Source organism: Crocuta crocuta, unplaced genomic scaffold, assembly GCF_008692635.1.
Source record: "Crocuta crocuta isolate KB4526 unplaced genomic scaffold, BGI_CrCroc_1.0 scaffold162, whole genome shotgun sequence".
In the NCBI taxonomy this organism is placed as follows: Eukaryota; Metazoa; Chordata; class Mammalia; order Carnivora; family Hyaenidae; genus Crocuta; species Crocuta crocuta.
Window position 1 is genome coordinate 8,742,619 of NW_027529433.1, and position 62,212 is coordinate 8,804,830.

A 62,212-nucleotide genomic window follows, 5' to 3' on the forward strand; every position below is an offset into this window, starting at 1 on the left:
GCTTAGTGAGAGAAAGAGCTGTCCCATCCCCCTTCCAGAAGAGTAAGGAAGAACTCCAGAAGCTTCTAGAAAACCACTCCTCTAGTCTCATTTACAACTGGCTTACATGCTCCTTCCTGAACCAGCTATGGAGATTAAGACTAATTGAGCATCCACCAGTCATACCCATTCAACTGAGAGCCACCATCTTCTGTAGCACTTGGGCTGAGTGGGGAGAAATACCAGCATCTGTTAAGAAGGGGGGAAAAGAGGAACAATACTTACAGAGAGCCTGGACGAGGCACCATAAGTAGATAAGCAAAAGAAGAGAAAATGGGATAATAAAAAAAAATGCTTGATTGATTTGAAAGAAGGCAGGAAGCAAGAAATAGGAACAAACACTAGATAGGACAAATAGAAAGCAAGTAGCAAGATGGTAAACTTAAATTCAACATTAAATGTACAAGGACTAAACCTTTCAATTAAAAAACAGGTTGAGAGGGGCATCTGGGTGGCTCAGTTGGTTAAATGTCCGACTCTTAATTTCAGATCGGGTCTTGATCTCAAGGTCATGGGTTCAAGCCCCACATTGGGGTCCACACTGGACCTATGAAGCCTATTAAAAAAAACAAAAAAAAAACAAAAAAAAAACAACAAAGAAAAGACAAAGGTTGAGAGGCTGGGCTAAGGAAACCAAACAAGAATCACCATTTGGCTATTTTAAAGAAACAAACTTTAAATATAAGGATGTGGACAGATTCAAAGTAAAAAGCTAGGAAAAGATATAAACATCAACAAAAGATGTTGATGTGGCCACTTTAATATTGGCATGTCAAACTGCAGGTCCTAAAATAGCCAAAACTTGAAGAATAAAGTTAGAAGAGTAAAATGGTCAGGTATCAAGACTTACCATATAAAGCTATAGCAGTTAATACAGGAAGTGACAAAATAAACCAATGAAATAGAATATAGTGTAGACCCAGATCCACACCTGTACAACTAATATATACAAAATTACCACTGTGATTCAGTGGAGAAACAATGTTTTTTCAACAAGGCTTTTTTGTCTCTAAAAACTTTGTATGCTGCCTGGTAGTCATGGGTAACTGTTTTCACATGGGGAAAAAATAAACTAGAAAAAAATAAACTTATTCTTTTTTCTTAAAAATAATTGTCTTTAGAACTCCCCCTTTTTCTCTTCTTTTGGGCATAAAGGTAAGTAAATAGAAGGCTAATTGATTCATCTTAAAATAAAATGTTCCAGTTTATTCCAAAAATTGATTTGTCATTTTAATTCTAGCTTTTGGCTTTATGTTAATTTTTTTCAGAGCATATATACTTTATTTTGTGTAGTTAGATTCAGCAGTAACTTTGGGCTCCCTCGACAATGTGTCAAATCGCCTTCCTTTAGAGAAGCAAAGAAGTTAGAGGGCTTTCTTTCCTAGCTTCCCTGGCTTCCTCCCCCAGGCTCCCCTGACGGCTAGAGTGCAAGCCTGTAATGGAGCTTTAACCAATCAGATGCTCTCAGATGTGTCATACAATAACTGGCCACCAGGTGGCAGTCAGGATGTAGTACACATGTGACATCGAACCCTCCAGAAAGGTCCCAGAAACTGTCAACCTCAAAAGCACCTTAGGCTTGATGAAATAAATGATGACTTGGTTGAAGCAAAATATAACTACAACAAGAGTTTATTTTAAATGGGGGGCAAATAATACCAGGAACTAGGTTATATTTTAATTCTAGCTTTAGAATTCTCCAGCCATGAAGCCTTGAGACAGAAGGCAGCACCCTCAACCCCAAATGAAGAAGGCTCTCCCTCTCTTTCCCTTTCTCTCTTTCTCCCCCTGACCTGACTGCATGACCCCAGGTGTGCCATGTTCCCTCCAGGACTTGTGAGTAATAAACCTTGTTTTTTTCTGCTGTTCCCTGGTGGTTGTAGTTGAGGTGTAATTTGCAGACATAATACAAGCTCCAGGGCAGGTGCAGCTGCAGCACTGGGGGCGTGGGGGGATGAGGGGGGTGTCTGTGAGGGCTGCCGTGCATAGACAGGGCGCAGGCATTCCTAGCTGATAGGATCACCATCAATCGGCTGCCACTAACAGAAAACAACTGTGTTATAATAGCTCATACCATTATTTTATGTGTGTGACTTTTTGTAGTTTGTGGCATAGATAGAAACTTAACAACACACAATTTCCTTCTTCTCCATTCCAGCCTTCTGCCCATCTGTCCTCACTGCATATTTTATAAGCACACAAATCAGTATGATTCAAATATCCCTACAAAGACAGCCAATCTTCAAAGACGTCAGTAAGACATGACCTATTGCAAGAAAAAGAAAAAAAGGGGATTGTTTCAAAACAACCCAAAAGTCAACATGGTTTGAAAGAATCCAATTAGCAATACAGTTATAAAGATGCTACACTTGTGAGAAGCTTGATTAACAAAACAATGAAGCCTATTAGAAAAATTTGAGTAAAACATTGCGGTGTTGAAAGCTTATCTTTGATGAGCTGGAAACGCAAAGAAAAATAATCCCGAAGCATTTCCCAGTTTAGAAGCATTTTGTTTATCCTTCACTGCCAGAGTTGGAGCCAACAATTCTGATGGTTTGGATTAGCTCTTAATATTTCTAGTCATTGGGGTATTCAAATCACTGGTGCATTTTTGGCAACAAGCTGTCTCATCTGAGACAAAGGAACGAAGCTTCTCCACACATAAGTCACAGGGCTTCTCTCTCACTTTGACCAGTGGTCTTTAGTCAGAAACAGGCAAAGGGAAGTAGTGAACCCAGGACATCTACACACCAAGGAGATCTGTGCACTACCCTTCAGTCCTCCTTAGTTTTCAGAGTTTCTAATGTGCTCAGCTGTCTGCTGAGTTTTCCAGGCGTAGAGCCAGTTAACCGTTCCTATTAAGCCTCTCGGTCACATTAAACAAAATAAATCTACACTACTGAAGCCGAGGCGGTACAAGAGTGACAGAGAAAGGCAGAGTTAGTGCGGATAAGAGTCTCATGCAGTTTTTAAGGCTGGTCAGAGACAAAAAGAATGTTTTCACATAGAGAACTATTTTAGACTTGAAACAAAGTTCATGCATTCGCTTATTCCTTCACTGTGTAAACCCATTCACTTTACAAACTGCTGTATATAAGATCTATGCCATAGTGAAAATAATGAGAGTTTCAGAATCAGATGAACCTGGATTCAACTCCTGACTGATGATGCTTTTCCTGGGCCCAAGTTTTCACAGCTGTCAACATTAAAATACTAATACTCTGAGAGGAGAGATTTCTAAGGATTTGAGATAATGTATGTACAGAGAGAAATTCACATTCCTACCAGCTTTCTACTGCCTCATCTCAACCATGGGAGATCTCAGCTCCTGACCAAACTTTAGTCAAGGTCCTCTGAGCCCTCTTCTTGTTTTGACCTTGACTTTGGGTTTGGCCTACTGCCCTTGACCGTGGCCTGCTCAATCTAGTTCTGGCACAAATCTCCTAAACCAGTTTACTAAGACTCCCTTGCACCTTGAAAGCTGGTCATGTTGGCCTCCATTAGCAGGGATCCCCTTACCCTTTATGGCTAATCCAGTTCCTCTTAGTAACTTTCCATCCACAGCCCCCCCTCACTCTGCTCACTGGCTATACATCCCCGGTTGTCTTTCCTATAGTTGGAGTTGACTTCACTCTCTCACCCCAGTGAAACGGTCTCAAATGAAGTCTTTCTTACCATTTTAACAAGAGTCAGAATAATTTTTCTTTTATGCCCTTTATCTCTGCATGTCTATTTCTTTTTTTTAATGGTTATATATTTTTGAGACAGAGAGAGACAGAGCATAAGTCAGAGAGTGACAGAGAGAGGGAGACACAGAATCCAAAACAGGCTCCAGGCACTGAGCTGTCAGCACAGAGCCCAACACAGGACTCAAACGTGGGAATGGTGAAATCATGACCTGAGCTGAAGTTGAACGCCTAACCAACTGAGCCACCCAGGCTCCCCCTCTGCACCTCTATTTCTGACCGAATGGGGTCATTACCCATAAAGACAGAAAATGCGGGGGGTGGGGGGTGTCTGGCTGGGTCAGTCTGAAGAGCATGTGACTCTTGATCTCAGGGTCCTGAGTTCGAGCCCCACACTGGGTGCAGGATTACTTAAGTATATAAAACCTTAAGAAAAAAAAGGCAGAAAATGGAACTTGGTGTCCCATAGAGTTAGGACGTGTCACCAGGGCAACCCAGTTGATCCCCCTGAAGCCCAGCCGTCACTAATCTACATGCCACACTGGAAAAACACCCGTCTTCTGAAATGGAAGCACAGGGCTGACTCCACTGAAAGCCATGAAAAAAGTGCAGCTGGCTCCCTCCAGGCCAGAGCCCCCCAGCCTCCCTGCCCCCACGCACCACCCGGGAAAAGCTCACGATAGTCTTTGTCCCTTGCCCTCTCTCTCTCGATTAACTCCTCTGATGAAGCTCACCCATTTTGATTTCTTAGTCCCTCAGACTTTGCTGGCTGACTCACTCACGGCTCCGGCTCCGACAGCAATCCTCTTAAGGACGAGAGCTGACCCTGAGCCTGCTCAGAGCCGCGCTTGCAGTGCCCTGGGGGCTTCTGCTGACAGAATTTTGGAGCTGGCACAGGCCCGGGGTTCATCTGGTTCTGCGTTTCCCTGCTGAGAACAATGAGCCGCGGCCCTTGATAAACGCAGAGTGCCAGGCATCTCCCCTGGGGATTCCAGATCTGGGCTGGGGCCCAGGAATTTGGGTTTTTAAGAAACACTCCAAGGGACTCTTAAATTTAGAGAAGACTGGGAACCATCGGAAGTCTACCATAATCCTGACCATTTTATAGAACAGGAAATGGAGGCCCGTAGAGGGGCGGGGACTCGCACAGGGGCGCTGACGTCAGTCTTAGCGGTTCCGAGTCTAGGTTCGGTTCTGGTCTGTGCCGCCACTGTGCCGATGGCGCCGTTAGTCACTGGCACCTGCGCCAGGAAGCCGGAGGCGAGGACACAGGGAGTCGGGCAGCAGGTTGGCCAGCGGGTGAGGAGTCCCCTGAACCAGCAATCGCCTTCTCATAGTGCCTTTTGTGATGCCAGCAGGCGAGTCTCCCCCATGGTAGGAACGGGACGTGAGCAGGCCAGGGACAGTAGGGCTGCCGCTTGCCTGGGCAGGAATGCCAGCTGTAGCCTCCAGTGACCTTGAATTCGAGGCATGTTGTCCGCGAGGCCCCAGCTTCTTCTTGTGCAAAATAAGGTAACTGGACTAGAGTAGGATCTCAAAGCTTTTCCCAAGAAACAGAGGCCCCGGATGGGCCCAGGAGCCCAGCGGTCCTGGAGTGGGAAAGGGGAAGCAGCAGGGACATAGGACAGCTCCCTCTGGGGTAGGTGCCTCCAACCCACGTCCGGAAGGAACCCCTGCACATTTGGAAAATTACTGCAGGCCCCAACTCTCACCAGGTTACCACCATTTTAATTTTTATTAAACTGTACAATCATGAAGCAATGTATAAACTCCATGGTTAAAGGTACTATACAATTGGGAAAAAGAGAAATCAATTACCCGAAAGGCAGTAAAATTCAGATTTGCAACATTAATTTAATGTGATAGGTAAGTGGATGGTAGCGTCTTGAGTAATGAAATTGCCAATTTGGGGTTAACGGTAGAAAAATGTTAGCTTAGTTGTTGATCCTATAGGGAATCTGTTTGTGTATTGTGAGTTTGAAAATACAACTCCTGAGAACACCTGTTTGCATGCAAAACAGGAGTGTTGATACATCCCTTTGTTTGTAGTTCAGGAAAAACAAACCTGTCATTTAACCAAGGCTCTGTAAGTGAGCAAAGCAGATGTCACTTGAAAACTCTAAAGTTCTCTCTTCATTTGAAGATACCAGTCTGTATTCAGAGGGCAACTAAGCCAATTATTGCTGTGTTCTGGAACAGAACCAGGGCATACTTACTACTAAAATGATTTTTAATTCAATAATTAAAAGTTGATATTGTCAATGGATGAGACTACAGCGCGCAGCCACTGGAAATGTGACATGGACATTATGGGGCAAGTTACTTTTCAGTCTGACATGCCTGTTTCCATGTATCCTCAGAGGACTCAATTCTCCTACTACATTTCTATATTTGGTCTGCTGCAAAAAACCTTAGTGACAGGGCACACCATGAGGTCCACTGAATGTCACTTGGTATAAACTCAAAGATAGATACAGATTGCAGAATAAAAATAAGGAGTCTGGTGATGCATTCCATTCCTCGGTTGTAGTCTATCCAGATGATTCAGAATATGCTTATAGTGACTGTTAAAGATTCCCATCACAATGAAAACAAAAATTTAGATTCTCATAGAGGACATATTTGCAGGTTCTTGGCAAACTGTCCAAGAACTCTGAGGAAGGTGAGATAAGCAGAAGTGAACCTGTATTTGCTTTTAGGAGACTTGGGTTTAAGTCCCGCTCTGTCACTAACTAGCTTTCAGCAGTGGGACAGGTGTTCACATCTCTCGGCATCTGTTTCCTCAACTATAAAATGGTCCTACAAATCCCATTTGCCTCACAGACTCACTCTGAAAGTTGATGAGACCGCATGTTGGAAGGTGCTTGAACAATGCTCATGCTGCTTACAAATGGAAAACACAATCACAGTAGCAGGGGCAAGTGGCTGCAGATTAACCCCCAGACGCTTTAAAAGTCCTAGCCAGTCATTCCTGAGTAGCATGGGACAGATATGAGTATCTCCTGGTCCTCTGGCCCTTCCCGTCAGTGCCACTTCTGAACAACTTACGTGGTGATCATCAGGTTAGTGGGGCTGAAAAGATCCTAGAGGTAATTCATTAGGGCCAGTTCTCTGCTCTCTGCTGCCCTCTGCAGTATGGAAGTTGGTCTTGCAGCAGATAAAGTCTCGGCCTCAAGTGAGGAAACGTGATGGTCCTGGGCACCCGCAGCTCAACATTCCAGCGCCCCCTCTCCCCACCCACCCAGCCTCCTCAGAATCCCACTGCCCGAGGCTTGTCCTGAGTGGCTGCAGACCCCGAGGCCTCCAGGCCTTACATAAGCCCCTCTGTTCATCCCTCAGTCTGTACAATTCCTTCTCCCTCCCTCTTGGTTGTTATGGCTTAGTTAAGATGATACGTTTTAGGGCCCAGAGACTGCATAAAGCTTCCTCCTGTCTGCTGACCTGCAGGGGGAATGATTGCCAGTTACACAGCAGCCACTGAGGTAATGAAGGCACTCTCCGTTGTTCTAATTCCATTGTAATGGCACAGATCTACAGCGATGTCTAATTCTATTTTAATGATTAGTTTTTGCGTTAGTTTTTGAATTCCTTTCAGGACTGTCACGCTAAATAAGCACTGACTTTTTAAAAGTTAGCTTCATTTCTTGTTTGCCACTCACAGCTTCATTACCATGTAGAGTAGAGAAGTGATTTCCAAATGAACCACACAGGGTATGCAGAAGAATCCAGTGGGGTCAGGGGAAAAAAATATTAGAACTTTTATTTTTATGTAGTATATTTAATTTCATCCTTCTTAAATTTTAATTTTGGGCAATGCTTTACAATACATATAATGTATTAATGGACTAGCATGGGTATAGATTTATAAATAGATATTTGCATATCATGGGGGAATGATAATTTCATTTCATTTATTTCTTTTGTTACATTTGTTACATTTATTTATTTTGTTATTTTGCATATACAGTCATAAAAGTTTGGAGGCCTATATTCTAGAAGAGTATTTATCATCCTATTCATCCTGTGTTTCACAATCACTAAGGGAGCTTTTCAAAAATTTTTACTCTGCCCCAACCCCATCCTAGACTCAGTGAACCTGCCTTCAAGAGGGAGGCATGGCATATGTGAAGTTTTAAAAAGTACCTCTTCATGATTCTGAAAACTCTCCTGCCAAAAATCACATTTTCTCCAGAGTGTAAGCTCACCAAGGCAGACTCCGTTGATGTGTCTTATTCACTGTTGTATCTATAGAGCCTAGCACACTGCCTCACATAGATGTTCCATAAACATTTGCTGAAGGAATGAGCGATAAGCAAATGAACTACAATCCAGAGGAGGCCACAGATAACTTCTCCAGGCTTTGTTTTCATCCTTAATGTTTTTACATAATAGTTTTGTGCCTTTGAGGACCCATCATATATAAAACCGAGTAGTTTTAAGTCACTTTAGTAACTATGTATTTAATATGTAAAGTGAAGTATTTTAGCATTGTTTACCATTTAATATTTTCTGTTATAAATTACGGTATGTAAAAAAGTCTTCCTACATACACTTTTATTGTATATGTACTATTATACGTGCAGGGGAGAGTCCTCGAAGTGAGATTTCCAAATCACAGAGTAAGGACATTGTAAAGGTTAAAGGTACTTAGGAAGGGCAAGTTAACATTGATTTCAGGAGGTGGAGACTCTGGCTTAAAGAGGAAGGGCTGACAGGGGTTTTGTGATCCAGCAGAATCTTCTGGAGCTTTGTGGACCAGGAAGTCTGAGTTCTATTGTCTATTTCTACCACTTACTGTCTGTGACACTGAGACTCTCTAAGCTTAAGTTTCTTCACCAATAATGTGACTGTTCACAGCTACGTGACACGGCTGTTGATTCTCTCTCTCTCTCTTTTTTTTTAATGTTTTATTTTATTTCTAGGAGAGAGAGAGTGCGAGAGAGGAGAGGGTCTGAGAGAGAGGGAGTCACAGACTCTGAAACAGGCTCCACGCTCTGAGCTGGCAGTCAGCACAGAGCCCGACGCAGGGCTCAAACCCACGAACCACGAGATCATGACCTAAGCGAAAGTCTGACGCTTCACTGACTAAGCCACCCAGGTGCCCCTGATTCTCTTAACAATATTAGGTGTTGAGAGAAAAGGATTTATATTCGTACTTGAGGTACTTCCAAAGGAACAGAACTCTTAGAGCCTAGGAGGTGCTCCCATGAAAAGATGCCATCCCATCTTTCTCCTATTAAAATTTACTAGGGGCGCCTGGATGGCTCAGTCAGTTAAGTGTCCAACTTCTGCTCAGGTCATGATCTCGCAGTTTGTGAGTTCAAGCCCTGTGTCGCTTCTGATCTGTGTCTCCATCTCTCTGCCTCTCCCCAACTCATGCTCTGTCTGGCTGGCTGGCTGTTTTTCAAAAATAAACATTAAAAATTTTTAAATGAAAATAAAAATAAAGTAAAATGCACTATTTGCCCACAAGGAAGTTTGAATGCTAATTTCCCTCAGCGGGGACCCAGAAATACACAAGTGCAGCCTCTGGCCCCTGAAGACGGTTCAGAGATATTTACAAACCCTGGCCAACAGGCTGCCTCAGAAACACTAAGAGTGTCTCCTCATCTGGGGAAGGTAGGGCTGCTGAACTCTGACAGAAATGATCAAGAGCAATCTGAGCACTCTTTTTCTCTTCATGGCGTGCCAGTAAAACCAGTCGGGCAAGTTCCCACTCTGCCTCCTGCCCTTCTGTTACAGGAGTTCTGAAGTTTGCCACACCGCCAAGCGCTGGCCTTTGGAATTTCTGGTTGGAACCCAGGACCCAAGTCTGCCTCTCATCTTTGGCATAAGGCCATGGTTCTCAAACTTTGGTGTGGATGGGAATGACCTGACATGCTCAATCATATGCAGACTCCCTGCCCCATTCACTAGACATTCCAATTCTGTAGGTCTGGGGTTGGGGAAGGAATCTGCATTTCCTTGGGTGATTCTGAGGTAGATTGAAAACCAGGGTTTGGGAAACACTAACATAGTAGAAATAGCCCTGGGTAGGGAATGAGAAGGCCCCGGGTTTGAGGTGAGATCATTCTATTTATACCGGCATAAATCTCAGAAGCCATTTCACCTCACTGACCCTGTTTCTTCATTTTATTTGTTCTTTCTTTCTTTCTTTCTTTCTTTCTTTCTTTCTTTCTTTCTTTCTTTCTTTTGTTATAGTAGTTTATAGTTTAGCTTTTTGTTACATTAGTTTAGTTATTTTTTATGTTTATTTTTGAGAGAGAGAGAGAGAGAAAGAGAGTGTGAGAAGGGAAGGGCAGAGAGAGAGGGAGACACAGAATCTGAAGCAGGCTCCAGGCTCTGAGCTGTCAGCACAGAGCCCGACACAGGGCTCAAACCAATGACGATGAAATCATGACCTGAACCGATGCTGGACGCTTAACTGATTGAGCCACCCAGGTGCCCCAGTTTATTTAGTTATTTTAGGTGTACAATATAGAGATTTAATAATCCCATACATTCCCCAGTGCTCATCTGTTTCTTCATTTTAAATCTTCATTTTCACAATGGGGAGAGCAATGCTCATTCATCATAAGGCTGGTTACAGAGGGGCTCCTGGCTAGCTTAGTTGGTAGAGCATGTGACTCTTGACCTTGGGGCTATAAATCCGAGCCCCATGTTGGGTGTAGAGATCACTGAAATGTTAAATTTTAAAAAATAAGGCTGCTTACCCAGAAGATCAAATTAAAAACTGTAGACACAGAAAACACCACTGTAACTCAAAGTATACATTTGAGGTCCTATAATTTTGGCTCTTGCTTTTCACACTAAGATAACCATGGACAATACAGAGCTAGTCAATGATGCCTTCAACACAAGTCTCTGCCCTGAGATGAAGACTGTTCTTTGTGCTTGCGTGTTTTGCTGTGACAGGGCAATACTGGCTAGCCTCCTACTGGGCGGTGTCTCTGGATTTTCTGCATGGCATTCCTTGTACTCAGAGTTATGGCTGCTGTGATCAGTCTTGAGATTGCTTTTGCGATACTTGTAACACCTGAGAGCATGCGTGTTCCCTATGTGGCAGACTAATAATCATACTCAACAATGTCATGTATTAGCTCAACAAACAAGAATGTATCTATACCCCATATATTTCCAAGATGGCTAGTCTCCTGATACGAGTGATTTGGGGTAAGCCTACTGATAACGGGCGATCGGCATGTGGTATTTGCCAAGCACTGCTCTGAACATTAAATATATCTCATCTTTATTTCATTCTTTTCAATGGTCTTAAGGTGGTTGTTATCACCATTCTGAACAGAGACTCAGGGAGTCTTGCCCAATATCAGGTAACTCGTAAAACAATCAGACAAGCTTCTAATCCAGGTCTGCCCAACTCTGAAGTGTACGCAGAACATGGATTCTACCTTCAAGGAGATTCTTTTGGAATTAGGGAGACTAGGTAAGTGGCGAACAATATAGAAGAGTGTGTGATTTAGTATTAAATTAGGTGGGGTGGGGTGTTAAATATTGACATGAGAAAAGTAAGCTACAATCACAATGCCAAGCACCTCATGGACTAAGGGATACAAACTGCAGATTATCTGCCCCTCAATTATCAACAGACTTCCAACTACAAAACATTCAAGCCACAAAACACACTTTCACAAAGCCCTCAACTCAACACCTAAATCTAAAGTATTTCTAGCCTGTTTGCCACTTTATACACCAAAGAGGAATTTTCTGGAGGCACATTATTGCAGGTGTAGTTATGTTTGGGATACAAGTGTTATCATTCTACTATTTACATCTTATCTTCAAAATTTCAGAGTTTAAAAAAATGTTTTAAATACCATCACATTAGTCGGACAAACTCCCATTCCTTTTTTGAGCGAGTGGATCATTGTATTTAAACAATGATACCAATTTTAAAAAATGATACCAATTTAACTCAGTGTCCCCTTGAAATTGTTGTAGCAAGGCTTCTTTGTTCCATTTCTAGCTAAGAAAATAATGGAAGGGGCTACATAGAACCAATCCAGGCAAAGCTCAAACCAGAGCCCAGGCCTGTTGACTCCCCGTTAGTCACCTCTGATACCTTCTCAGGCAGGAATAAGCCCACACTTGTTTGCCCAAATGCCAGTAGTTTTGCAGGAAATGCAAGCCAAGTAAGCCTAAAGAGTTTTGGAGGATGGAGGAGAAAAAAGAAAGAAAAGGAGGAGAAGAAATAATGGGGAAAGGACCCATGGAAAAAAGCAGAAGGGGAAGGAGAAACAGGTTATTATTATATTATTAAAGCTTTATGTGCATGGTCATGGATGCATATGTCAACGTCCAGCACTTGCGTTATAAACCTTCCAGATTTGTGATATCGACAATGTAAAACAGCCTTGTGGCAACTTGACTTTTTATGTGATGACTCACTACTTGGCTGGCCATTCTCCCTGCTTTGGAACAACAAGCTGGCCTGTGGTCATGGTGAAGATGAATCTGCTACCTACTGCGGTGAGCTGGCCAAATAAGGTTACCAGCCACTAATAACTAAAATACAGAATTTTATTTAAAACATTAAAATGCAGGAATGCTTTCTATTAGAAATAATGCCTCCGTTAGGGGCACCTGGGTGGCTCAGATGGTTAAGCGTCCAACTTGGGTCAGGTCATGATCTCATGGCTTGTGAGTTCAAGCCCCGCATCTGGCTCTGTGCTGACAGTTCAGAGCCTGCAGCCTGCTTCAGATTCTGTGTCTCCCTCTCTCTCTCTGCATCTCCCCCATCCATGCTCTCTCTCTCTCAAAAATGAATAAACATTAAAAAATTTTTTTAAAATCAATAATGCCTCTATCTAATACAGGCCAAATGCCCAGCAGTTTCCCACCACAAAACTTGATGTTCCAGTGTCCCAACCAGAAGACTTGGCCATACATGGACTAGGTGTGTGACACAAGAAACGACTGTTGTGATTGTTCAGTTGAATCCCATAAAACTGAAAATAAGTGTAATTAATGTGTTTTTTTATGGTAATATGCGCATCCAATTTGATATTATTTATGTGATGAAGATAACTGATAATGTTTTATAGTTAGCCAAAACAATATTTTAGGAGTGAAAAATTCCCCATTTTGCATATCTCCGTGATTGTGGAAATTCCCATTCTACATATGCGGTAACTGATGGATTTTTTTTGTTTGGTTGGTTTTGTTTTGTTGTTTTGTTTTGTTGTGCTGTAACTTTATTTTTTTTTACTGAAGTATATACTTGACACAATGTTACATTAGTTCCTGTGTATAACAGAGTGGTTCCACAAGTCTGCATGTTCTCCTATGCCCACCACAAGTGTAGCCGCCATCTGTCAGCATATGACACTGTTGTACCACTGACTGCACTTCCTCTGCTGTGCCTTTCATCCCCGGACGTATTCATTCCATAGCTAGAAGCCTGTACCTCCCGCTCTCCTTCACCCATTTTACCCATCCCGCTAATCCCCCTCTCCCCTGGCAACCATCAGTTTGTTCTCTGTATTTATGGATCTGTTTCTGCTTTTTGTTTGTTTATTCACTTGTTTTGTTTTGTAGATTCTACATATAAGTGAAATCATATGGTATTTGTCTTTCTCTGACTTATTTCACTTAGCATGATACTCTCTAGCTCCATCCATGTTGTCACAAGTGGCAAGTTCATTATTTTTTGTGGCTGATATCCCATTGGATGTCTATACTATATCTTCTTTATCTATTCATTTGCCTATGGACACTTGGGTTGCTTTCATACCTTGGCAAATGTAAATAATGCTGCCGCAAACATAGGGGTGCATAAATCTTTTTTTGAATTAGCGTTTTTGCTTTCTTTGGGTAAATATCCAGTATTGGAATTACTGGATTGCATGGTAGTTCTATTTTTAATTCTTTGAGGAACCTAAAGACTGTTTCCCAGTGTGTGCATTAATTTATATTTCTACCCACAGTGCATGAGGTCCTATTTTTCTTCACATTCTCGCCAACATTTGTTATTTCTTGTCTTTCTTTTTATTCTTTTCAATGTTTATTTTATTTTTGAGAGAGACAAAATGTGAGTAGGGAAGGGGCACAGAGAGAAGGAGACACAGAATCTGAAGCAGGGTCCAGGCTTGAGCTGTCAGCACAGAGCCTGACATGGGGCTTGAACTCAGAAGCTGTGAGATCATGACCTGAAGTAGGATGCTTAACCAACTGAGCCACCCAAGGGTCCCTATTTCCTGTCTTTTTGATACTGGCCATTCTGATAGGTATAAGATGATGATGATTAGTGATATTTAGGACCTTTTCATGTGTCTGTTGGCCATCTGTATGTCTTCTTTGAGAAAATGTCTCTTTGAGTCCTCTATTTTTTAATTGGATTTGGGTTTTTTTGTTTTGTTTTTGTGTGTGGTTTGGTTTTTTGTTTGTTTTGTTTTGGTGTTTGGTTATTTAAGTTCTTGACATATATTGTGGATTTAAAAATATTTTTTAATGTGTATTTATTTTTTGAGAGAGAGATAGAGTGAGAGAGAGACAGAGAGCACACAGGGGAGGGGTAGAGAAAGAGGGAGACACAGAGACTGAAGCAGGCTCCAGGCTCGGAGCTGTCAGCACAGAGCCCAACGTGGGGCTCCAACTCATGGACCTCGAGATCATGACCTGAGCTGAAGTCAGACGCTTACCTGACTGAACCACCCAGGCGCCCCTGTATTGTAGATTTTAATCTCTTACTGGGTTGCAAATATCTTCTTCCATTTATTAGGTTGCCTTTTTGTTTTATTGATGGCTTACTTCACTGTGCAAAAGCTTTTCATTTTAATATAATCCCAGTAGTTTATTTTTCTTTTGTTTCCCTTGCCTTGGGAGACATATTTAGAAAAATGTTTCTATGCTCCATGTTGAAGAAATTATTGCCCATGTTTTCTTCTAGGGGTTTTATGGTTTCAGGCCTCACATTAAGGTCTTTAATCCATTTTGAAGTTATTTTCGTATATGGTGTAAAAGCAAAGTGGTCCAGTTTCATTTTTTTGCATGTAGCTATCCAGTTTTCCCAGCACTGTGCTCTCCCCACTGTATATTCTTGCCTCCTTTGTTGTAGATTGACCATATGAGTGTGGGTTTATTTCTGGGTTCTCTACGTTGTTGCACTGATCTATGTGTCTTTTTTTTTTTTTAATGTTTATTTATTTTGAGAGAGACAGGGAGAAAGAGACAGAGTGTGAGCAGGGGAGAGGAGACACAGGATCTGAAGTAGGCTCCAGACTCTGAGCCATCAGCACAGAGCCCAATGTGGGGCTCGAACTCACAAACTGTGAGATCATGACCTGAGCTGAAATGGGACACATAACCGACTGAGCCAACCAAGTGCCCCCTCTATGTGTCTTTTTGTGTTGGTACCATAGTGTTTTGATTACTATAGCTCTGAGGTATATCTTGAAATCTGGGATTTTGATGCCTCCAGCTTTGTTCTTCTTTCTCAAAATTACTTTGGCTTAATTGATGTTTTAGTGAGTTCTTGGAGTAGCTACCTTTACATTTCAACCACAGAAATTAATTTATACTGAGAAACCAACCTAAGGATATTTACACCCATGACTAAGCAGTTCTATCATTTCCAGTAGTTTGCATATTTAAAGTAGGTTTGTTCTCTATCTAGTAAGCAAATACAGTCAGATTTGCAAAGTTTAACAAAGGAAATAACCTTGATGGGCAACTCTAATCTGTTACCAAATTCCTTTTAGATTTCTTTAGAAATTTTGGTAAAGGTCAAAGAAAAGTCTGTTGAACACTTTGGGTCTCAAAGATTTTTTGTGGTTTATTTGTTTAACCTTGCCCCTGCTCCTCCACCACTCTCCTCTATGCCTCCCACAGTAGCACCCCATTCCGCCCTTCCATCACTTTTTATCTGGCAAAGCGGTTTTGTTCTGAAACCATGGTGGTAGATGCAATTCGAATACCTCATGGCCCCAATCACAGGGTAAAAGGCTTACCAGAAATACCGTTCGCTATATAGATCCTTCCTACCTTTTGTCTGGTCATATGGAAGCTTCTTAGGAGTTTCATGTTATCTAACAATGTGTTGACAACAAAAGGCAAGAATATAAACACATTCTTGTCTTCTTGCTAACTGCCCGTTAGCAAACACTGATTCTCTTCCCTGCTTATTGAACACATAAACTTATATGGCCCCTTCCTTATTTATGGACTGTGTCAGTATGTTTATTTTCAAACTGATGGAGAGAGGCAGTGCTCTTCTTGGCATCTCAAAGTATGGATTCTTTCACCCAAACATGTAGAATCTTTAATAGACATCTGCAGTTTTCCCCATGGGCAGTTTTCACTCATCATTTTAGGATCCAAGGGGCCGTTTCTTTTCCAATAGCATCTTTTTGAGGCCACCTTGACCTTCTAACAGTTATGTTTTTAAAAATAAATAAAACTATCTAGTTTTACAGTGCCCAAAGTGTGCAGACTACAGATGTGATACTGTTTTCTTTGGTGACTATGCCTGCATTCCCCAAACACGCTGCAAAAATGGCATTCAAGACTGGGCTGATTGGAGTGATGAAAATTTATGTGAATAGAAGACTTTTCCAATCATTGTTCTGGAAAAGTTTTTTTTTTTTTAAATCCTGTTATTCATTACCTTAAGACTTCTCTCAAAAAAAAAAATGACATATGTATCTTATTGGGGAGAGAGGAACCTCCTAATGCATGAATCCGGTGTTATGTAATGGAGAAAAATGATTAGTAGGAATCAGACCCAACCTTTAATGACCTTCAGCCCATTTCTAAACTTGTTTCCAAATTTTAGAATGCAGCTTTCTGTCCTGTGCACCACAGGGTTATTAGGGGATGACACAAAGGTACTCTAGTTTAACTATTTCAACAAAGAAAAGGTATTAATCCTAAGAGTTCTCAAATCAAAATTTGATCTCTGTCTCTTCATTAGCATAGCCTTGGTTCTGATTCAGCTGAAAGCTAGTTTGGCCCAGGACTAGTCTTAAAAGTAGTGGACAACAGCCAGCATGCAGTGACAGCATCCAGAAGGTCGACCAGATGAGAATCATCTGCCCCTCTAAGCCGGCCAAGGCTTACAAATCTTTCTAGTCGTTGCTGAGGTCAAAAGAGCAGACCTAGTTTGACTCTCATGCTACCACACAGCAGGCCACGTCGACCTGACCCAAACTAGTTTCACCTCTTGAAGATGGCTTCCTTATGTGTTCCACGTGACTCTTTGGGGGGTGGGAGGGTGTTATTATAACCAATGAGATTATATAAAACAAGTGATACAGAGCCTAACATAAAAGAGCTGCAAGAATTGTGGGCAATTAAAAAAAATTGTAAGGATATGGTAGATTGCAGTATTGTTAAGTATTTGCTGTCCTGCTCTGAGGGAGTCTATTTCCCCAGTCCTCGTGGCCATCAGACTGGACTATGCACGTGACTTGCTCTGGCTGATGAAATTTGGTTCATGATGTGCTTTGCTTCCTAACAAGTTTTCAGAGCCAGATGGTTATTTGCCCTCTTTTCCCTGTCCTGAGACTAGCAATGTTCTGATTAGATGCCGTTCTTGGAGTACAGTTTAGCCCAGCCACAGGCAAACCACAAACATCAAGTGTGACAGAGAAATCTTTGTAGCAACTAAAATGTTTAGTCATTTGCAACTGTAGCATAATCCTACCCATGATATTGAAGGTGTTACAAGGAAAACCTTTCTTATTAATCTATTGCCACTAACACACCCCAGACCACTGAAAAAATGGACCAAAGAAAAAACTTTTCTCAAGGTTGTTGGAGAGTCTCTGAGTATGGACAAAACAGAATTAACCCTACCCAGCATCTGCTAAAAGCAGCAAGTTGCCCTGGGGAGGCCTGGCCTGGAAACCTATTGCATTTCTTCATTTAGTCCCTTTCCTGTACAGATCTTGGGCAAACACGTGGGAGGATGCTCAGGTAGTAGCATATTCTTCACATGCCCAAGTCAGCCCGTCACTTTGACCTGTTTCTTGTGATGAGGTGAGAAAATCTGTAACTTAAAATCTCATCTACCCAAAGCATGGTCAGTGGACCTGCAACATCAGAATCAGCTGGGAGATCAGAAATGCAAACCCACGGGTCCCACTCTAGCCATTCCACTCGCTCAGAGACATACACAGGACGTTTTTTGAGTAACAGCTTTAAAAGCCAGCAATGACCCCCATCTTCTCACTCTGCAGGGAAGCTAAGGACTCCAGATAGAGGCTGCCCGTCAGTCTGGCACCTGGAGTGACTTTGTAGCAGAGCCCAACCTAACCCACAATAGTCTGGAAACATGTAGTTCTTTGTAATTTTGTAGACCTCTGAGACTGTGGAGTCCCTGTTACTGTAGCAGTGTACTTTAACAAGACTGATACATCCTTTGAAAATAATACAATGTTTAGGGGCACCTGGGTGGCTCAGCTGGTTAAGTGTCCCAACTTCCACTCAGGTCATGATCTCACGGTTCCTGGGTCCGAGCCCCATGTCAGGCTCTGTGCTGACAGCCAGCTCAGAGCCTGGAGCCTACTTCGGATTCTGTAACTCCCTCTCTCTCTCTGACCCTCCCCTGCTCATGCTGTCTCCCTCTCAGAAATAAATTAAGAACATTAAAAATTTTTTTAAATAAAAAATAACACGTTTAAATGTGCAAATACTATCTGTACAAGCATTTCGTTTTTGGTATTTTATAGTGACTTTTAGATATAGTTGTCTAGTACCCTCAAAAGATACTTGCAAATTAATATGGAAATTTAACATTCTTATTGTTGCAAGAAAAAGCTGGTAATTTTTTCATCTGGCCTTAAAGCAGATGACTTTTATTTTAAATGCCATTTGTAAATGTTTACTTCAACATTATGATTGCTAATGTTTTTTTTAATATTTTTTTATTTATTTCTAGGAGAGCGAGCGAGCGAGCGTGAGCAGGGGAGGGTCAGAGAGAGAGGGAGTGACAGACTCTGAAACAGGCTCCAGGCTCTGAGCTGGCAGTCAGCACAGAGCCCGAAGTGGGGCTCAAACCCACGAATCGCAAGATCATGAACTAAGCAAAAGTCGGACGCTTAACCGACTAAGCCACCCAGGCGCCTGATTGCTAATATGTTTTAAGTAGCCTTATATTGAGAGAACTTTTGGGGATGAACTTTTTCAGATGACGTCCTGATTAGGGTACAGGCACAAGTATTGTGTATTAAATTTATTGCAACTATATAGATGTTATTTTTACTGTTATTTCAAAAAGGAAATAGGGGAGGGGGGGAGCACCTGGCTGGCTCAGTTGGTAGAACATGCATCTCTTGATCTTGGGAGTTTTGAGTCTGGGCCCCTTGTTGGATGCAGAGATTTCTTAAAATAGAATCTTAAAAATACATACATAAATGATAGTAAATTTTTTTAAAGAGAAAAAAGTAGCCCTATTAAAGTGTTACTACTTAAATTTAATTAAGATAAGGTGACATTCCTAATACAAACACTACTTTTTTCAGGTTTCTTACAGAATATCCTGTAAGGAAATTAAAAGACTACTTTTCCTTTTTTTTTTGGTAACTTTGGGTTACAACTACAAAATGGAGTTACTCCTCCCTACTTCACAGATTGAGGATTAAATGAGAGAAAATTAAGTGCAGTAATATATTAAAGGCACTTAGTATATACATTTACAAGATAGACAATATTAAGAGAAAACACTCATGCTCAAAGGAATATTTCATTCTCAAATTTACAATTATACCCATTGCATAAACCACTGCAGACCTGAGGACTGCTGAAGAAAAGTTTTAAAACACAGCTTTATATCACCTTTGTTACATTATATGGCCATTTAAAATCTTTAATCAAATTTCATCAAAGATTACCAGCCATTATTACCTGCCATGATTATCTTTCTATGAATAACTTTGCTTTCTGTGTACAAACCAGTGTCAGTGAAATAAAAAAAATAAAACCATATACTAGGCAAAGAACTTTATTAATCTTGTTTCAAACTTTATTCCCAGGCTTCTTCAGCTTAATTAGCTGCAAAGAATGAATTGTGTATAAGCAAAAACTGAAAAGAGCTGCAGTGTCCAAGGGGCTTGGGCTTAAAAATATTAGAGATCTAGATTTTATCAGATCCATGAACAAAATTTTTAAAAAGCAGTCATAATATAAAATAGCAGCTCCCAGTAACTTCTTCAAGTTTTATCTTCTTCAGAAGCTGACTCAATTCAGTTTGCTTCATTCTTGGAAGCTTCATCAAAATTCTCCACAAGATCTAGAAAAAGAAAACGGTAGAAACTCTGAAAAAAGCCAAACCTATCAATCAATGGATTTTAAAAAGAGATTTACCAAGTAACAGCTAAGAGAGAAAACTCCTAACTGCCAAGGGTTTTTCTGATTTTAGAAGAGTTATACCATACCCCCAATATGGTTGAACAACTTTTCTATGCCTTCTCATAAATTTATTGATCTCAAAGTAGGAAATGGGTCATTTGTGATCTACTAGTTATTTATGTGTCAACATACTTTATTATTCAATATTTAAAGTTAGATACCTATACCTACTTGGGATCCCAATCAGAAAAAACCAAGTCTACAAATTTAACTCCTAGTTAAATAACACTGCATTATTTTTTCCATTCTAAAGAAGGAAGGTTCATGTCTGCATTTCCTGTCCTTTACCTTATTACCACCCCCCGCACCCCACCAAGGTACTTTCCTACAGTATAAAGATTTTTTATTCTTCCTCACTAAGATTCTGTAATTTAACCCCAAGTGAAGGTTCCTACCTGGAACTTCATCGTCATCATCCTCTCCGGTAGCAAGTGGTGCCTTTCCATCCACAGCTATGAAAGGGAAATGTATATGTTACACATTTGTTAAGTTTTTAAAAAACATTAACCAAAAAAAGATGAAAGGCCAGGCATTGTTATAACTTACAGACATGATTACAAGAGTGACATTTGGGATTTCATCCCTAAGTACAAGCATTAACATGGTAATCTACAAATGTCTAAAAATGAACCAGAATATTGTTAACAGCCAACAAATCAAATTCCATACCCATCCTTTCAAGCCATCTAGCCCACCACAGGCCCTGAGGTGGTATGAAAACAAGAGAGTGCCCCTAGGGTAGAGGTAGACCCATATACCAAATTATGGTAAGATTTCTTGTGGGAGGCAAATCAAGAGGCAGTTCCTGCAAATGTTTTGTTAATGACATAAGGGAGATACTCGACAAACCTTCACTGAAATGAAAATAAAATGATCAAAACATTAAGTCCCTTTGATTGGTGGTAACCATCCACATTTTACAACACAAGAAAGTGAACTACACTTAGGAGTTGAGACCTCACAGTACTAGCCCTATAAGATTTTCAGTGGAATACTTCCAAAGCCTAGTTCAGTTCTGAAAGCCCAAGACTTTCTAGAACCTCTTATGTCTCTCAGCAATACCCTCCCCCAAAATATAAATATATATACACACATCTCTCTAGATACATATATATATATACACACACATATATGTATGTATGTAAAAGGTCTAACAGAACACGAAGAAAAACATGGATGACTAAATAACAGACCATGTAATAAGTCTGTGTTGCTTCTACATTCTTCAAAATTTTAATCAGAGGACCACAGCATAAAATAGCTGTGTCTCTTAACGCACTATTTAACTGTAGGATTTTCAGCCCTGAACAAAATCCTTGTATTATAATTAAAAACACCCAAATAGTGCCAGGCCAGTTCTTAAAACTACTGGTGATACCAGTTGTAAACAATTTAATAATTTGTAATATATTTTAATTAATTCTAAACTGTCAGTTATCAAAAATGCCCAAAACTAACATTTTCATCATTTCCAGCTAATTAAGGTAAAAAACATTAAATCTCTGATCCAAGCAAGAAAGTTAGAAAACAACCCACTGAATCAAGTATTAATGATCAATCATAGCATACTAGTTAATTTATGAACACACTAAGAACACTTGCTTAAAAGTAGTGTAAAAATTATTTTTTAGAGGAAAACTGGCATTTCCAAATTTAAAGATACTCGTATCTACTAGAAATCTTAGAAACTGACTGATCCATTAGTAACACTGGGCAAAACCACTACTAGGAAACTTACATTGTTTGGGCAGAGCTTCAGCCAGCCTTCTTAAACTAGTCAGACTGTCTGCACCAAGCTGGTTTAAGATACTGGGTAGCATTTCTGTCAGCTGCTTTGTCTCAGCATGGCCTGTAATGGTGAAAGTGTTCGCCGCCAGGGATGCCTGAACTTTAGGGTTGTTAAAGTGGATCACTGTTCCTTGGTTTGTGAACATTTTCACCTATAAAGAAAAAAAGTTTAATTAGGAACACCCACCAAAAACTCCTTTATTTTTTTTATTAAAAATTTTTTTTAATGTTTTATTTATTTCTGAGAGAGAGAGCACGCGCGCGAGTGAGAGCACGCGCGCGAGTGAGAGCACGCGCGCGAGTGAGAGCACGCGCAGGGGAAGGTCAGAGAGAGAGGGAGGCACAGAATCCACAACAGGCTCCAGGCTCTGAGCTAGCTGTCAGCACAGAGCTTGACGTGGGGCTCGAACCCACAAACCGTGAGATCATGACCTGAGCCGAAGTTGGACACTTATTAACCGACTGAGCCACCCAGGCGCCCCCACCAAAACTCCTTTAAAACCAAACATTCTATTAAGCAAAAGCCACAGTGTGGCTAACTAATCTGCTATTTCTCTGTGAAGTACAGGTGCTATTTTGCTTGGAATGGAGAGTGCAATCTAATCACTTTCAGACTTAGCAATCTCCCTAATGTTCATTAGTGGAGTGAAAAATTCAAGAAATCATTTAATTCATAACCATTAAAACTTTTTCTATCCATATGTTGTTTTAGAAAGAAATGAAATTTGGGGGCGCCTGGGTGGCTCAGGAGGTCGAGCATCCAATTCTTGATTTTGGCTCAGGTTCTCCTGGTTCATGGGATTGAGCCCTGCATCAGGCTCTGCGCTGACAGCACGAAAACTGCTTGGGATTCTCTCTCCCCTTCTCTGCCCCTGATGACGTTCTCTCAAAATAAATACACTTTAAAAAAATAATAGAATTTGACACTTACTTCCTCAATACCAGAAATATTGTTTACCCCTAACTTCTTTAAGGAGAACTGAAGTTTTTTATCATCTGCTGTAGCTGTTCTATGAACCACCTTCTTCTTTCGGCGAGCAGTTCCCTAGAGCGAGAAGACAGCACACATGTATACCGTAACAAACAGAAACAGTTTCTGTCTAAGCAAATTACCCTAAAGTACAAAGTTTTAAGCAGCAAGTAGGCAATGACGGGAGCCAAAAGGGGATAACAAAGCAATTGTCTACAAATCCTTGATAACTTCTAAGCTTCTAATTTTGTCAGATATAAACGATATATAGATATAAAGATATATATCTTTTCAAAGTCCTATCTTTTAGATTATCCACTCTAGAAGAACAGATAAAAAGGTGGCATTATCAACCCAAATTAAGCCTCATTTACAAGCCCCATTGCCAGAACTATTAACCTTTTCTGTTTTTACATTAATTGATGAAAAATCAACGTCCATTAACATTCATAGACAAGACCACACAACACATTCAAATGAGTCTGTACACAGACTTCTATCACACCTAAGAGTAAAATCTGAAGTTCTTATGTTAACCTACAAGGCCTCTACATGATCTGCTCTGCCCCTATTATGCTGTTCTTGACCACATCTCTATCACATACATATTCTCATCTTCAGCCAAATTAACCTCCTCAGAGTTCCTTCAACAGGCCAAAAAGAGCCTCTGCACATGTTGTTCCCTTCTTCCCCTAGATCTGCATTGGCTCCCTCCCTTACTACAGAACTCTGTTCTTCTGTCACCATACCAGTGGCCTTTCCCAACCACCTGATGTAAAAAAGCAACTCCTACAGTCATCATCTTCTATCCAAGTTTATCTTCTTTATAACAATTATTACTGTAAAAAATAAATGTATTTTATTGTCTGTCTCCCCTCACTAGAATGAAACTTCCTTAACACCTTCCATTCTGTTTACTGCTATAAAAAGTTTAAACCTTTTACATGGTATATAAGACTCTTTACGGAAAGGTTAACACCCACCTACCTCAATATACCCCAACCTGCATACCAATTCCTATTTGTCCTTTAAAACCCTGTTCAAACCTCTTTGATGCCTTCCCTACATTCTGCAATTAACCACCCCCAAGCAAAATCATTCCCACCCCTGTATTTCGAAAACACTTCTACTGCACTGTGTATATTACACTATGAGAACAGGTTCTTTAAAAAAAAAAAAAAAAAAAGATGCCTATTTCCCCTGCTACTGTTAAAGCTCCTCAGAGGCCATAAGCTTCTCAATATTCATATTCTCAGGCTTGAGCACAATAAAGTCTTAAATAAATGATAAGTTTAACTGAATAAAATATCAAAGCTACAAAAATACTGGTTAACCAAACCCAAAAAAGCTTATTCTGTTAGTAAGAATAAAATTCTTAGTATTTCTATTAAGAATAGAAATCACTTTGATGTAGTCGTGTAGCTATCCAGTTTCCAAAGAATTGTCTCTAATATCTCTCTGAAAGACGTTCTAAGTAACTACTATAAGACTTTAAAAACCAAAGTGACACACCTTCTATACATTCCACACACTTCACTGCTGTAGAGTTCAATTTTTTACGTGTGTAATTAATTTATTATTAATGCTCTGATCAGATACTCAATAAAGCACTTTATATCATCAGAGTAACAAGAGAAAGATAGCATAGAGGCACATTTTTCAAATTATTTCTTGTGAAACTTGTACTAAAAGAAATGATAGTTAAAAACACCAATATAAGAACATCCAAACACTGACCCACAAAGGCTGTAATGAGTTTTTCTGGGACCTGAAGGCCACACCTTGCTTTTAACAATTGCTAAGAAGGACAAGAAACACCTACTCTCTATTAATGGGCAGGTGCAGATCCTGAAGACTACCAGCTTTCAGGAAAGCAAAGGATCAGGATACATTCATTGTTTGCAAAGTCCAGGAATTTAATAGATGCACATCTCATTATTTAAGTCTAAGTGAAACTTTTGGCTATTTCACAGAATACTCTATTTGAAAGCAAATGTTTAAAGTTGGGAAAAACTAATAGGTAATAAGCTTGTAGTAGGGAAGCTTTACAAGTTTTACCAAGTAAAGACAGGCTCTGTTCGGACAAGCCTTGTTAAAGACTAGGAATGTGCTAACACAATGCAAAATACAACTCAACTAAGTAATCTCTGTCCAAAGCGGTCTTCTGATTTAAGTAAATTACTCAGAAAAAAATCTAAAAATTTCCAAGCTCAATACTCTTGAAGATCAGTTCAAATAGGAAAAAACCTATTAACCAAAACGTACCTAAAAACCTAGCAATCCATCTCATTCTCTCAGTTTTAGCATATTCACAAAGTCAAAATTGAAAGCTATCTGCTTAAATAGTATTTTCAAATTCATAGTCACTGCTCTTAAATTTTGTGATGTTACCTGGAACAAAAGTATCTTCCAAATATCCTAGAAAATATACAACTACTCTGGAATGCATTAAGCTAAGAAAGCATTACAGAAAACTCTTAATGTCCAAGAGACACAAACTTCTTCCTAACAAGTACTTCAAAAGACAGGTGGAACTTGAGTTCAGAGTTAGCTGAATTATGGATGGATGAATGGAAGGAAGGAAGGAGGCAGCAAAGCACTGAACGTATACAACTTAGGGCAAAACAAGTTAAGAGTGCGATGGCCAGCCACAATGATTAACTGAAATGACACATTTTCTTGCTAATTAGGAAACATTTTGTTGTGCTAAAACACTGTAACACTGAAAACATATTTACACACAAGTAATGCTTCTCATGTGGTCTTCCGACCTAGATTCATTTTTTTCTTTTACTCTACAACGCGCACGTCTACTGATACACTCTGTGTATCATTTAACCCCGCCTCCCCCCCCCGCTTTGCGAACTCGATGAAATGTCCTCTACAGACAGTGACAAGCCAACAATAGCAAAAAAGCAAAACCAAAAAAATCCAAACCTGAAAACTTCAAAAGAGAAAAAAAAACCAAAACTATTAAAACTTACTTTCCCACCAATGCGCACTTGTGCTTGCAGTTTGGCGAGTTTCTCCTGGTTCATGATAGTCTCTTTCATCTAGAAAAACAGGAAACCCTCAGCGAGGAAAGGTCTCGTTCTCTCTAGCATTCCACGCTCGTTATTTCCCAAGGCCCGAGCAGAAGAAAAAATGTCCTCAACAGGCCGAGGCCTGAATCCCCAATCCACCCCGCAAAGCTCCCAATTTCACTTTTGGGGGAGCGCAAAAAGCACCCACCTTCCTAAAGCCCCCCTCCACAACTCCCCCCTCCCTACAGGCCCGAAAAAGGGGCTCTAAGCCATGCCTGCTCAGCACCCCCCACCCCCGGCCCTGGCCCGGCCTCGGCCTAGCCAGGGCCTGCCCGNTGGAGGAAGAGACGGCGTCGCCTCGCCCCCAGGGCAGCCGCCCCTGGCTCGACCTCGCCCCCGAGAGTCAGCCTGAGTGGGTGCGCCTGTCCGTCGCATCGCCTTCCTCTCCTCAGCCCTGTCCCTCCCTGTCTCGCTCCTTCCGGGCACTTCCCGCCCCCGTTCCCGTCCTCCTCCCACGCCGGCGTCCAGAGCCTTTTTGTACCTTGTTGGAGCGGAAATGGGACCGCGCGGGGGACTAGGGTTGGCGCTCAGGAGGTCTCGGGTGGACCAGCTGAAACTAGGCGCACACACGCGGGGACGCAAGATGGCAGCTAGAGGGAGGCCGGAAGTGATGCAACGCGGCTTCCTCCAAAAGTCAGGAAACGGACTTCGCTGCGAGCTCAGCGCCTCGCTGCGCAGGCGCGGCCGGAGGCCCCCGCGTTGAAGACGGTCGCGTGGGTCGAATTACTCGTCACAGCGGGCCAGGTAGAGACCTCACGAGGGACTCTGCTGGAGGCACCGCGAGTAGTACTGGGAAAGGCCCTAGAGGAGTCAGAAAGAACGGTTCTTTGCACAGTTAGGGTTGAGTAAGTCGGCCCTGATCCCCAAATTCTTTACAGAAGAAACGGCAGTTCTCATCTGCGGAAACGCTTGCCGCGCCCCGCGTGTGCTCACCTCTTCAGTCGCTCTCGCTTTCTGGATGGTGTAGATTGTAGCAGTCGTCTGAATGTTTTCGAATTAAGCCGTAATAAGCCTTTCACAAGACATTTTGTCCAAACGTTGTCAAAATAAGCTAATTTTGCCTTTTAGGATGAGGAGGTTTGGGTAGGTCGCAGGACCGTGCAGTTTCTGGCTTGAGAGTTCAGAATGTTTCCTGAGCCGCACTCCTCAAAAGCGCTTCAGTAGGTCTGGGGATAGAACCGGGTAATCTGCATGTCAGCAAGCGTAGCAGGTACCACCCGAGAGCCCTGTACTTGATTACCTTATTTCTCGTTTCTTGAACAGACAAAAAGTTGGCTCCTTGATAGTAGTTGGCCGGGATTTTACATTTAGCGATTCTCAGTTGAACAAACTTTGTTTCTAAACTAGGTAATGCAATCAAAGGAGAATTTGTGCCTGGTGTGTTGAGAGAGACTACTTTTCCGGTGTGAGTTAAAGTTTCCCAAACGGTAGGACAAGCTTTTTAAGACAATCTTAACGTCAAACAACTTATATTTAAAATGGCAATTTAAATCAGAATGGTCTCTGGTCAGCCTTTTTGTGGTCTTAGCAATGAAAAGCCTTCTCAGGTTTAAAACTGAGTCCCAGATCTCTAAGAAAAATACAATCTATATAGCAAGGAAACTTGTTTAGGTGCAGATTTCTAATTAAGAGTAATCTTTCTGTTTTTGTATACTTTCCACATGTACGTTTGTGAAAATGTGATGTCCCTAAGAAAGTAGAACAACTGTTTTTACTTGCTTAGGGTAATTGTAACACTTGCACAAGTCTTAAAAAAAAAAAAAAACAATGTTGCTCCTATATGAGACAAGCTTAGTACAGAAAAAGATGTACAATTATTAGGCTATGCAGAGGTCAAAATTACAGTGCAGACATCATTCAGTGCTACGGAAATATTACAAATTATATAGAAATCGCCCCCTTTTTGAAAGTATCTCTTTGTTCAGGAACAGATTCCCCCCCCCTTCTTCCATGTTGCACGAGGGCATTTGATATTTATATAATGTTTTCTGAGCATTTACATAAACTTGATTCTTCCGCCTGTCACCTGAGTTACCCTTTATACACCTGTTTTCCGAGTGTGTCCAAGGTTATTTTTATTTTCCTTTGACTCCCATGTCTGTCTTGTTCTCTTCTAATTTTTAAGACTTGTCTTGGGGCACCTGGGTGACTAAGTCGGCTAAGCATCCAACTTTGGCTCAGGTCATCATCTCATGGTTTGCGAGTTCAAACCCCGCGTCGGTCTCTGTGCTGACAGCTTGGAGCCTGGAGCCTGCTTCAGGTTCTGTGTCTCCTGTCTCTGCCCCCTCTCTGTCTTGTGCTCTGTCTCTCTCTCAAAAATAAATAAACACTAAAAAAAAAAAAAAGACTTGTATCACGTTGAAAATCATGAAAGCTGCCCTAATAGTAAGAAAGGAAAATTTTGAATTTTTGACTTCTGCTGCTACGTTTGCTTGTTTTGTGAATGGTTAGGAAATTCAGACTCTGCTAATATTTATGTACCAGGTTTTAAAAATAGTAACTGAAAAGGATTTAACTCCAAAAAAAGTTACTAAGTTGCTCTTTTAATCAATCATGACAAAAGAATAATTTACAATATCTGGCAAATAAAAATTCCTGGCTCCCACACTTAACTGCTTAGTTTGAACAAACCTATGACTCATTAACTGGAGCATTCAACATGGCCTCTGTCAGTAGAGTAGGCAAGGAAGGGGAAACCTGTTTGCTCTTCTTTGTTTACAGTTTATGGTCTAATCAAAGTCCATGAGTTGTTTTCACCTCTCACCTGGATTTAAGTTAGCTTCAGCAAGAACTAAAATATTTACTTTGTATAATGTTTATTAAGAGTCCATTTTGACCCACAAAAGGTAGTGGAAATCACTGAGAATAAATATTCCCATGCTTCTAGTTGCTTTGTGGCCTTTGACTGATAGCCACAATGGACCTTTTTGTTCATTTGTTTCTAAACCTACTTGAACTTTTCTTATAACACACCCATCTTTGTCAGGTTAATGTCTGCACTTCATGTAGCTTTTGGTTTAAATTTCTCAGGAAAGTCTTCTCTGACACCCTCAACACCATTACGTTACCTCCATCACTGTTATTTTTAGTTGTGGTACTTAATTGAATGCAAAATGGTGGTTTGATAATTTTGTTGAGTTAATGGACAATTGAACTAAAAATCTTAATAACAATTTCTACTAGGTTATTGTTGAGTATTGGCTCTTTAACAGTTGGATCATCAAAGAACTCTTAATGAGTTCTCTTATGAAGTAGGTTCTTCCCACATTCCTTTACATGTTACTGGCTATCTAACTAAAGCTGAGAGAGTCAAGATGTGAAGATTGATACACCTTCATCTTCCCTCCGTCAATTCTACCATCTCTGTATTATCTGAACCTATAAATATTGCTTTCCTTCTTTATGATATACAGGAGAAATATTCCTTCAACTTTTGTGTATTTCATTCAGGACCTTGATTCTTCTGTTACATCCTTCCTATATCTCTTTTCCCCCTTTCAACTAGATCAGTCTCCCTGTACACTAATATGCCTCACTATCATGTATCTCTAAAGAGAAGAAAATGACTCTTTTTGACCTCTGTTCCCCTCCAGCCACAACTTAATTTTTGTGTTCCCTTTTATAGCAAAATCTTTCCAAAGAATTGTATAAACCTCCATCTTGACATATCCAAAAGGTAAATTCCTAGTTCTTCTTTTAGCCTTTAGTTAGCATTTGACACACTTGGCTACTTCCACATTTTTGAAACTTTTTTTTCCTCTAGGCTCCCAGAAACTCTCACTTCCTGATTTCCTCTTACTGGCATCTCAGTCTACTTTGCTTTACCTTATTTCTCTGACATTTATTTATTTATTTATTTATTTATTATTTATTTATTATTTTTTTTATTATTGAGAGACAGAGACAGAGCACGAACGGGGGAGGGACAGAGAAGGAGACACAGAATTCGAAGCAGGCTCCAGGCTCTAAGCTGTCTGCACAGAGCCCAACATGGGGCCCAAACTCATGAACCATGAGATCATGACCTGAGCTGAAGTTGGACGCTGAACCAACTGAGCCACCCAGGTGCCCATTTCTTTGACTTTTAAGTATTAGAGTTGCTTACACTTTAGTCCTATGTTCTTTTCTGCCTACACTCTCCCTAAACATTTTCATCCATTCCAGTGGCTTTAAATGTCATCTTTATTTTGATGAGCCCCAAATTTATAATTCCAACCCTAATTTTTTGATTACCAGACTGAATATTCTTTTTACATTATTGTGGAAAACTTCAAGTACATGAGAGTACAAATAATAAAGTGAATTTCCATAGAAACATTATATAATGTCAACAGTTATTAAAGTAATACATACTTTTTTCCCCTCTGATCTTGAGAATTTTATTTCAGAAATCTTACAAATATAAGGTCTCTCTGGGAGAAAGCTATAGAAAGTTGAGTGCTGGGGAAAGGAGGAGGAGTAGCAGAATTTCACAGTTTCTCAGAGAACACTGGTACAGAAGCAGTTGAGTGAAGATGGTGAGAGAAAAGTGTGCTAAAGTATGCCTAAAAGGGAAAGATTTACCGAAGTTATAGGCATTGTCCAAAGCATTTTTCGTTTTTTTTAAGTTTCTTTCTTTCTTTCCTTTTTTTTTTTTTTTTTGGTAATCTCTATACCCAACATGAGACTAGAACTCATAACCCCAAGATCAAAAGTCCCATGCTCCTGCAACTGAGCCAGCGAGGCGCCACCAAAGCATCTTTTAAAAAATCTCAGTCACCTGATACAGGCTGTACTTGAGACCAGAGTGGAATCAAGGAGGTCAGTTACTTTTTTTAAAAGAAAAGAAAACTTTAAATGTTTAATTCCTGGGGGAAAAAAGCCCACTGGAAATAAGTTGCTTTCAGAATATATATTGACTGTGGTCAGACAAGGATGATAAATGGGTAGGAAGCTCCTGGAGAGTCATGAAAGCAAAGCATGGATGTCTACATTATACACATTTTGCTGGTTGTTTAGCATACGTTTTATTAAACACACTAAAATCTTTTTAAAGGTGTTCACCGCTACGTAATCCTCCCCAATTCTATATTTTCATAAAGTCTTTCAAATTCCTTAAGATAATAAACACTTTATAGAGGCCAGTTTTTCTTTGTGCTTATATGCTGAGAATCCAGTGGAAGCCTTCTTGTGAGTCGGATAAATCAAAGTGAGAATTGTATCTTACTCTGGAGTAGAAGCAAGTGTTGCAGTAACAGTGCGTCAATATGGCTGATGGAGTTTGTTACTACTTTCAGCATTTTGGGATTAAAACTGATGTGGCAAAAAGAGGAAGAGTGACAAACTGGCAAACTTTAGTTGCTTTAGAGAGTTTGTGGAATTGTGATTTATAAAGACAGGAGAGGACTTGGCAGATAAAGAATAGGAACATAGAGAACTTCAAGGAAATGAACATCCTACAGAAAAAAAAATGTACATACTGGTTTATTTGTATATCTTTTAAGTGACTGGAAAATGCCGTCAACAAGATAGTATAAACTTGATGTCCTTTTTAAACAAATATTGTAATTTAATATTTGCTAACTTTGCCAATATCCAACATCCTTGTTTGCTTTTCTTGGGAGTCCGAACATTTTTTTTTTTATGTTTTTTAATGTTTATTTTTGAGAAAGAGAGACAGAGACAGAGTGCAAGCAGGGAAGGGACAGAGAGAGAGGGAGACACAGAATCTGAAGCAGGTTTCAAGCTGTCAGCACAGAGCCCAAACTCAGGAACCCACAAGATGATGACCTGAGCTGAAGCTGGACTCAACCAACTGAGCCACCCAGGCGCCTTGAACTTGTATTCTTGGTTTCGAGAATAAGGGAGTGGTAGGAAGAAGGTAGGTGATGAAGGAGATTGACACTGTGTACATTTTATATCACTTTGGAGCAGCAGAGGTATTACAGGTTAAAGTGGTTCAAACTTTGGCTTAAGAAGAGGATATAGAGAGCCAGAGGATAATTAAGCTCTAAAGGTATACCCTAGAAGGGGATGGAGTTAACGCAAATTTAGGAAGTAAAAGTAAGTCCTTAAACAGTTTGAAGTAGCCTTTGTTGTCTGGTAGAGTGCCAGCAGAGCTTAAATTTTTAATAGAAAAAGTGGTTTTGCCCTTTCTATTTTTGATTACATTTAAGTACCTTTGCAGATGTTTTCTGCAATTTATTGGGGAAAAATTTTTTAAAGATTTTATTTGCTAAAAGAAAGCAACCTGACTGAAGAAGCCAAATCTATAGACATTTAAAAATGTAAACTATGCGATAACTTGGTGACTACCAAATTGTAACTGACTTACCTTCTCGTTTCAGTACTTTATCTTTTCTCCAAGCTCCATTCTGGTGCCAACCAGGACCATTACACACCCCCAAGGGTATTTCATTCCTTTGCTGATGGGCCATCCTGAAGTCTACAACCTTTAGATATACTGTCAGGACACCTACTATTGATTTGTCAGATATATTACACTGCTTATGTATTATGTATTTATTTATTTATAGACAGAATAGAAGTTGTCAGGGTAGAAAATAACTTAAAAGATGAACATATAATTAGTAACTTCATTTGGTTAATAAAACTGTCCATATTTCGAACCTAGAGGACATTTCATTTTGTATATTCCTGTATCATTTATCACTGATATAAAAAAAAAGTGAAAAAATCAGAAATAAAGATTTCATTGTTTGCCTTTGGGTGATAGACTCAATATTTTTAATATATGGTAGGATGATTACCTTTTTTCATTTTTGAAGCTGAACTATTTGCAGGCTTCTCTGCTATATACGTGTTAGCTTTTGTTAAATTATTTAAAAATTTTATTGATATTGTATAGGTAATTGGGATCCTTTTATATGTTTACGAATTGTATGAATCTGCATTCAGTTGCAGTAAATAGATCTGGCTATTTTAAGTATATTATAGGGATTTAGTATAGGGATTTGGTGCTTATAATATTATCTAAAAGGCTGGAAGAGTGGACTTTAGCCTAGGCCATCAGAAATGAGTCCTAGGATAGTAGAGCAGAACTAGACTGCCAAGTGTCCACCCATCCGGTGGATGGAGAATCAAGACCCCAGGACTAGAATTATCAGTGTTGAGAATAGACTACCATAGCTACAGTGTAATCAGGAAGACACTGTAATACCCCACACCCTCAGAGCCAGTGACTAAGCTCTAGAAAGCTGCTGCAGAAAACTCCTGTATTCACTACCATGCTTGCCACCCAAAAAACAAAACAGCAGGAAGAAGGCTTTGGTTTTCCACACTCCACACTTGCATGTACCTAATTGGCAGAAATCATTTACCTCTAGAAGACTTAACTGCAAGGATATCTGGGAAATGTAGTGTTTAACTTTTCAACATTTACAGTACAGAAAGTAAGCTTAAATAAATGGTGAGTACCAGTCGGCCTCATCGATGAATAGAGCACTACTATTATTTCAAATATTTTATGTATGTATTTAACTTCTATATATAATTTTTAAAACATTTATTTTTGAGAAAGAAAGGAAGAGTGTGCAAGTGGGGGAAGGGCAGAGAGAGAGAAGGAGACCCAGAATCCAAATTAGGCTCCAGGCTCTACACTGTCAGCATATTGACTGACATGGGGATTGAACTCAGGAGCTGCATGGGGCGCCTGGGTGGTTCAGTCAGTTAAGCGTCCGGCTTCGGCTCAGGTCATGATCTCGCGGTTTGTGGGTTCGAGTCCCGCATCAGGCTCTGTGCTGACGGCTAGCTCAGAGCTTGGAGCCTGTTTCAGATTCTGTATCTCCCTCTCTCTCTGACCCTCCCCTGCTCATGCTATCTTTGTCTGTCTGTCTGTCTGTCTGTCTGTCTCTCTCTCAGAAATAAGTAAAACATTAAAAAACATTTTTTTAAATTAACTCAGGAACTATGAGATCATAACCTGAGCCCAAAGTAAGACACTTTACTGACCGAGCCACCCAGGGGCTCCTTCCTCAACATTTTTGTATTTCAGGTTTTCCTTTTTGGTGATTTTATTATTAGTTTTAAAAAATAATTTACTTTGGGGAGAGTGCAAGCAGGTGAGAGGCAATGAGAGGGAGACAGGATTGGAAGGGGGCTCTGAACAGACAGGCTGACATCAGTGAGCCTGATGTGGAGCTCGGACCCATAAACCGCAAGATCCTGATAGGAAGTCAGATGCTCAACTGGCTGAGCCACCCACTTGCCCCTTATTGTTATTTTTTTTATTCAGGTAGAGTTGACACACAATGTTACATTAGTTTCAGGTGTACAAGTGATTTGACAAGTTTATATGTTAAGCTCTGTTCACCACAAGTGTAGCTACCATCTGTCTTTTTACATCACTATTACAGTATCATTGACTGTATCCTTTATGCTGTGCCTTTTAACTCCTGTGACTTACTCATTTCATAACTGGAGGCCTGTATCTCCCTCTCCCCTCTACCCATTTTGCCCACCTCCCCTCCTCCTGCCCACTCTCCCCTCTGGCAATCATCATTTTGTTCTCTGTACTTATCGTTCTGATTTTGCTTTTTGTTTGTTTATTCATTTTTTTGAAGATTCCATTTATGAGGGAAATCATATGGAATTTGTCTTCCTCAGTCTGACTTACTTCACTTAGCATCATAGTATAGGTCTATCCATGTCATGATTTCATCCTTTTTATGGCTGTGTAATATTCCATGTATGTATGTATATGTATATATATACCACATTTCCCTTATTCGTTTTTCTTTTGATGGACATTTAGGTTACATCCACTTCTTGGCTATTGTAAATTATACTGCAATAAACATAGAGGTGCATAGAAATTTTCAAGTTAGTGTTACTGTTTTCCCTGGGTAAAAATTCAATAGTGGAATTATTGAATCATATGATATTTCTATTTTTAATTTTTTGAGGAACGTACATACTGTTTTTCCACAGTGGCTGCACCAGTTTGCATTCCTACCTACAGTGCACAAGGGCTCCTTTTTCTCCACATTCTCGCCAACTTTTTTTCTTGTCTTTTTGACAGGACAGGCATGAGATAATATCTTTTTGTGATTCTGATTTGCATTCCCATAATGATGAGTGATGTTGAACATTGTTTCGTGTGTCTGGTGGCCATCTGTATGTCTTCTTTGGGAAAATGTCTGTTCAGGTCCTCTGCCCATTTTTTAATTGGATTGTTGGGGTATTTTGATACTCACTTGTGTAAGTTTCGATAGTAACCCCTTATATGATGTGTCATTGGCTAATATCTTCTCTCATTCGATATAGGCTTTTTGTTCTACTGATAGTTTCCCTTGCAGTGCAAAAGTTTTGTGTGTGTGTATGTTTGTGTGTGTGTGTGTGTGTGTGTGTGTGTGTGTGTAGTCCCAATAGTTTATTTTTGCTTTTGTTTCCCTTGCTTCAGGAGACATCTAGAAAAATGTTGATATGGCCAATGTCAGAGAAATTACTGCCTGTGTTTTCTTCTAGGATTTTTGTGGTTCTAAGACCCATGATCAGGTCTTTAATCCGTTTTGAGCTTGGTATTGGGTATGCTATTAGAAAGTAGGCCAGGGGTGGCTGGGTGGCTCAGTCGGTTAAGTGTCCGACTGCGGCTCAAATCATGATCTCACGGTTTGTGGGTTTGAGCCCCGTGTCAGGCTCTGTGCTGACAGCTAGGTCAGAGCCTGGAGCCTGTTTCAGATTCTGTGTCTCCCTCTTTCTCTGACTCTCCCCTGTTCATGCTGACTCTCTCTCTCAGAAATAAATAAAACATTAAAAAAATGAAAAAAAAAATAGAGAGTAGGCCAGTTTCATTCTTTCACTATAGCTGTCCAGTTTTGGCAGCACCATTTATTGAAAAGACTGTCATTTCCCCATTGTATATTCATACTTCCTTTGTCATAGATTAATTGACTATATTAGTTGACCATTGTAGGTTTATTTCTGGGGTCTCTGTTCTGTTCCAACAATAAATATTTTTTTCTATAAAATATAAATCAGGTGGTAGAGAATAATATTTCTCACATTCCTGTAGTTTTATAGAACTGAAAATTTAAATGTTTTTCTCCCTTATTTTCTTTGAGCATACAGTCTGTTTTGAGCTCAGATCAGCTGAATACATGAAGGGAATGATATTTGCATTAAATCTGTGTTGAAGTATAATCATAATTTGTGCTTTCAAGTATTGTGGTTAAATTTTATTTTTTATTATCATTAAAAAATTGTTTTAATGTTTATTTTTGAGACAGAGTGTGAGCAACATTGGGACAGAGAGAGAGGGAGACATAGAATCTGCAGGCTCCAGGCTCAGGGCTGTTAGTACAGAGCCTGACACAGGCCTCAAACCCACAGACTATGAGATCATGACCTGGGCCGAAGTTGGTCTCTTAACCAACTCAGTCACCCAGGCGTCCCTTTCACTGTTGATTCAAATGAGGATTAGGTGGTTTTGTATACTGATTGTACTGACTAAAACAGAATCATAGCTTCATATTTCCATTATAAGTAGTCTTTTCATACACATTATAAAGATTGAATTGAATGTTCACTTCATCGGTACTTATACTAAAATTGGAATAATACAGAGAAAAGTAGCATGGCCTCTCTGCAAGGATAACATACAAATTTGTGTAGGGTTACATGTTTTCTTTAAGTTGTTAAAAAATTTTTATTTTTATTTATTTATTTTTGAGAGATAGGGTGTGAGTGGGAGATGGGCAGGGGGAAAGGAAGACAGAATCTTAAGCAGGCTCCATGGTCAGTGCAGAGCCCATTGCAGGGCTCGATCTTACAATCATGATATCATGAGCTAGGTGAAATCAAGAGTCAGATGGATACTTAACTGACTGAGCCACTCAGGTGCCTCCCCCCCAAAAAATTTTTTAAAAGACTGAATAGGAATTCTTCACAAAGTATGGTCATTTTTTCCAGTTTCATTTCTACTGCAGCCCTTGGACAAATAGATTTGAACCTGTTTGCTCACCTGTAAAGGTCCTTAAGCTTCATTGTGAGTCACAATCTCCTGGAGATTTGTTTCCACCTCTAGCAATTTGACAGGCTAGAGTAGACACTTACCTTACTTACTAATCAGATTTTAGTGATTTAGGTAGTTCATGGTGGGTAAGTCATTACATAGTGATAAAAATCTACTCCTCCCAATTCTTATCTGCATCTTTTGTAAGAACATCTTTTTGGCTCTAGTAAGTAACACCTTTGTAACATTTGCTAATTTCCTTTTAAAGAAAGTAGACTTGAGGGCGCCTAGGTGGCTCAGTCAGTTAAGTGGCCAACTTGATTTCTGCTCAGGTCATGATTTTGTGGTTCGGGAGTTCAAACCCCATGTCAGACTCTGCTGTTAGCACTGAGCTTGCTTCACATCCTCTGTCGCTGTCTTTCTGCCTCTCCCCTGCTTGCCCCTCCCCTCTCTCTCTCAAAAATAAGCATACATTTAAAAAAAGAGGAAGAAAGTTGCCTTAATCTCAGAGCTTCAGCTGGCAGCATTATCTAGGTAGAATTAAACACATGTTTACTATATGGCAGTTGAAACTAACTTGCGAACTAACTTTTTGGTGGAAATACAGTTTTCCTTTTAGAATAGCCTATCTGAGTAATCAAAATTGATCTATATAAAAATACTAAGTAGCTAGTTCATTGGGTACTTGAGTATGCCAAAAATTGTGAGGAAGGTATGTGAATGAATTTTTGAAGTTTGACATCGAGGTAAGTGACAAGAGACAAGACTACAATGACAAAGCAATTATGAGGGAACCTGGAGGCATGGCTAAGGACCTTGAGTTTTACTATAAAGTGAGTGGAGGTGTCATGAAGATGTAAACAAGAGAAAGTTAGACTTGGAAAGAGCCACAAAAGACAATGCCAGAGTGAAATGAAGAGGCTGGTAAGAGAGAAAGGGGTAGAGGAATTCACAAAAGGTTTAGCTATAAATAATCCAAAGTTGTTCTTCATGGATTTGTCTATTCATTAAATCAATGGAGACCCCTGAAGTGGGTGAGGTTGATCATTCTAAGAGCTTTCAGCTCCATTTAGCTGATAGCTGCAGCTTAGTTATGAACCAAATGGCTAGTTTAAGAATATAAAGCATGACACTTCACCGACTAATACAGAGGTAAAAATTTTAATAAGAAATTTGGAGTATAATAAAATTACTGTTCTCTGGTAATAGGTACCAAAAATATGTACCATTAAAAATCAAAACAGGGGCGCCTGGGTGGCTTAGTCGGTTGAGCGTCCAACTTTCGCTTAGGTCATGATCTCGCAGTTTGTGGGTTCGAGCCCCACATTGGGCTCTGTGCTGACTGCCAGCTCAGAGCCTGGAGCCTGTTTCAGTCTGTGACTCCCTCTCTCTCTGACCCTCCCCTGCTCACGCTTTCTCTCTCTCTCTCCTAGAAATTTAAAAAAAAAAAATCAAAATCAAAACAAAAAGGGGTGCTTGGCTGGCTCAATTGACTGGTAGAGCATGTGACACTTGATCTTGTGGTTGTAAGTTTGAGCCCCATATTGGGTATAGAGATTACTTAAAAATAAAATCTTCAAAAAATATAAAAACCTTCTTCCATGTAATATGGGTGAGATATTTCATACTACTGCCCACTCCCCCAAAATCTGGGTATAAAACTATTGTCAAGTCATGGTTCACACAGAGATTGGGCCAAGAGTGAATGCCAGGTGCTCTAAAACAGTGACCACGTTGGGTCAGGAACCAGATGCCAGACATCTGTCTTCTATCAGTCAGGATCAAAGTCAAGTCCTACCCACTAGATGACTTAACATGTTACATATAACCTATGTATGATTTGCCTAATCACCTGCCCATGAGATTTTAATACCACAGACATGCTCTATGTGTATTTACTATATGCATATTTCTGCTTTATATAAGAAGAGAAAGTGTAAAGCTCACTTTATTTAATGCAGGGTTAAGAACAACAAAATAAAATTTTAGTTAAATTGATAATCAGGGTGTGTGGCAGGCTCAGATGGTAGAGCACGTGACTCTTGATCTCAGGGTTGTAAGTTTGAGCCCTACATTGGGTGTACAGATTACTTAAAATCTTAAAAAGCTGTTAACATTTAACTTGATAACTATTTGCTGCATAACTTTTAATATAGTTTATTTAGAAACTAATGTATGAAGTCAATATACATATTAGCAATTTAGAAGTATATAAAAATAGCAATGTATATAAAAATAGCAATGTAATGAGTTTAAAAAGAAATCATTCAAAATGGTTATTTTTTCCAGGAAGAGAGTAACAATTGAAGAAAATTAAATTTCCTAAGTATTAATTTTTAAGTTTTATTTGATATGAGAAAATGGCTTTTAACTAGGTGCTAGGTGCTTACTCAAATATTGTTGACACTTCTTTTCAGCACTTGGTATAGTGAATGATGGTTGACTAACTTTTGTAGAATTAAATAGTAAAATATAGGCCAGTAAAAAATGTTTTAATGTTTATTTCTTTTTGAGAGAGAGTGAGACAGCATGAGCGGAAGAAGGGCAGAGAGAGAGAGGGAGAGATAGAATCTGAAGCAGGCTCCAGGCTCTGAGCTGTCAGCAGAGAGCCCAGTGTGGGGCTTGAACTCATGAACTGCGAGATCATGACTTGAGCTGAAGTCAGATGCTTAACCAACTGAGCCATCCAGGTGCCCCAAAACATAAGCCATTTTTGTTTTTCACTTTTATTTATTTAAAAAAAATTTTTTATGTTTTATTTATTTCTGAGAGAGAGAGACAACATGAACAGGAGAGGGTCAGAGAGAGAGGGAGACACAGAATCTGAAAGAGGCTCCAGGCTCTGAGCTGTCAGCACAGAACCCGACACGGGCCTCAAACCCACTAACTGTGAGATCATGACCTGGGCCGAAGTCAGATGTTTAAACGACTGAGCCACCCAGGCGCCTCCATTTTTGTTTTATAAATACAAGCTTTTTTTTTTTTTTTTTTTTTTAGTTCCCAAAGCTCAAGTCAAACACTAGCACTGAGGATCAAACAGACAACATCCTCAAAGCAGCCAGTGGCAGCCAACAGCACAGCAAAATGAACCTGAGATGGAGCAATCAAGAGAAAGTCTTCCAATCACAGCCTTGTTCACCATGTAGCGCTGATCTAGCATCCGATTGGTGTATCTTCCAAGTTAATGCTTGTAATGCACACGTGATGCCCAATAAAGCTCAACAAGAAAAATTATATACTAAGAAATAAGATTTTTTTGAGTAGGATGGAGCTTTGAAAGGCCTGGAATCCTTGTAGTCCCATTCTTTGCACACTGCTCCCCCCTCCAAGAGTGAAATTTTGCCTCCCTTGAGGGCACTATCGCTTCCACTGAGAGTGGTGGGTATGCTGACAGGTAGCCTAAAAAGCAACTTTCTCTCCCTCAGATTGAGGTGAACTCTATCTTCCAGTGAAGTTTACTAACTGGTTCTAATGTTTCCATACCAAACAGACTTAATCTCTTTTATAACAGATCCTCAAATATTTGATAACTGAAATTGTATTCCTTCTACAGTGACTAGTTCTCTAAGCTCTTCCTTTCTGAGGCTAAACTTAACCACAGGTTCCTTGAACTGGCATTCATTTGACTCAGTCCCTCTATTGCATCACACATTCTTGAGGGGCAGGCCCTATGTCTTATCTGGTTGCCCTATTTGAGTCTACTCCAGTTTGTTGTTAAAATTAGGTGTGTATCTGAACATAGTATCTGACCCAAAAATCGAGGAAGGTGATCTCTTCCCCTGTTTTGGATGGTATTCATCTATTAGCAGAGTCACCAGGGCAGCCTTGCCTATTGAGTAGTAAACTGAAATCCCTAAGCCTTTCTTCACCTTACTTCACAGTTTCTGCTGATAGGTTGAATTCTTCCTCCATCCAGTTCTAGTTTTCTGAGACCTAAGTGTGATTTTCCTTCACACCTAAGACATTGCCTTCTCTCGGGCTCTTCTAGTTATTCCTTCATGTGGAGACATTTGAAGATCCTTTTTTTTTAATTGTTAATGTTTATTTATTGTTGAGAGACAGAGAGAGACAGAGCATGAGCATGGGAGGGGCTCAGAACGGGGGAGACACAAAATCTGAAGCAGGCTCCAGGCTCTGAGCTGTCAGCATAGAGTCTGACACAGGGCTCGGACTCACAAACCAGGAGATCATGACCTGAGCTGAAGTCAGACACTCAACCAACTGAGCCATCCAGGTGCCTGCCCCTCAAGAACCTGATTTTATTATCTAGTTCATTCATTCATCATATCCATTCATTCATTACTTATACTTGCTTTTCTAAAGATATTTTCGTAAAAATAACAAATGCAAGTCCAGGTGAGGTAAAAAGAATAACTCTCCAGTTCCTAAGTTAATATGAGTACTGAGACTGAGCGCATGAAGTTCACAGCTAAGCTTTGTCCCAAAGAGGCTGTGTTCCTCCTTCATGTATCTCCTGTTGCAGGGAGAGAACAGATAAAAAAAAAGAAAAGGACCATCTGAGGAATTCCTATATGATGACTTTTTCAAAATAAATATACTTGGCAGCTGAGATCTAATCACCTACTGGTGTTAATGTACATTGGAAATTGTAGATGTTAATGGAGTAACAATCTTGTAGAAGTGAAAAATACTGTCCCTTTCAAGCCCATAATACATATTTTATCATTTTGGCCATGTTAACATATGTTAGCAATGTGACATCAAACACTGAGTCAATCAACAGTATAATTTGGGGGCGGGGGAAGACCTTGCTACTGATACTCTATAATGAAGGCTAAAGAGTGTTTCTGACTTGAATTCTTTGGACATTTAGCCCAATTCTCCACTCAGAGAGAATGGACGTGGCTTATGAGAGTTAATTCATACCACTTGGAGGTTGAAACAGTTATAAAGCTGCTTTGGAATGTCCTAAATTGTGCCTAAGAGACCTGTTTTTGACAGATGTGTTCATGTAGTCCAGTCAATTGGCATATGGAATTTTTATGTACAAGCTATGCAAAAGTTTCAACATGTAACATTTATTAGTGCTTCCCCTGGCACAGAGAGACAGATGGTATACACATTACTTACAGAAGCAGGCTTTGCAGTGGCCTTACAAGCCTGACTTTGCTCAGGCTTATAGGTCACTTAACTGCCATCACCCCCACCCCCCGTCGACACACACATGCATGAGAGGTCAAACCCTCCCTCCTCTGACCCTAGAATTTGCTATAGTAGTTCTCTCCCAATTGCTTGACTTAATATTTCCCTTCTTTCCTTTCCCTTCCTTGGCTCAGATCCCCGCCTCCTCTGTCTTTTCAATTCCCTCCAGCTGGTCCATGCTGAGGTAGGGAAGATCACTCCCCCACAGCTGTTCTCAGCCCCCACCCATCCCCAATGTTAGTCTTGGCAGCATCCAGTCCATTTCCCCAACATTAACCCCAAACTCCTCCTGTCTCTAAGTCTCAGCTGCAGTAATGAAATGCCCAGTTGCAAGAGCTGCAGATTAATCTTCTGTCCCAGTTCGTTCGTTCGTTCGTTCATTTGTTCCTTCCTTCCTTCTTTCTTTTATTTTTGAGAGAAAGAGAGTGGGAGCAGGGGAGTGGGGGAGAGAGAGAGAGAAATAAGGAATACCAAGCAGGCTCCCTACTGCCAGCACAGAGCCCAATGCAGGGCTCGAACTCACCAGCCATGAGATCATGACCTGAGCTGAAATGAAGAGTTGGACCCTTAACCAGCTGAGCCATCCAGGTGCCCCAGTATGTATGTTTTTAAAAGGCATATCTATGGAGGTGAAAAACTGAGTCTGAATTCTAATCTTAAGTTGCCCAAAGAAGGAGAGAAATTCAGAAGCTCAGAAGCTACTAATGGTTGCAGTGAAAAAGGAAGTGAGTGGGTTGGAGTGACAGGGTGTTTAACCAGGGAGCCTTTGAAGATAAATTAGCAGGAAACCATAAGAGCTCCAACTCCTTCAACCCTTGTCCCAGAGAGACCCATTTCCCCTCTGCTCCACTTCTTTGGCCTCCATCTAGATCCTCACCCTAGTCTTGTTCTAGCCTTTTTCCTCTTCTTCCCAACCTCATGTTTTAGATGCAGAAGTATAAAGGGAGGGGATCCCCCATTTCTTTATAGTGGTGAGGGGGTGAGGGTGAAAGGTAGAGGAGAGACATAATGAAGTTCTAGACATATCCATTTGCAGGTTGAATAGTGCTATTAGACACTCCTTAACAGAAAGATAGGGCTTACTCAGTAGGCCACAGAGTGTACTAGAAAGAGAACTGGCCCAGGAACCTGAAACCAGTTTTGGCTCTGTCACCCAGCACTGTGGACAGATCACTTAACTCATGTGCTAGCTTTGCAAAGCATCCATTTATACACCTTTCAAGTAGAAATTATGATCTCTGCTCACCTCACAAGACTAGGGGATTTTAGATTATATAAACAAGCAAATAATTCTTTGAAAGACATGAAAATACAGTGTTTAATAAAGGTTGTGTGCACAGATGGTGCCTGACCTATGGTGGTTTGAGTTGTGTAACAGGCCAGGGTACTCACTCTTGCTAGCAGTTGAAACATAATCTGAGAGGAAGCTTTAGCATGGGATAGGGAAACTGAAAATGTAGACTCCATTGGGCAGTGCTCAGATGGAATGTAGATTTTTATTTTAAGACCCTCAAAACGTATCTTTGGAATCTTAGAGTTCCAATGTTACATAATTAACACAGACTCTTCCTGAAGCCACTTATCAGGCCCAGTGGTGAGGCACTGGCTATCTCTTGCTATTTTCATTTTCCACCACTGCTCTCAGAAGATATATCAAAGCTTCTACCCTTAAAGTACACCCCCACAGCAGAAATCCTGATTTAACATCACAGTCATTGGTTTTCTTTTCCTACCTGTGATTTTAAACCCCTTGAAGGCAAGAATTACATCAAATTTGTTTTTATATCTCCAGTGCCTAGCACAATGCCAGGTTAAAATAGGCACAGGTAATGCTTATCGAATAATGGAAAGAACAGCTGCTAGAGAGAGAAACAGAGGTATTTCTACAACAGTAAGTGGAAAAGTCAAGCTTTGACAAAATATTTCCAAAATTCAGTTGGAGGAATAAATGTATAATAGTCTATAAATGTTTTTTAAATGTTTAAAAAAGTTTTTTAATGTTTATTTATATTTGAGAGAGAGAGAGAGAGCAAGTGGGGGAAGTGCAGAGAGAGGAAGACAGGATCTGAAGCAGGCTCCAGGCTCTGAGCTGTCAGCACAGAGCCCAATGCAGGACTTGAACTCATGGACCGTGAGATCATGACCTGAGCTGAAGTCAGATACTTCACTGACTGAGCCACCCAGGTGCCCCTAGAAATGTTTTTTAAATGTTAATAAAGAAGGATTGAAATAACTCTACCAGTTATCAAACCATAGTATAAAATTAGAGAAATCAAACCAGTGTGGTGTGGCCATGAGAATAGATCAATGGAAAGACTAGAAGGTCCAGAAAGAAACACGAAAAAAATTAGTGTATAATGAAGGTGATGCCATAAGTCAATGAGGGAAGGATGCACACATGGTCCCTGACTTAAGATGGTGTGACATAACAATGTTTTCAACATTAGAAGGTGCTAAAGTAATAACATTCCATAGAAACTATACTTTGAATTTTGAATAATGATCTTTTCCTGGCTAGTGGTACATAGTAGCGCACTCTGTTGCATTTAATTTAATAAATTTACATGAGGTACTCAGCACTTTATTATAAAATAGGCTTTGTGTTAGATTATTTCCCCACCTGTAAGTTAATGTAAGTGTTCTGAGCACATTTAAGTTAGGCTAGACTGAGTGAGCTAGGATGTTCTGTAGGTTAGGTATGTGTTCAATGCATTTTTGACTTACGATATTTTCATCTTCTCATGAAACTGTAATTGGGATGTGACCCTACTGGAAGCTGAGGAAAATGTCTGTCATTCAGTACTTGGCTTTAGGAAAAACTGGCTATTCATTTGAAGGAGAGAGTTAACTGTAGAATCCTTTTCCATACCTTACCAACAACATTTCAGATGGATTTAATGTAAAAGGTGAGACATAAAAATTATATATAATAAAGTTTGAGTAAATATTTTAAAAATCCTAGCATGGGGAACATCATTCTAAGAGTGAGCCTGAAGGAAGAAACCATAGATGTGACCATGTACAACCCTAGTGCTGCAGAAACCAGTCAAAAGACAAATTGGAATGAAGTCTTTGCTTATATATGGTAGAAGATGAATGTGCTTGCTAAATAAAGGTCCTAGTAAATCAATAAGAGCCACTCCCCCAAAAGAAGATGGGTAAAGAAAATGAAAAGGCAGGGTGCCTGGGTGGCTCAGTCAGCTAAGCATCTGATTCTCTCTCTCTTTTTTTTTAATGTTTACTTATTTTTGAGAGAGAGACACACACACACAGAGTGCGAGCTGGTGAGGGACAGAGAGAGAGGGAGACAGAGAATCTGAAGCAGGTTCCAGGCTCTGAGCTGTCAGCACAGAGCCTGACGTGAGGCTCGAACCCATGAACCATGAGATCATGACCTGAGCTGGAGTTGGACGCTTAACAAACTGAGTGCCTGACTCTTGATTTTGACTTAGGTGAGGATCTCACGGTTCATGAGTTTGAGCCCAGTGCCTGCTTGGGATTTTCTCCCTCCCTCTCTGCCCCTCCCCCAGTCACACACGTTCTGTCTCTGTCTCTCTCAAAGTGAATAAACTTCAAAAAAAAAAAAAAAAAAAAAGGAAAGAAAATGAAAGGAAAATTTGCAAAGGAAAATAATTTAAATATTTTCTGAATATATGTGTTCAACCTCAACAGCAACTAAGGGCATGCCAATTAAAATAATGAGATTTTTGTTTTACTATTTTAATGGTGAAGACTTTAAAAAGAATACAGTGCTCAATGCTGGCAGGGCTCTGGGGAAGCAGGCATTCTCCTGCGTCAAATGGATTACACACAGTTGGGATTTAGGATAGAGTGCGAGAGAAGGGGGTGGGACAGTCACTGGTGGAGAGAGCACAGTGCCCGAAGAGGTTGGGTATGTCATTAGTCCCACTTGGCCTAGCTGGAGAGTTGGTGAAAGTTCTATTGGGATAGGAAGGTGGACAGAGGAGAGCAAGGGAGAAACAGATCCAAGAAGGCACGAGGAAAGAGAGTTACTTCTGGTATCGTTACAGCTCCACTTCCCTTCGTAAATTCTTCTCTGCTCATGCTTTTGATTTTTACAGAGGATCCCAAGAACCAACTCATTACCCAGCATACATTTATACTGTTTCTTTTAAAAATTGTGTTATTTACTTGGAGAGAGCATCGGGGAGGGGCAGAGAGAGAGGGAGAGAGAATCCCAAGCAGGCCTCAGACTCCAAACTGTCAGCTCAGAGCCCGATAATATGGGGCTCAATCTTACGACTAGAGCCAAAACTAAGAGTTGGATGCTTAACCAACTGAGCCACACAGGTACCCCTAAACATTGTGTTTGTTTTCAACATTTACATCAGGAAGTGTAATGCAGTGATAGAAAGAAGCTGGAACTGACATTTAAGTGTGGTGCAGCACAGCCACCCACTTTGGGCAGGGCAGGGTAACAGTGAGAGCTTCCAATCTCATTTACTAGCTGTGGGATTTCAGGAACATCACTCAATCTCTCTGAATTTATTTCCTATATGTTTGTATTTCTGTAAGTAGGAATACTACTACTTAACTTTACAGTGTTACTGGGAGTAAGTAAAATTATGCATGTAAAATCCTGAGGAATTAGTATGTGCTCAATAAAAGTAGGTTCTCTTCCTTGCTGAGAACAGCAGCAAAGGGATTATTTTACAAGTGCCACCACTCATTTCATATGTGGTCTTTTTCCATCCTAAACAAGCCCTGAGGCCTCACGCTGCCTGAGGGCCCTGCTAACCCTTAATAAAAGGTTTTGGGCAGAAAGAAAGGGGTAAGAAGAAGAGAGAAGGGGAGGGGAGGGGAAGGGAAGGAAGGGAGAAAGAAAGAAAGAGGAAAGGAAGGAAGGAAGGAAGGAAGGAAGGAAGGAAGGAGGGAAGGAAGGAGGGAAGGAAGGAGGGAAGGAAGAAAAGAGCAGGCTGCTTCCTATTTTGTTGTTCTCCAGGCTGAGAGGAAGGCTGTAGCTTCCGGTAAAGTACTGATGGGTTCAGTCCAGCAGGGCCTCCCTCCATCTTCCTGGCTACCCAGGTTGTGGCTTGCATAAAACTGGAGATTATATGACCCCATCTGGTGAGGAAATGGAGAAGGCAGGCAAACAGAAGCCCCAAAGAGCCTTCTAAGTTACTTGAATCAAATTAGAGAGGCAGCCATCTACTAAATGCAAATGACTATTAGAATTTGGGGATTACTTGTGGCCATAATATTAAGAACACAAAACCCACATGTTAAGGCTAAACAGAAAGATCAGGGAGGGAAGCCCATAACCAGCAGGGGACATGGTGGAGGTTTGACGTTCCATCTCACACTGAGACACGTGGCATTAAGTCAAGTGACTCCTGGCATTGCTGTTGATCTTGTTGCTGTTTTCTTTTGAGAGGTACTGTGGTGTGTTTAAAACAAAAAACAAAAAACAAAAAAAACCCCGACCGAGTGGCACTTAGGTGGCTCAGTCAGTTGTATGCCCAACTCTTGATTTCTGCTCAGGTCATGATCCCAGGGTTGTGGGACTGAGCTCCGCGTCAGGCTCTACACTGAGCATGCAGCTTGCTTGAGATTCTCCTTCTTTCCTTCTGCCCCTCTCCCCTGCTCACCCACTTATGCACTCTCTGTCTTAAAAAAAATCGACATCAGAAATGGAAAATCAAGGTCTTAATTACCCCACTGCTATCTTCCTGGTCAGTGGCGCTCAAACTTTAACCTGCCTCAAAATTACCTGGTAGGCTTGTTGGAGGCACAGATCCAAGAGCCTCGCCCTCAAAATTTCTGGTGTAGGACCCCAAGAATGTGCATTTCTAACAAACTCCCAAGCGATGCTGTTGCCACAGAGGCAGATGGGCTCCAAGAAGTGCTGCCCTAGGTGATTTTTAGGGAGGGCGTGGCCCTGTTGCTAGGGGGTCCACCCTGAAGGTGAATTTGTTCCCCCGCCCCTCCTCCCCCCAGACCAGTCTTCTCTAGTTGCAAAAAAATAAAAATCATTATCTCAGTTTCTTCTGTTTAAGACAGAAGTTTATCAACTGCAACAGAAATGACAATTTATAATAGGAGCACACTGACATCCAGGAAAGTAATCCCGACACCGGTTGAACTTTAGAAAAATCTGGAAAACTGGACAGGAAGGAAGGAAGGGATCAAGGAATGAAGGCAGCCCGCCCAGGCCTCACACCCAGCTCTTCTGACTTAATTGGTTCAGGGTAAGGTCCTGGCAGGAATGTTACGAGCTCCCCATGTGACTCTAATTTGCAACCAGGTCTAGAACTGCTGGTCTGCATCACTGGTTGTCAAATTTGCCTGCACCTTGGGAGCTCTTGGGAAGTTTTTAAAAAAATACTGATACCTTGTCCCATTTTCAAAGAGTCTGATTTAGAATGGGCTGCAGCTTGGGGAGCCAGAGTTTTTAAATCTCCTCATAGTTTTGATCCTACTATGTCTAATATGCAGATCAGTCTATTCCAGACTTAACAAGTCAGACTGATGGCTGGGTCTTCCTCTCCAGACACTCTCTACCACACGGGTTCTCAAAACATAGTCCCTGGGCCAGCATGAGCCTCACCCGGGGAACTTTTCAGAACTGCAGTCTTCAGGCCACGCCTCGGACCCCCTGAATCAGTAACTGAGTCATAACAAGCAGCAGTCTGTGTTGTAACGAGCCCTCCTGGGGACTTGAATGCACCCTGAAGTTAGAGAAACACTCCTGCGTTATTCTGGCTGTTATTTGAGAGTTCTGATCCTCCTGGAGACCCGCTAGCCTAAGAAGCATGGACTAAAGTCCCTCTGAATGTTGGGCAATACGAAATCCCGTTTCTAGATGAGCAACGCCAAAATTCTTGGTGTGACCAAGTTTTTATATAATCTGTGAAGTTTTTGTTGGCTGGAAACTGAGGGCATCAAGTTGGGAGTGTCAGTAACGGGCTGCAGCTGCAATTTCGGTCAAAATTCTAAGCAAAGAAAAGCTAACAGGAGGCAGGCAGCGTAAAGCAAACATTGATCCCTGTTGTCTGGGATGTGAAATAAGATAATGAAATACGAGGGGAAAAAAGGGAACACAAGTGTCTGTCCCAGAGAACCCAAGAGAGCCCTGGGTTGGCAGTTTTTCCTTGAATGCTAATGCCCTTCAAGAGTCCTCTTTATAGGGACCTGCTTTCTTGCCCAGGAAAAGAGCCTGTGTGTACCGTGTTCAATTCTGAAAGAAAATTTAATTGATCATATCGGAGTCAGGCAGAGGAACCAAACACACAACAGCCTAGCTGAACACGTAATATCAAGCGGTTTGTACAAAGGAGACTTGACCTGCTCGACAAAGGACTCCTTTGCTTACTTCCATAAAACCAATTTATTCTGATTCAATTCATCCCAGGGTTAGATGCTGGGAATAGCAAGGCAGAGATGGCACAGAACCTGCCTTGAAGTGGATCAGACTCTAGCAGGGGAGGGAGGCAAGCAAGTATATTTCTACACTGTGTGTTGATTGCTCTTTGTGAACACGGTGCAGCGGAATTACAGAGAAGGATTAATGTTGGATGGGAGAGAAGGCTTCATGGAAGCAGACACTGGAGCTGGATTTTGGAGGGAAATAGGTGGTTTGGCAGTCAAGGTGGAGAGAGGGTTTTCAGCCTGGGCAGGGTCTGAGGTAGGAGCTGGGGGGAAGCAACCTACTAAGTACTGTTAGTGGGTAAATCGTGAGGTGGGGAGTGACAGGGGATGTGACTGTGACTTGAGCAGGGGTGACAGCTTTTTAGGCCAAGCTTAAGGAACTTGAATTTGATCACACTGATCTGTGGCGGGCAGACTGGCGGGCAGACCTAGCTGATGACAAGAATTACCTGGGGAACTTGGACTAATTCAGCAGGTCTGAGCGGGCCCTGTGATGTGTGCTGCCCAAGGGAGCAGGAAGGGAGAGGCTGAGCAGGAGAAAAGAGGCTCGGGAGAGCAAAGTGGCAAGAGTGTGTGGTACTGGACACGTAATTTGGAGACCAGCCCAGTGGATTGTGGAGGAACAAGGTGTCTTCCCCACTTTTAAAAGCAATGCTTAGATTCTCGAGACTGGCTTTTGTGCACTCTTTATTCAATACTTGTTGCAGAACGTTTGCTGAGAACAAGAATTTTGTTGGTTGCACAACACCAAGAGTTTTGGCGCTGCTCATTGGCGTTACTGCCTTGGGCCAGCAAGAGTGTTACTAATGCCAGTCTGGGTTTGGCAGAAGCCCCACCTAATTTTTTGCGCTTTTTTTTTTTTTTCTCTGTAAGTCAGCTCAAGTGGTAACAATAATGGCAACAAATGAGGCATGGTAAGATTTATGGTTATGGTAGGCACTTATTAATATGGTTTTCCTAAAACTTGATAAAAATGCATGTTTAAATTTACTTTGCCAACAAAATAAGATTGATAGGCATGAATTTCTCTGAGTGAAGACAAGATTGGTCAAGGGTGAACTGTGGGCACAAATAGTGAGTGTCTACTACAAATAAGCAAATCTGTAAAGGAGCTTAAAGTAGAGCAAACCCTTGGGCCAGAAATAATAATTTGCCGGAAATTCTGTTGGGAAGCACTAGCTTTTGAAGCACTTACCTTCATTGCCTTGGAAAAGTCAGCCACAGACTTTCCAGGTGTCTTGTTTGGAACCAAACACCTGGTATTTGAGCTCTCTGACTGCCATAAAAATATGAAACGTGAAAATAGCTTTCCCCCAAATTACTGTTTTATTATGTTGTGAGCTGACTTACATGAAATGAATAACATAAGCTATCATAGATTCTCATCTTGAAACATCGTATGTCATGATGTGGTAGACTATTATTTTCCAAAGTCGGTTGTAATAATATCTCCGTCACACACTTTTTATGGGGTGACTTCGGCACTCTGCCCATTGAGAGTTGGGGTCTATGTTCCTCTTACAAATTAAGTTGTGTTTCCCTCAAAATTCATATGTCAAGGTCCTAATCCTTAGCACCTCAGAATGTGGTCTTATATGGAGATGAAGGCCATTAAGTTAAAGTCATTAGGGCGGGTCTTAATCCAGTATGACTAGTGTCATAAAAGGGGGAAGTTTGGGCACAGGAGCACACAAAGAAGGACAGCAATATGAAGAGACACAGAGAGAAGATGGCCATGTACAAGCCAAGGAGAAAGGCCTAGAACAGATCCTTCTCTTGCAAATTTGAGAGGGAAGCAACCCTGCTGTGTCCAACTTGTGGACATCTACTTTCCAGAACTTGAGACTACACATTTCTGTTGTTTAAGCTCCCTGGTCTGTGGTACTTTGTTATGGTAGCCCTAACAAAGCAATGCAGTTCTCCTAGAATCTGGGGGACTTGTGACTGCTTATGTAACTTCGTAGGCTAGAGTACAGAAGGCACTAAAGCCTCCATTGGGTCTTTCTGGAGACTGGTCAGCTGTGAGGAAGCTCCAGCCACTTGGAAAGATCACATGGTGGTGTTCTAACTGCCAATCCCAGCTGACACCTAGCTGCTAGAGATGTAAATAAGTGCACTTCCAAATGATTCCTGTCCCCAGCCCTGGCTCACCCCAGCTCTCAAATTTTCCTGGCCAAGTCCCTGGATATTGTAGTACAGAGACCTATGAACTCCTCTATGAATTTCTGACTCACAGATGTCATGCGTAGAATAAAAGTTCATTTCAAGCTAATGAATTCTGCGATAATTTGCTCCCAGTAGTTGGCAACATGCCTTTAAAATGATCTTTGTTCACAAAATGTTTTTAGCTTCTATGGCTGGTATTTTCATTGAAACCATTAGGTACCTTGGATTCTAAATGATGGTCACCACTTCTCTTGGCTCTTCGTGACATTAGGCTCAGATATTAGGAACAACAGGTGACCGTGCTGTAAGTCAGTGTAATAGACCACGAATGAATGAGCTTCAGACAACTGAACAGGACAGACGACAGTAAACAGGGACGAGGGTAGGAATTTCAGAACAGCTTCTGAGATGAGGAAGACTGTACTAGCAAGCTTAGTGCAGTTTGCCTGGAGCAGAGGAGGAAACTTTGAATCCCTGAAGGCAGCACTTTACTCATGTGGGGCATAGAACCCAGAAAAAAATAAAGCAAAGCTGCCAGCTTGTCGGGAGGGCAAGAAGTATTGGCTGTTCCAGAAGAAGGAATTGGGAAGCAGATTTTGGCAGCCTGTGAAATCTCAACCAAACCAGGCAGCACTGCCAACCCGGCCACCCACAAGTTACAGGTCTGAATACCTCATAATCAGAGTCAGGAAGGAAGGCGGGGACAATCTGCACTGAGGAGCTGTGTTTATTCAGGATCAAGGTATCCAACATAAGGAAAATGCCGTTATAAATCTGCCCAATTATTTCCTAGCTTCCTCTTCTCAGTTTTTTGCTTTGCCTTTCATTGTTTTTTTTTTTTAATGTTTATTTATTTTCAGAGAGAGAGAGTGTACACATGCATGCTTGTGAGTGGGGTAGGGGTAGAGAAAGAGGGGAAGAGAGAATCCAAAGCAGGCTACGGCTGGCAGCACAGAGCGAGACATGGGACTTGAACTCATGAACCATGAGATCATGAATTGAACCGAAATCAAGAGTCAGATACTTAACCAACTGAGCCACCCAGGCTCCCCAACCTTTCATTATTTTTTGACAAAACTCATTTTGAGCAATCATAAATTTTGTTAGGAACTGGGGAAATTTAAAAAAAAACAGCTTTTTGAGGAATAGTGGACATCCAATATAATGACATATTTAAAGTGTACAGTTTGCTATATAACCATTACCGTAATCACGATAGTGGACATATGCATCATTCCCAAAAGTTTCTTGGTCCTGTTAAGTCCCTGCCTGTGTCTTTTCATGTCCTGCTAAGGGCTGGGACAGTTTTAATCCTCACACTTCAGCCTTGCTTGGGAAGCATATTGCCCCTAGAGGTAATGGCCCCCATGCTTGCTGAAGAAGTCTTCCGGATAAAAAAAAAAAAGAGGTTCTGTACAATGGTGTGTGCATGGGTGTGTGCAGGTGTGGCATGTTATAAGCCCTTTTCTGACTACCCTGGAAAGACCTCATGAGGTTGTGGTTCTGTTACCTGAGAACTTCTGATTATAGTTTCTCTTTCAAGCAGGTGCTTGTCCATACTGATAGGCACTGTGCAGGAGATGCAAGGGATGGATTCCCAGCTCACTACTGCTGTTAAGAAGAGAGAGGAACCACCTCATACCTGTTAGGATGACTACTATGAAGACAAAACAAAACAAAATAACAAGTGTTGGTGAGCATGTGGAAAAATTGGAACGCTTGTGCACTGTTGGTGAAAATATAAAATGGTATAGCTGTTATGGAACGTTCCTTAAAGAATGAAAATCAGAATTACCATGTAATCCAGCAGTTCCACCTCAGAGTATATTCCCAATAGAATCGAGAGACTCAAAGATATATCTGTATACCTATTTCCATAGCAGCATTACTCACAATAGCCAAAATGTGGAAGCAAGCCCTGTGTCCATCCACAGATGAGTGGATAAACAAAATGTGGCACATGCATCCAATGGAATATTATTCAGCCTTTAAAAAGAAGGACATTCTGATATATTCTACAACATGGATGAATCTTGAAGACATGCGAGGTGAAAAAAGCCAGACACAAAAGGACAAATATTATATAATTCTACTTATATGAGATACCTGGAGTAGTGAAATACACAGAGGGAGTAGAATGGTGGTTACCGGGGGCTGGGGGTACAGGAAGAATGGAGGGTGCTGTTTAATGGATATGGAGTCTCAGTTTTGCAAGACAAAAAAAGCTCTGTGGGTGGATGGTCGTAATGGTGACACAACAATGTGAATGTACTTAATGCCACTGAACTGTACTCTTGAAATTGGTTAGGATGGTAAATTTTATGTTTAATGTGTATTTTATCATAATTTTTTAATTCAAAAAATGAGAGGAAAAAAAGAAAATTTTGTGTGGAATTTTTGGCCTGATTGGAAGTTTATGGTGAATTTGCTTTGTATTTTTGTCCTTTTTCGTACTTGAAAACTAATATATGCAACAGGGGACTTCAGCCATATTGGTAATGTTTTCTTTCCTAGATCAAGCAATGGATACTTGGGTGTTTTGTATTTTTAAAAAATATACCTTTTGGGGGCACCTGGATGGCTCAGTCAGTTAAGAATCTGACTCTGTTTAAAAAAAATTGAGGGCTGATGAGGGTGGGGGAGAGGGGAAGGGGGGTGATGGAGGAGGGCACTTGTTGGGATGAGCACTGGGTGTTATATGGAAACCAACTCGATAATAAACTATTTAAGAGGAAAAAATGCCCTTAACTGAAAAAAAATTTTTAAAAATCAAAATAATTTTTTAATGTTTATTTTTGAAGGAGAAAGAGACAGAGTGAGCAGAGGAGGAGCAGAGAGAGAGGGAGACAGAATCCAAAGCAGGCTCCAGGCTGTGAGCTGTCAGCACAGAGCTTGATGTGGGACTCAAACTCACAAACCATGAGATCATGGCCTGACCCTAAGTCAGACGCTCAACCGACTGAGCCACCCAAGTGCCACAAGAATCTGCCTCTTACTTTCAGCTCAGGTCATGATCTCATGGTTCAAGAGTCAGACGCGTAATTGACTGAGCCACCCAGGCGCCCCCTCCTCTCTCTACTTTGAAAGAACCCCCAGTTTTATTTACCTAGAATTTACTTTGGTATATGGGCTAAATGGCTAACTTTCTTTTTCCACTCAAGAAAAACTAATCAAGTTGTTCTATACCATTTACTGACTAATTCCTTCCTTTCCCCTCTAACCCCTAGTGCCACATTTGAGTTATATACTAAGCCCATGTTCACAGTTTATGGCTAGTTTGTGGACATGACAGTTTGCACCATTGCTTTATTCTTATGTGAGATCCCCATTATTTTGATTATTGCAGCTACTTAGTATTATCTGTTAAGGCAAGCTTCAATGCCACTCTTCTTTTCCAAAACTTATTTATTCTTGGGTAGAGTCTGAATGAAGTTTTAAAAAGCCATGATAATTTTTTATTAAGATTGCATTAAACTCATAAATGTATCTAAGAAAAATTAATGTCTTTAAAATAGTCATTATGCCCATCTAACTAATTACAGTTTTTTACAGCAGAGACATTGATTTATCTATATTTGTTTCACACCAGCAAAGCCTTGCTAAACACAGCATGGCAGGAAACCTGTTAAACACTGTATATGGATACAAAGACAGCTACTATATATCTTCTAAAAGAGGTCACCTATAATTTACTCAAGTCAGAACACTATGGATGCCACAGAAGATGCAGAAGAGGGGCCCCTGGATGGCTCAGTTGGTTAAGCATTTGACTCTTGATTTCGCCTCAGGTCATGATCTCACGGTTTTGTGGGTTCGAGCCCCACATCAAGCTCTGAACTGACAGTCTGGAGCCTGCTTGGCATTCTCCCTCCCTCTCTCTCTGCTTGGGATTCTCTCCTCTCTCTCTGCCCCTCCCTCACTCACTTGTGCATGTGTGCTTGCTCTCTCTCAAAAATAAATAAACTTTATTTATTTTGGCATGCGTGCTGCAACAAATTACATTCCCATCAATTGTGCAAAAGGGTTCCTTTCTCTTCACATCCTCACCAGCATTTGTTGTTTCTTGTCTTTTGGATTTTAGTCATTCTGACAGGTTGTGGAGTGATCTCATTGTGGTTTTAATTTGCATTTTCCTAATGATGAGCGATATTGAGCATCTTTTCATGTGCCTGTTGGCCATCTGTATGTATTCTTTGGGAAAGAATACAGGTCTATTCAGGTCCTCTGCCCATTTTTTGATTGATTGTGGCTTTTTTTTTATATTCACTTGTATAAGTTCTTTATTTATTTTGGATATTAACCCCTTATTGAATATATCATTTGTAAATGTCTTCTCCCATTCAGTAGGTTGCCTTTTTGTTTTATTAATGGTTTCCTTCACTGTGCAAAAGCTTTTTATTTTTGTGTAGTCCCAGTAGTTTAATTTTGCTTTTGTTTCCTTTGCTTTTGTTTCCTTTGCCTGTGGAGACATATCTGTAAAAATCTTTCTCCAGCTGATGTCAAAGAAATTACCACCCATGCTTTCTTCTAGGAGTTTTATGGTTTGAGGTTTCACATTTGGTGGTCTTTAATCCATTTTGAGTTTATTTCTGTATAAGAAAGTGGTTTCATTCTTTAGCATTTAGCTGTTCAGTTTTCCCAGCACCATGTGTTGAAGAGAATGTCTATTTCCCATCGTATATTCTAGCCTCTTTTGTCTTAGATTAATTAACTATACAACCGTGAGTTTATTTCTAGGTTCTCTATTCTTTTTTTTTTTTTTTTACAAATAGTTTATTGTCAAATTAGTTTCCGCATAACACCCAGTNGTTCTCTATTCTTTTAATCTAGGTGTCTATTTTTGTGCTAGCACCATGTTTTTGATTACTGCAGCTTTGTACTATATCTTGAAATCTAGGATTATGATACTACCAGCTTTGTTCTTCTTTCTCAATATTGTTTTGGCTATTTGGGGTCTTCTGTGGTTCCATACAAATTTTAGTATTGTTCTAGTTCTGAGAAAAATGTTGGTGTTTTGCATTAAATTTGAAGATGTCTTTGGGTAGGATGGATGTTACTGGTTCTTCCAATCCATGAGCATGGCATATCTTTCTATTTATTTGTGTCATCTTCAATTACTTTAATCATCATGTTATAGTTTTTGGATTATAGGTCTTTCACTTCTGTGTTTAAGTTTATTCCTAGCTAATTTTTTTTGGTACAATTGTAACTTTAAAAAATTATTATTTTTTATTAAACATTTTTTAAATGTTAATTTTTGAAAGAGACAGAATGCGAGAGGGGAAGGGGCAGAAAGAGAAGGAGACACAGAATCCAAAGCAGGCTCCAGGTTCTGAGCTGTCAGCACAGAGCCCAATGTGGGGCTTGAACTCATGAACAGCAAGATCATGACCTGAGCTGAAGTTGGATGCTTAACTTTTGAGCCACCCAGGTGCCCCTAAAAATATTATTTTAATTTTAATTTTTAGAGGGAAAGAGTGCAAGTAGGGGATGGGCAGAGGAAGGGAATCTTAAGCAGGCTCCGCGCTCAGCAGGGAACCCCACGTGGGGTTTTTTAAGACTTTAAGATCATGACCTGAGCCAAAATCAAGAGTCAGATGCTTACCTGACTGAGCCACCCAGGCACCCCGGTTTTTGGTACAATTGTCAATGGGATTGTTTCCTTAATTTCTCTTTCTGCTGCTTCATTATTAGTATGTACAAATGCAATGGATTTCTGTATATTAATTTTGTATCTTGCAACTTTCCTGAATTCATGTATTAGTTCTAATAGNTTTTACTTCTTCCTTATCAATTTGGATGCCTTTCATTTCTTTTTCTTACCTGACTGCTCTGACTAGGACTTCCAGTTACAGACCTAATTTTTAGGGATTGCAAATGATTCCACTTTAAAGATAGAGAGTAAAACATTTAACTCTTGAGCATTTAGAATGTTTCCAAATTTTTCCCTTTAAAAAATCACTGCAACAAACATTATTGTACACAAATCTTTGTTTATATTTCTGGTTATTTTCTTAGGTTGGAGTCCTAGAATGATTGATTCAGAGAGCATGGGCACTTAGGATACACCTGCCAAATTGTTTGCTAGAAGGTTTGTACCGATACACTTTACATAGGAAGTGTATGATTGAGTTCCAACCATTAAACCCATCGTGTTCATGTACTTTGCTAATCTAATAGAGGAAAATGGCATTTCACCTTTTTCCAATTCACGTGGCTTTTATTACTAGTGATCATTATTTTTTTTTTACTCTTCTATAAATTTTGGGTTCAGGTCCTTTCTCAGTTTTTTTCTCCTCTAAAAGGCTAGCCAACCAAAGCTTTCCAGCAAAGGCAATTTGCTCACACGCTTCTCTAGTGGAAAATATTAAGACCTACCTTCTGCACAGGGGCCTATGTTTGTATTCCAGACCATGATATCAGGTGAAGGGTTGCTCCTGAGGGTGGATACAGAAATGTTTTGGTATGTTTGCATATGTAGAGCAGAGGGGTGATAGTTTAGTCTTGGTTTAAGCCTGGACACCAAGCAATAGAGTGTATGTGTGTGCATGTACGTGTGCATGTGTGCATGTATGTGTGTGATAGATAAGGGTGGTCACTATGCGTTTTAAACACACACAAAAAATTGCAATGAATGACAAGGCTTTTTCATGGTTTTATAAAAGATCCTTTTTATTTTCAATGTGTCTAGATAGGTACACCCCTAAAATCACCTTAGAGAGCCCTATTCTTCCTAAGCAGAAAGATTTCTTTTCATAGAGAGCCCCTGGGTGAATTACAAATAAAAAATAAATGAATAAATAAATAAATAAATAAAAGCATTCTTTCTAGATATGGTAATATTGTTTTTAATTCTTATATTAGCATTAAAAATAATAAGTCTATTTCCAAGAAATTAATTTACTAAACAATGTAAGTAAACATGAGAAGATTACAGAGTTACAAACATGTACACTTTTTTTTAAGGTTTATTTATTTTTGAGAGAGAGAGACAGAAGAAGAGAGAGAGAGAGTTCAAGTGGGGGCGTCAGAGACAGAGAGAGAGGGAGAGACAGAAACCAAAGGAGACTCCAGGCTCTGAGCTGTCAGCACAGAACTGAACACCCACGAACTGCAAGATCATGACCTCAGGCAAAGTCAGCCGCTTAACTGACTGAGCCACCCAGGCGCTCCTGTGAACATGTACCCTTGAGAGTGTTGTATTGAAAACAACTCCCCAAAGGAGGAGTCCTCTCTGGAATGGAAATGTGTGTATTTTGCAGCTAAATTCCTGATAAAAACATCTTTTGAACTTTTCATTTGGGGACACAAAATTTAAATGTGTCACTGCAAAGCCATTGAGACCAGAGCTAAATAAGTCTCTGTGCTGGTGTGTTTGGGGGCAGGAGGGCCAGTCCAGGTTAACTGCGGTAATGAAAATCCCTGAGTCAATGTAAATAATCTTGCTGTTATAAAACACAGATTTAGACCTTTGCTGACATTCTGAATTCTTGAGGATTTCTGAATCTTGCTCAGACCGTGAAATGCTTGTTTAAGAAACTGTTGTGCAAGCATAGACTGCTTAGTATGACCCAGAAGGCCACTAAAATATCTCCTTTACAAAGGACTCTAACTTCTTACACTGTATCTCCCATTTGAAACTGGATTATGACATTTTATCATATGTTTTTTGTTAAAATGTACCTACTCTTGGGAGAGGTACCATCTACTGTTAACCAGTAATACCTTACCTTGAATTTATTTTTAGACTACCTTACTAGCCCCGAAGAAGATTTAGGGGGTGGAAAGAGTCTGGCCCATGGAGTCCTATGTTGGGAGAGGCTTCTGGAACTGGGACATGAAGATAGAGGGCTCCACTCTACCTTCGCGGCCTCTGTCACAAATTCATGCTAACCATCCACGGCTGTTTCCTCAGCCATCAGTGGGAGGTACCCACTTCATTAATTGTGACCTTGACATTAGCTCAGTGGCCTGTATGAACTAACCCTCATGGCAGGAATATTAAACCACTAGAGAATGCTGAAGTGGAGGGACCTGGACAGCTAGAGAAACATTTCAAGGTCATCTAGGGCCTCCAAGCCTTTAAGACAGGTAAGAAGGCTGGGGCGCCTGGGTGGCTTAGTCGGTTAAGCGTCCGACTTTCGCTGAGGTCATGATCTCGCGGTTCGTGGGTTCGAGCCCCGCATTGGGCTCTGTGATGACAGCTAGTTCAGAGCCTAGAGCCTGTTTCAGTCTGTGACTCCCTCTCTCTCTGACCCTCCCCTGCTCATCCTGTCTCTCTCTCTCTCCTAGAAGTAAATAAAACATTAAAAAAAAAAAAAGACACGTAAGAAGGCAGAAAAGGCATATAAAGTTATGTGTGTGCGCACGTGCGCTAGTGCATCAGGGGGAAATATTCACAATTTTGTCTGGAACTAATTCTGGTGGAGGTTTAACTCTTTGTTTGTTTTAACTCTTTTTAAAATTGAAGATAATGTGCAGAATGTGAGTCTGAAAGTCTCAAAATTGGGGCACCTGGATGGCTCAGTCAGTTAAGCATCCGTCTCTTAATTTCGGTTCAGGTCATGATCTCACAGTTCATGGGTTCAAGCCCCTCATTAGGCTCTGTGCCAACAGTGAAGAGCCTGCTTAGGATTCTCCATCTTGCTCACTCTGTTCCTCCCCTACAAAATAAATAAATAAACTTAAAAAAAAAAAAGAAATCTTAAAAAAGAGAAAATCTCAAAATTGTGAGCAAGTTGAGGTTACAAATCCAGAAGGGTGAGGAAAGACTCTTGTTATCACTTCAATAATGTGTGTGCTTTCTTAGGACAACGGGGTTCCTTTGAAGGTTTCTGGGGTGAAATAGGTGTAGGAAAATGATAAGTCTTTATTGAGTGCCCACGGCATGCATGGTGTTTTAAAGAGCTAGGTGCATGGAGGTTCGAAAAGAAAAGGAGAAAAATAACCCAATGTTCATTGGCAGATGAATGGATAAACAAAATGTGTATATATAGAAAGGAATATTATTCAGCCTTAAAAAGGAATGATGTTCGGATACATACGTTCTGATATGGATGAACCCTGAAGATACTGTAAGTGAAATAAGCCCGTCATAAAGGACAAATGTTGTATTTTTCTATTTTATGAGGCAGCCAGAATACTCAAGTTAATAGACACAGAAAGTGGAATAGTGGTTGCTAGGGGCTGGGGTTCCGGTGGGGAGGAATGGAGTTACTGTCTAATGGGTACAGAGTTTCCGTTTGTGATGATGGAAAAGTTCTGGAAAGGGATAGTCCGACTGTTGCCTCAACGTGAATGTACTTAATGCCTCTGAACTGTACAGTTAAGGTGGTAAATTTTTACTACTGTATTGTGCCACTGATGTGATGTTTGTGTATATATTCACGTTATACATTACTTAATCCATATAAGGCTCTGAGCCTATTCACAAGAAAAAAAGTTAAAAAGGAAAAATAAAGTGGTAACTTTTATGCTATGTATAGTTTAACACACACGGGAAAACAAGAAAGATCAACAAGCAAACAAGGAATAGAGAGCCCTTTGGCATCCAGACGTTTGAGATTCCAAAAAGGGAAATTCCTACAGCCACAGGGAAGGGCAGTGCAAAGTGCAAGAGTGGCTCCCAGGGCGTCGCTCAGCTTTGGCTGAGGGACCCAGAACGCACTTGTCATTGGTCCTAACAATTACCCATCTACCTGGCTCCCCTATGAGACCCCCCTCCCACCACGGACTCCAGTTTTATTCTTTCTCTCCAGAACCCAGAGTGCTAGGCACAAAGTGGTATCTCAGTACAGGTTTGCGGAATGACTTCGAGAAGAGACGCAGCCCCAGGTGTCCGCCGAGTTGGCAAGCACCTTCGTATTCACATTCCTGGCCAAACTCCTGGGATGCTCTGGGGCAGAGTCGGCAGGAGTCCAAGATCCCAACGGGGGAGTTTAGTCCCCCAGGTCTCTGCTAGCCTTCACCCACCAGAGGAGGCCCCGGGATCTTACCGAGCCCTCAGTGAGGGGGCCGAGGGCGAGGCGCCGAGACTGCGCCCCGCGCCCGGCCCCCCTCTCCGTAGTGGAAGGGCCCGCCGCTTCCTCGATTCCTGCGGCCGCACCACCCCAATAACCGCTCCCTGCGGGGCGCGGGGGAGGGGGCTCGTGAGCGCCGAAACCGTCCCAGGGAAAGCACCAGAAACCTGCGGTTCAGGGAAAGGCCTCTGCTGCTGCTCGGCCGTCCCAGAGAAGGACACGTGGGGCCCCAAGAAACAAAAACCCTGGCAGTCCGACGCCCAGTGGGAGGGAAGCCCGGCGCCCACTAGCCACACTCGGAACACTCCCGCGGCTTCCCCAGCTCCGCATCCGGGCCTGCGCGGCGGGCAGCAGGGCGCGGCGCCGCCGCCAGAGGGCAGCCCTACCCCACGTGGGCACCGCGCGGCCAGACGGGCGCCCGGAGGGCTCAGCGTGCACGCGAGCGGGGCACCCGGGAGGGAGTTCGCCGCGTCGCCCCCAGCCCGCCTCCCAGAATAGTTTCTCGTCCCTTGTGCCAGCTTGAGAGCGTCGTGGTGGCTATTTCCCAGCCGGGGCTGAGAGCTGGGAGCATGTGTGGGAGGGAGGCTCGGGGG

The 62,212-nt window shown here is 41.0% G+C and overlaps 1 protein-coding gene, 1 long non-coding RNA gene and 1 other non-coding gene across 4 annotated transcripts; 2 read left to right on the forward strand and 1 right to left on the reverse strand.

Moving 5' to 3' along the window:
* Positions 1 to 19,667: 19,667 nt before the first annotated feature.
* BTF3 (basic transcription factor 3) lies at positions 19,668 to 26,525 on the reverse strand. Its single transcript, XM_077759953.1, has 6 exons — positions 26,413 to 26,525; positions 25,833 to 25,901; positions 22,810 to 22,923; positions 21,829 to 22,030; positions 20,486 to 20,542; positions 19,668 to 19,971 (listed from the first exon to the last, which is right to left on the reverse strand). Exons 2-6 carry the CDS (start codon positions 25,899 to 25,901, stop codon positions 19,925 to 19,927), a joined length of 489 nt encoding a protein of 162 aa, XP_077616079.1. The 5' UTR covers positions 26,413 to 26,525; the 3' UTR covers positions 19,668 to 19,924.
* Positions 26,526 to 26,597: 72 nt separating this feature from the next.
* On the forward strand, positions 26,598 to 40,116 carry LOC144228128 (uncharacterized). Of its 2 annotated transcripts, none has more exons than XR_013334121.1 (4): positions 26,598 to 27,141; positions 27,279 to 27,358; positions 30,597 to 30,731; positions 39,880 to 40,116. It is a non-coding gene; the product is annotated as an uncharacterized LOC144228128 (long non-coding RNA). The 2 variants fall into 2 exon arrangements; XR_013334120.1 differs by having other exon boundaries at positions 30,602 to 30,731.
* On the forward strand, positions 36,452 to 36,556 carry LOC144228132 (U6 spliceosomal RNA). The gene has a single exon (XR_013334124.1). It is a non-coding gene; the product is annotated as a U6 spliceosomal RNA (small nuclear RNA).
* Positions 40,117 to 62,212: the final 22,096 nt, after the last annotated feature.

Coding starts and splice junctions, on each gene's coding strand:
- BTF3 (XM_077759953.1), bottom strand. CDS start 25,901: ATGAAAGAGACTATCATGAACCAGGAGAAACTCGCCAAACTGCAAGCA. Junction 20,543..21,828: donor TGAAGCTCTGCCCAAACAAT/GTAAGTTTCCTA, acceptor TCCCTTTCATAG/CTGTGGATGGAAAGGCACCA. Junction 19,972..20,485: donor TGATGACGATGAAGTTCCAG/GTAGGAACCTTC, acceptor TTCTTTTTCTAG/ATCTTGTGGAGAATTTTGAT.